This window comes from Hypanus sabinus, chromosome 15 (genome assembly GCF_030144855.1).
Source record: "Hypanus sabinus isolate sHypSab1 chromosome 15, sHypSab1.hap1, whole genome shotgun sequence".
Taxonomy (NCBI): domain Eukaryota; kingdom Metazoa; phylum Chordata; class Chondrichthyes; order Myliobatiformes; family Dasyatidae; genus Hypanus; species Hypanus sabinus.
Window position 1 is genome coordinate 78027939 of NC_082720.1, and position 59824 is coordinate 78087762.

The 59824-nt window shown below is 39.8% G+C and overlaps 2 protein-coding genes across 10 annotated transcripts; one reads left to right on the forward strand and one right to left on the reverse strand.

Moving 5' to 3' along the window:
- Nucleotides 1–2277: 2277 nt before the first annotated feature.
- Nucleotides 2278–27580, reverse strand: LOC132405616 (cyclin-I-like). Of its 4 annotated transcripts, none has more exons than XM_059990561.1 (7): nt 27273–27580; nt 18771–18923; nt 13893–14030; nt 11866–11940; nt 9515–9655; nt 8344–8574; nt 2278–7233 (listed from the first exon to the last, which is right to left on the reverse strand). In XM_059990561.1, the coding sequence occupies exons 2-7, from the start codon at nt 18882–18884 to the stop codon at nt 6808–6810; spliced, it is 1125 nt and encodes a 374-aa protein (XP_059846544.1). In that variant the 5' UTR covers nt 18885–18923; nt 27273–27580; the 3' UTR covers nt 2278–6807. The 4 variants fall into 4 exon arrangements, with proteins under 4 accessions (XP_059846544.1, XP_059846546.1, XP_059846543.1 ...); XM_059990563.1 differs by having other exon boundaries at nt 13893–14027; nt 27277–27579; XM_059990560.1 differs by having other exon boundaries at nt 27277–27579.
- A 3005-nt stretch (nt 27581–30585) lies between these two features.
- ccng1 (cyclin G1) lies at nt 30586–58659 on the forward strand. Of its 6 annotated transcripts, XM_059990567.1 has the most exons (8): nt 30586–31206; nt 32433–32582; nt 43730–44002; nt 48727–48980; nt 50166–50244; nt 50324–50422; nt 54228–54426; nt 55315–58659. In XM_059990567.1, the coding sequence occupies exons 3-7, from the start codon at nt 43730–43732 to the stop codon at nt 54423–54425; spliced, it is 903 nt and encodes a 300-aa protein (XP_059846550.1). In that variant the 5' UTR covers nt 30586–31206; nt 32433–32582; the 3' UTR covers nt 54426; nt 55315–58659. The 6 variants fall into 6 exon arrangements, with proteins under 6 accessions (XP_059846550.1, XP_059846548.1, XP_059846549.1 ...); XM_059990565.1 differs by lacking the exon at nt 30586–31206 and having other exon boundaries at nt 31420–32582; XM_059990566.1 differs by lacking the exons at nt 30586–31206; nt 32433–32582 and adding an exon at nt 40662–40750.
- Nucleotides 58660–59824: the final 1165 nt, after the last annotated feature.

A 59824-nucleotide genomic window follows, 5' to 3' on the forward strand; every position in this document is an offset into this window, starting at 1 on the left:
TGGATGATCAGCCATGATCATACTGAATGGCGGTGCAGGCTTTAAGGGCCGAATGGCCTACTCCTGCACCTATTTTCTAGGTTTTTATGTCTCTTCTGAATAATCAAAATGAAGCCCTGGCACCCTCAAGCAGCCTTGTTTCCCATCTCATTTAAATTCCTTGATATGGATTTGCCAGAGGCAAATTTGTCAGGGTCTGCTGCCCCAACTGAGAATGGTCTTCAATGAGATCAGAAAGATTACATAACTGTTGGAAATTTTTGGTGGGATCTAACTACTGATAGTAAAGCTTAATACATTATATACTATGCTGTACAAGTGCCCCCCCCCTTTACAAAGGTAGAGCGTTCCTATGAAACCTTTCTTAAGCCAAAATGGTGTAAAGCAAAGAACCATTAATTTATATGGGAAAAATTTTTGTAAAAGCGAAAATCCTCTTTGTAATGCAAAAACAGGTTACTAGTGTAAGTCCTTTGTAAAAGCAAAGTGGCGTAAAGCAAACATTCGTAAAGTGGGAGACACCTGTATATAGAACTTACCCTTCACAAGATTTTCCATCCAACCGTCGATGTTTTCAATTATACTTTAACTTTGGGTTGCCATGGTAACATAGTGGCTCAGGGTGTTGGGAGTTCAATTCCAACACTGATTGTCAGGACATTTGCTCACTGTTTGATAGTACTTCCTCCAAGTGAACACATGGGTTTGCTCTGATTTGCTCCCACATTCCAAAAACAAACTTGTTAGTAGGATATTTGGTCATTGTAAATTGTTCTGTTGTTAGGCTAGGGTTAAATAGGTTAAACCATTGAGCCAGAAGGGCCTGTTCTCTGCTGTAAATCTAAATAAATAAATTGACCTAGCTGTTGCAAATGTATTCATAGACTAATCATTAATGTAAAATATGGAGACTTCAAATACAACCATGTTCTGCCCATTATGTCCTATTATCTGACGGTAGTTTATTTTTAAATAGAAAAACCCTTAGTTGAGTAGAATATGGCTTCCTTTCAATTCCAATTTTCTATTGGTATCACGTTGGCAGTTCTTTGAGCTTATGATAAAAGGAATGTTTTCACTGATCACCAGAAATGCTTGCAGTGGACAATGTTACTGAGAGTGGTAACTTGAACACCAGGACCACAAGACCTTGGAGCAGACTTTAGGTCAAACAGCCTGCTCCGCCATTTGATCATTGGCTTATTAATCCTCCTGCTTTCTCCCTGTAACCTTTGATGGCCTTGCTAATCAAGAAACTATCAATCTTTGTTTTAAATACACCCAATGACTTGAACTTCCACAGCTGTGTGTGGCAATGAAATTCACAGATTTACCAGCCTCTGGCCAACAAATTGCCTCCTGATCTTTGTTCTAAAGAGACATCCTTTAATTATGAGTTTATGCCCTTTGGTTCTAGATTCTCTCACTACTGGAAACATCCTATTTGTGTCCACCCTATCTAGGATTTTCCATTTTTGGTATATTTCAGTGAGATCTCTCCTGATACAGGCCCAAAGCCATCAAACACTCCTCATGTTTTTATCCCTGGGGTTATTCTCCTCTTTACCCCCTCTTACACCAGCGAATGCTTCCCTAGATGTGGAGCCCAGAACTGCTCACAATACTCCAAATGTGGTCTGATCAACACATTGTAAAGCCTCAGCATCACATCCTTGATTTTATATTATATTTCTCGCAAAATGAATGCTAACATTGTATTTGCATTCCTTACCATTGCTTCATCCTACAAGTTAACCTTCAGGAAATCCTGCATGAAGACTCAAGTCCCTTTGCCACCCCCCCAACAATTTCTGAATTGTCTCCCCATTTAGAAAGTAGTCTATGCCCTTATTCCTTATACCAAAGTGTATAACCATACAATTTCCTACACTGTAATTCCACCTGCCACTTATTTGCCCATTCTCCCAACTTGTCCAAGTCCTTCTGCGAACACCCTGCTTCCTTAACTTGCTCCTTCACCTATCTTGGTCAGTCTTTCATCAATTTTAATTTAGGAAAATCACCCACAAGCATTATGTTGGGTATCCATTGTTGAAGCAGGGTTTGGGAGCAAGTTATTACATTGTTTAGTTTCTAAATAAACTAACTGCCTAGCCCTTTTCAGAATCCAAACACTTTGTGACAGTTAAAGAGAAAGTTGTATGTTAAACTGTTGGAATTGTGGGCTCAGTATATGAAATGATTTGAAGATGCATATTGCATGCTTCAGGTAAAGCTTGAAATTAACTTTTAAAGCAAAAAAGACAAAGCAGGACATTCTCAAAATATCAGTTTTATTTAGTTCAAATAAATCTATAAACATTTTGTTCAAATTGTACAGGAGCTGGATAAGAGTTCCTCAAAGAGCAGCAAAGAGCTTCCAGTATTTTGCTCAGTATCACCTGCTCAATGTTAACTTAAAATATGAATACAGAATAAAACACATTTACTAAAATGGAGAGTGCCGAGACTTGTACTCTTAACAGTAAAATTAGTGCAGAAACTGTCAGGAATACAAAATACTTGTTATGCTTAAATAGTTTTAAATATCACAGTATTTAAAAGGATGCTAAAGCTTATTTTGCTTTTATAGGAAGTTTTTGGTCCTACCACAGAAAAGTTGTACATTTTCCAATAAAATATATAGCATTTATAACCACTGAGGGCACTTTAATCCGCTGTATTTTTCGCACAACTGTGAGGTTTTGTCAATAGGGTTTTCCTCTGAAAGGGAACACCCAATCTAAGGCATATTCTTAGTAGTTTTACACAAATAGCTTGAAACATGTCTATTGTAGTAGTACCTCTATTAGCTGCCTTTGAAACATAGAAATGATGAATCTTGCACACATCTTCATTACTGTACAGATTACCTCTACCCAGTCACCAGAGTGACTAAACAATTCATAAAGTGAGAAAGAAAACAGCTGTTTAATTTGTTTCTGCCCCCGATGTTAGGTTACATGCTGGATAAATTAATTTTCTTAATGTGCTCAGAAAATTCTGTAAATAATAATTACAGTATGAGAAATTTCAGAATGCTATGTCAGATTAATTCTCTTTTACTAAAACTTTGCAGAAGCATTTACTTGAGCATTTTCTGTAGGCCTATAATTACAAATGAATAACATACCAATTGAATGTGTCATGCGTAGCAAATTAAGACCATTACAATGGTTAATAGAAAAAACAGAATACAAAGAAAAATTGCAATTACATGCAATTTGGGTAACAGGATCACAAGCTGCCACTGCAATATAGGCTGAGGAGCTCAAAAGTATTGAGAAGTATTTCTCAAGTTCAGTTTACTTCAGAATCCCAGGAGCCCATGTCACCCCTTTGCCACTTGATGAGATCATGGTCAACATGATCTGTGGTATCCATTCTTTGATAATTGTTATTATAAATGAGAGTGTCAGAATATATAACAGTAAGTCGTGGGAAATGCATATAGATGTAAGATTTGATTTTTTAAAATTATAATCTTATAATCATTATTATTGGTAATGCCATTCTGTGAAATGACATTTCTGTCACTAATTGTAATATTGATAGCCAATAGTAATTTATCAAATTCCCCCTCCCCTGAATTTTACTGTATAGAACTTTAGGTATTTCAATGACGGCTGTTGTCGTTTAATAATCTTCTATGAATATCGTGCCTGCTACAGTTCAGAAAATTTCTAAAACTTCTATTGAAAAGGTAAGAATTGCACATTTTATTAAAAGATTCCAAAATGTCAATGGCATTAAATGGAATTATCCATCGGTTTTCAGGACATTGACTCATTAAGTGCACGGTTTATTTTATAACATTTTTTGATTAAAGCAGTAGGACTTTCTCCTCTAATCATTTGTTCCAGTTACATTTGACTGTGAACAAATATAATATTCTACTATTTCCTCTTAAAGGAGTTAAATTTAGTTTCAATGCTGTGAATTTTTGAGCTTCGCGCAAATAAATTTAAAATATTTCTTTGGTTTATTTACTATTGTGAAGATTTGAAACTCTCAGCTTTAACTGGCATGGGATTCTGAAACAGCTTGAAACACACAGGCAAAATTGATCTGTAACTTTATAATGTGAATTATGGTGTACCAAAGGTGGATGGTTAATTGACAAGTTAAGGCACGTAGAATATTGGTGTATTTTCAAACCATTGGGATCAGGTACTTGGGCAGCACGGAAGCATAACACCCATCGCTTTACAGCACCAGCAATCATCAAAAAAGATTCAATTCCTGCTGCTGCCTGTAAGGAATTTGTACATTCTCCCTGTGACTAAGTTTCCACCAGGTACTCCAGTTTCCTTCCACATTCCAAGGAATTACAGTTAGGGTTAGTGACATCTGGACAATGTTTTGTTGGTGCCGGAACCATGGCAACACCTGCCCAGCACAATCCTTTGCTGACTTGATGCAAACGATGCATTTCACTGTATGTTTCAATTAACGTGTGCAAAATAAAGCTAATCTTCTAATCTTGGCTCAAGACAGACTGCATCCTGTAAACTGCACATTTCTAGCCACTGGACGTATAGAATAGCAATTAACAATGTTAAGTTTGTGATGAAAAAATATGGATTGGACTTGAGCTCTTTAGCCATTGAAAGAAAGATTTACATTTTTCAGAATTGAATGTTTTTGAGTAGATGGAGCTCGTCAACCCATCGAAGAGAGGGAAAACTCTGATTTCAAACCTCCGCTGCCTTGCGGCCATACCCACTTATGAGAAAGGCTTCAGGAGTAAACCCTGAGGACAAATCCGGAGCTGGGGTTCCTAAGGCAGTCCGACATTGCTTTCAACCTCACTCTGGCATCTCCTGCGATGTCACTGGTATGAAGCTGTATCAGCCCCTGCCCTTCCCTTGAACATCGGTGGCATGGAGAGGGGAGACTTGCTGCTTGGGCAACTGCTGGTCTCCCATAGAACCTTGCCCAGGCCTACGCCCTGGAGAGACTGAAGCAAGACTTTCCATAGTCTTGCCAGACTAACGGGTGCCATCCATCCAATTCAATGATTCCAACAAAAAGACAAGCCTCAAAAATAAATTTTGGGCACATCAAGGATTTCTTTAAAAGTATACAAGGGAGATGATAACAGAAGAGCAATTGAAAATCCTGCTATCATTTAAGAACTGACTGCACCACATAAATTCAGATGTTCCTGGGTGTGTGAGTCAAGGAGGCCAAATGATGCCAAAAAAAATGTCATTGCAGTCACAATGAGATATTTTCTGCAATGGCCACAAGATGGAGGTAGCACACTGTATCCTTTTAAAACATGAGGCAGAAAATTTTGCTCATACCAGCTGCAGGACGAACCCAGTGTGTCAAGCATCATCTGTGATGGAGGTACGTTGGGGTTGGAGGGGGAGGGAAGGATGAGGAATGGTCAATGATTGAGGTTGAGGCACTAAATCAGGACTGATGCAAGATCTCAACCCAAAACCAACTATTCCCTTCCTCCCACAGATGCTGTTTGACCCACACTAAGTTTCTCCAATAATTTGTTTTGCTCCAGATTCCAACATCTGCAGTCCGTCGAGGAGATTTTATTAGTTTGTGCTGGAGTTTGAACAATGGAAGTTTCCAGTGTTGGCCAAAGCAGTACAAAAGCCAGGATACAAAGTAATTACTGCACAAATGCAATCGCTGATGCCATCCAAGGCAATTCTGCACCAGCCTAAAGAATATTGCTTTCAAAGTGGGCACTGGCAATAAAACTGCTCTCCAAATTGAAGTAATTATTGCAAGTTTAGATCACTTTGCATCTTCATGGAAGCTCTGAAGTATTTTTGTTCATGCTTGATAAGCATTAAATATTTAAAGTTCACTAAAACTACTGAGTGCATAATGATACTGCTAGCAAGTGGCTGTTTACAGAAGACTCTTAGCCAAAGCTAGATTATTCACAGGTGGAAAAGAGTATATCCCATTTCTGGGACTACCATTAAACTATACACTCTTCTATGTAGCAAGTAATGATTTATAATACAATTTAAAATGTTCTAAATCATTGCTTGCTTCTGCTGGTCTGTGGAGAATTTGCATTCAGACATGTATAGAGATGGTAAAGGAATACTTTGAGATACACAATTGTGTCATTGTGGAATGTGGGAAATGTAACAGTTGTAAAGAAGGGATGAGGAAGAAAATCTTGGTCATTTAAAGTGACTTTGCATGGAGGGGCACAATTAAACCTGCACACTGATTAATCGTGGGGAGTAAGCCTCCTGCTGCCTCCCTAGGCATGATATTCCTGAACCATTGGACTCAAAGCTGCTCAGTATCAAAGTCCAAATACCACATTCACCCTGGAAACCAACGCAAAACCCTTATGGACCAGTAGAAACTAGGAAATATTCTAAAAAATGTACTGTTGGGTCAGGAAGTTGACATCAATGGATATCCTGCAAAACACAAACTACCCACCTCCCACAGTGTAGGCACAGGTCAATCTCCCTAAAGGTTAAGAAAAAAAATGTACTGGTTCTTTGTTGTCAGCTAAATGTTCTGCATATAATATTTAGCTGACCATTTTCACCACGGGGATAACTATTCCATGGAAGACATACAAACTTGGCTAGAGAAGATACTGGAACCCTTGGGATGGAGGTGGGTAAAGGACTTTGTTACTAAGACCCGGCAGTAGAGAATAATCTTTGTGATTTCCTGACAGTCCTGAAATGGATTGTACCAGTTTGAGCAGTTATGTCACTGAATGGATTTATTTTACCCTTGTACATATACAACTTCTTAAAATAAAAATGAATCTATGATTTGGTTAACTCCCATTTTGGCCACTTACTCATCATCCACAGGCTGCAGCGGGGGACACGGTGAAGGGTTTTCCACCAGCTGTGAACTAGCTGTGCTGGAATCAACATCCTTGCTGTCACCAATCCCCTCGGCAGCCGCAGTGATGGTATCTCTGGAGAGATTCTGCATTCCGTACATGGGGCTTGCCTCTGCCTCATTTGGTTTAACCAGAGCTATAGTGTCGCTGATAGCAGCTCGCTGGCTGGACCACAGCTTTCCACCGGAGAGTGAATCAGACATCAAATCACATCTGCCTGAACGAGTGTAAAGCAATCTTCCCCGCCATTGCCTTTCAATGACCGAACTTGCAGGATCAAAGACATAGAGCGTGTTGGGATCCCAGACCAATGTGGGCGGTAATAACTGCTGTTCCACAATGTTTCTACAGTAGATAAACTCTGAGCTGTGAATCTGAAAGAGAGAGCAAATGGTTTCTATGTTAATATGAACCACCTATCAATTAGAAACATTTTATTTGAGACCAATAAATTTTCTCTGCCACGTCAGTTTTATAAATGCTTCTGATTGCACCAGCTCATGTTATTTGGTAATATGCAGTTCATGTTACTGGGAAGCAGAACAAAGGACTACAGAAGTCAAAGAGCAATTGACATAAAAATTGAACTTGCAGCATTAACAAGGTAGTTCTAATTAATAGGAGTCATGCATTAATTGATTGAAATCTCAACTTGATTTCCCCCCAGGGATATTCTTAACAGTACCCTTTATATATACACAAGTAGTTGGAATGCTTAAATGTAAAATGACATTGCAAACATTGATGGCATTGGGATCATTAATTCCTTTGCTTCACTGAATTTCAATGCATTGATATTTTGCTGACCACACTGTATATAAAAGGAGTTTCCTCTTGATTGTGAAAGGGTATTAAAATTTAATGTCAATGTTAATGTGAAGCTATCAACTGCTACATTACCTTTTGTTTTTGAGTCACTGGTACTGAAAATTAGCAGTAGATTATTTTTTGAAATTATTTTTAAATCTCATTTTCAACGAGATCTCTTTGTTTACCTGTGCATGTAGTTAGAAATGTACACAGGGAAAAAAACTGGCATTAATCAGCCCTTCTGTTGTGAGCAGGGCTGTGTGAAGGGGATGTCAGCTGTAGGTGAGCAGAAAGCCAGAGTCTGCCCTTATCCTTTGTTTAGTTGTGTATAATCTTGTTGTATAAGCGAAGATAAACATGCCAGATACATCTTCTCCTTATGGATGATGTTAAATTACACTGCCATTACATTCCAGTGTAAATCTAGGATGTAGAAGATGAAAAAGAAAAGGCACTTGAAGACTAAAATTCAGAATTCAAATTGGTCTGAAGGCAGTAAAAGACTTGCTTTATACAGCACAATAATGAAAAAAGACTAATATTTGTAATTTAATGAATAATGAAATAATGCATTGGGACTTAACACGTGTAGAAAGGCATTTCTCCTTTGGACCTCCTGCTAAACAATATTTATTGTACGTGTGTAGACCAGTAATGTTCAGACTTGCTCCTACCTGTGTTTTCTTTAGCAGATCAGTTGTAACAGCGAACCAGTCAGGAGTCAATCTTTCTGCTTCCAAGCTGATGATCGCTAAGGCAAGCGTGGAGCCTCTGAACTGCAGTAACTGGTGGCAGGCCATGCAGTGCTGCAGCTGTCTGGTTAAGAGCGCGGCATGGAGAGAAGGCTTCATCTGAGGCCACTGCTCGAGGAGATGGGGCTGGCTGGACATCACCATGGCGTGGAACTGGACAATGAAAACAAAGGTTCAGGTTAGACCCTGGGCACAAACAAACAACAGCCTGAATCATCTATCCCCGGCAATCTGCAAGGCAATTCTAACCAGGTCGTATTCAAGTTTCCATCAGTGTAGAGGACTTCAACCAAATTGCTTCTATGGTATCAAAAAATATTGAGATGGAAATCTGAGAATTTGAATCCTCCACTAAAATCATAGAGGAACCTCCAGTATCCAGTGTGTGAAGAGGCTGCAATGAATAACTTGCAGTGATGGATTCTGACAGTACCTCTGTACTTTTAGTACTTCACATGACATTAATAAATTGGGCGTGGGATTGAAGGCAAGTGCATTCAGAGAAGCTAAAGACAGTGTTGCTATTTTATTCATGAAGATGAGAAAGCCAACTAAGTATTGGACGAATGACATCCCATACAAGGTTTTGCCTTGCAAAGAGTTGGGAAGGTAAAAGATCTTGGCAGAGAATAGGAAAGTGGATAATGGAGGTTCCAACATTCCTGCTTAATCATTGACAATGACCCAATCTCGGTGCCCAAAATGTGCGACGGGTAAAATTGGCTCAAGGGCGCAAAGACACGCTGTTTGATGTTTTTGATGACGATCTATCATCACTGTATTGCATTGCCCAGTGCAGAAGAATTTATGCCCTGCCCCCCTTCCTAGTGCCTCTTCAGACTTTATAAGTGACAGCATGAACTGCAGCTCCAACCACCATTGACAACTCTTTCACAGTGAACTGTAACCATGCCTATTGCTAGATGTTCTTAGAAACCAGTAGGTAATGCTTCTGCTTCACAGGTACTTGTGGCAATAGCATAAAAATGCAAAAATCTGAGTTTAAAATGCTGATGCTCTTGTACCAGTCTAAATGTCTCTCAGTTCAAACATACTAATTCACAATCTGACATCTCGACTGTCGAATGCTTACTATGTTCAAAAAGTCTGCTGGTGTGGCGGTGTAAAGGTCCCACTGCAGTTTCTCCAGTATGATCCTTTCCATCCTCACAACCTCATTGGTAGAACAGCCACTGGCACTCTTCGCTGTGAGGTCCTTTACTAGGAGTGTGACCTATGAAATAATTAATAAATAAGTGCCATTTCTGGACCAAATGTCTTTTTTTTTTGCAGATTTTCTTAAGTTTAGTGAACTATCTTGAAGATGTGGTGGCTGTGGAAAACTTGCCCTTGATTCAACATTTCTGCTTAACGTGCTAAAGAAATATTAAATGGAAGAGGCAAGCCAGTAAAACATTGTAGCAGCATGTTGTGACTATCACATGGTCTATTTGCCATTTGAATATGAAAATGATTTTAGATTATTATACTTGTGTTCAAATATTTTCTCACTTATTTATACAGTCCTACCTGCAAACCATCAAAAAGTTTTTTTTAAGTTAACGCCAACCAATTGATAGCAAGCAATACTCACCAACAGCAGTGTGCCCATGCTCACTTGGGACTCTGCTACTCCAATTATTCCTCATTACAACCTTGCAGAGAAACTCCAAAAGAATTGCAAAATTCAAAAGAAATTCCCGCAGCGACTACAGCAGGACATCAAAGCAACATTTGACACTGCTTGACTGAGACATATTGGTACTGGGAAGTTAGGAAAATTACTCCGGAGGTTTTTCAAAAAGGAAGATTCTTGTGGCTTTTAGAGAGAAATCCATCTTAGTCATAGTTGTTTTAAACTTCCTCTGGGAAGTACCATAGCATCAACTCTCGAACCAGTTTATCAATAACACTGCCTCCGTCGTAGCTCAGAAAATGGAAGGGCAGCTCAAGAGTTTAGTTCTGATGCAGTTTGGATACTAAAACAACACATGCAATATTTTATTTTGATTATTATGTTTTATTTAGAGATACAGCACGGGAACATGCCCTAAAGACTCAAAGAGCCTCTGGTGCCCAATTACACCCATGAGACCAATTAACCCACAAACCTGTAAACCAGAGCAGCTGCGGAAATGCACGTGGTCACGGGGAGAACGTACAAACTGCTTGCAGACAGCGGTGGAATTGAACCCAGGCTGCTGCTACTTTAATAGTATTATGCTAATTCTGTGCCACCATGCTGCCCATCCAAATTTGGGCTCATGTGGTACCGATATGAAGCATTAGCCATCTCCAGCAGGACCCAAACACCTCTGCTTGATGTGAGCAAACCTACGCCCAATGTCACTATGAAGTGATTGGGGATCACTATTGACTAGAAACAGGATCAGCCAACTGTCATGGTTACCACACTATTGTTTCAATGGCTGTAGCTACAACAGGACTCAAAGGGCTTCATCCCTTCCATGACAAATTTAACTTGACTGGCACTCCTGCTACAGTGGTCATCTGTTTCCTCAATCATGCTGTACAATGAACTAGTCACAGGAACCACAGTTACACCTTGTCATGGTTTCTCATTGGCAGTTCCCATACCAGCAACATTCACCACAAGAAGAACACCAACAGCTTAAAAAAAAACAGAAGAACACCATCTTCTATATGTATGGCACTCTTCTCAGCTTGTGTTTAAATTTTGGCATACATTAATCCACTCTAAATAATTCCATTATCTTTGTACCTACATTTACAACTAAACCTATTGATCAGCAATAATGTGCCAAAACTAAAGGACTATGAATGAGATTTATATAAAATTTAAAGGCAGAGTTAGCCTGAGAAGAGAACTAAATCAAAAACAATAATCAACAATGTTTGTAGCATATCGTATCCACACAGAAAATAAACAACATCAAAAGTCGTGGCCAAGTAATCATCATCTGGTAAATTGCAGCAAAGCTGTTTTAAGGTGCAGTTTGTTCCCAAAAATCAGGTGCAGCGGCAAATTTTCTTCTTTTTTCACCCAGACATGGGAATAATATCTGAAGAGTTTTAGTATGATTTCAGTCTTATAATTTCAGTTTTCAGAGAGGTGCCAATCAGATTTGCCGTTCTAAAAATGTGCAATACAAGGAATTTTGTATGTCTGTAACTTGACAGTAGAACATCTAGATGAAACAATGTATAAATGCCAATTAATGTTACATATTAATGTTACACTATTGTTACAACTAATTAATGTTACACACAGCTATTGTAACAATGCCAAAATACATGGCTTCAAAACATCAACAGAAATGGTGTATTATGTGAATTGGTTAGTATTAAATTGCATGATGGAATATTGCACAATTAGGGGATTTTAGAGCACAGAAAGCACAGGTCAGTCCATTAGATTTGTGCCAGCTCATCGCTAACTACCAGAATAAAAAGAATACAAACCTCATCTTCCTCATTGATTTTGGCTGCGATGAACAAGCTGGAAATGGCAATGCAACGAAGATACTTTGGTTGTGCCTGGACAAATTACATATTGAAAGTATGATGTGATTTAACAACAGTGCCAAATTTTTCATTTACTAAAGAATATCATTTAAGGAAACTTAATGAATAGAAATGACTTACACAAAAAAAAATTAAATACACCACCATAGAAAAGCTCTGCACTTTGAGCCTGCCATCCTCTAGTCTGCAAAATATAAATATCTACTAGAGTTTTCAGCCTTTAAACTGATTTTTTTTTAATCCAGGCTTTCACTTTGCTGAACAAGGGCATCACATTGGATGGTGGAGGAACTCTTTGGAAGGGAACAAACAGTCTACGTTTTGGGTCATGACTTTTCAGACCTGAAAAATCAGCAGTCATATCCATCATAGACGCTGCCTGTTCTGTTGAGTTCTTGCGGCACCTTGTTTTGCTCCAGATTCCAGCTCCTGCAGTCTTTATACATCTATGTCGCGTTGACTACTCTGCAATCCCCTGGCACCTAATCGTGTCCAAAGGAAACTTGAATCTTAGAACAATCCCTTCTGCTCCCACCACTTTCACTTCCCTTAGCAAACTGGAATGCAAACTACCTAGGCCTAGCAACCTATCCATTAAGGATAACCAGACCTCTATACCCTCCTGCCAATGAATTTCATCCCAAACAAACCTCAATATCTCAATTTCTACCAATTACTATCACCAATATTATCATCTTAACAAACATTAAGTATTCTTATGTACTCTCTATCTCCAAGCATATGCAAACATCCTTGGCCTTAATAGGTCCTACCTGTTTACTAATTATGCACCAGAAATCATTATTTACTTTGAGGAGGTTCCCATTTACTTTTAGCACCATTCAACTATAATATTCTCTTTGCCAGACCTAACTGTGCTTCATGTCAATTTTCTTGTTGTGATAGCCTGGGTCTCAATTGAAATTGACTTTAGGAGCAAGGACGTTAGTTGCCTGTATACAAGTTGTTGATGGGGCTGCTTTTGTGGTGTGTACAGCTTTGATCACCACTATGGGAAGGACATTGTGAAGCTAAAGAGGATGCAAAAGAGATTTACGAGAATGCTGCCTGGATTAGAGGGACAAAGTTATAGGGAGAGGTTGGCCACACTATAGTTTTATTGCCTGGAGTGCAGGACAATGAGGGACAACCCAATTGAAGTTTGTAAAATCATGAACAGTATGGATAAGGTGGACACCCACTGTCTCTTTCCCCCTAGGTGGGGGATTTAAAAACTCGAGGGCACATTACAAGAAGCAAAAGGTTTAAAAGTGGTAATCTCGCAACAGAAATCAGTGAATACCCGGAACGAGCTGCCAGAGGAAGTGGTAAAGGCAGGCCTGAAAGGAGCAGAAATTGTGTGGTGCATCCAAGACAGTTCCTTCAAAAAGTATTTGGAGAAACCTACTTAGGAAGGAGTAATTCTGGACTTTCTCTTGGGGAACAAGGTGGACCAAGTACCTGGAGTGATAGTTGAGGAGCACCATTCTAATAAAGTGGCCACTGAGTGTATTTTAAAAAAGAATCACTAAGAATTTCAAGGTTACATAAATGTTATTCTAAATCAGGTAGCAAGAAGCTGTGCAGAAAAAGAAACATTCCCAATTTAATTCAACAAATATAACAACTGCCAAATACCCTTCCAATTTGTTAAGAGATAACTACTAAGCCAAAATACAAATGAATTATCCACAAATACTGTACCATGGTTACTATCCCACCCCCATCAAAACACCTGAATTTAGGAGTGATTGTATTGACAAGCCACTCGGCAATCTAGTTGGAAATTCATTGGGATGTTTTACCATCGAGCAAGTGTAAAATCTTCAGATAGCTGTTAACTTGAAGGTGTTAATGAAGGTCAATATAGATGTGCACATTTTACTTCAAGTAAAAAGCCACAAAGGAAATTATGAAGAAGGCAATTTGTCTAACTTAAGTACAACTGGATAAAGAACTCTTACCTTTACAGATGCTAAGAGGCGATCAAGAATACTAACAGCAAAAAAGAAGGTCTCAGGGTAATACCCAAACTTGGAGCACAAGTCCCTGAGCCACAGAACGACATGCTCCCGCTGCAGTGGATTGATAGTTGGATCCTGCTTTAAAATAAAAGCATAATCATCAAATTGAAAACCCAGAAGACAAGAGCATACAATGAGAAATTGCTAAAAGTGTCTTTCAAGAAAGCAATAACTTATATTTTGAAGAATGGTACTGAACACACATCTATCAGAGTTACTGATTTTGATTGATGCTGGATTACTGTTTTCTACAAGCCATTGTCAAAAACAGTTTTTTTTTAAATATATAGTTAAGAAAAAACAAGAACCAGCAACATCAAGAGTACTTGGCTGAACATTTGTCTGACTGGAGCTAAGATTGCAATCAGGGAGAAGTCTGCACAGGACCAGTGGTATAGCTAGCAGAATTGCTGCCTCATTACCCTAATGGCCCAGGGTCAATCCTGACCACTGGTGCTCTGGAGTCGAGATTATCTATCTCCCTGTCACCATTTTTCCTCTCAGTGCTCCAGTTTCTTCCAAAGGTGTGTTGTTTAGCGGGGCAACTGGCCTCTCTAAATCACCCCTGGTATGCAGGTAAGTGGTAAAATCAGGAGGGAAAAGGGGGGCTGTTGGGAATTTAGGGAGAACAGGCCAGTGACAAAATTTGTTGCAGAAACCAGAAGGTTTTGCAAGGAAGTGTTGACTGGATACATAGAATAGCCTCCTATGCCATTATAGAATACAACCACAGCCAACTTTCCTCGAGACTGGAGCTGGGAACAAAGTTCACCTTCCAGTGAAAAGGGTCAATCATTCCATGCCTGATCTCAGGAAAATGATTTATAAATTAACCTTCAGAAATTCAAAATATAAAATATCAATCAAAAAGCATCTTATGGGGGAAAATTGTTCTTATGACAATTACTTTAAAATATTTTAGTTTTCTGCCATAAATAAAAACAGGAATTTAGTTGCTGAATAAGCTTTAGTTTGTCAGCAGTGGAAACAAGTAATTGGCATTTTATTCAAGGTACAATAGTGATAAAATTAGTGCACACCTCAATGACCTAATATATAAAATATTTAACAAACTCTTATTCAGGAAACAGGATGTCCCAGAAGCGTTCATGGTCACTTTTCTGGTTTTGCTAAAACATTCAACAAAAATAGCTTGTGCAGTTCCCCATGAGCTGTCAACAAAAAGTTAACCCTTAGTTTCAAAAGATAATTCCATAAAGGAGACCCTTACAATCGTTGTTCTCCTCTCACTCATGTACTGAAGAATGACAATAAACAATCTTGAATCTATTTAGGAATAATTACTGCTATGGTGTTGTCCTATCTGGGATTTCCAATTTTTCTAGCCGTTGTATTTGTTGTAAAAATATTTTGAGTTATGTACTTCTGTTCTTCCATTAAAACATACAAAGAAAAAACCACAATTTGTTGCTTGAATTATTTTCCCCAGCAGAATGAACACACCGACCCAGATATTGCCAGCATACAACATCTCACAGTTCTACTTTTGGTTAGGCTTAACCCTACACCCTTCAGCTCAAACAATACTGTTTAATGGTTTGCTGAAGAAGTTGGTTGATAATATCACAGACAAAGGAGTGGAGCAATTTATTAGTCGTACTGAGGAGGAAAGAGATTAGAGAGGGTAAATTCAGTGCCAGATTAGATACAACTAAGAAATAAAAGAGTGTGTATGTTTGTAATAAGAGAAAGAAAACTAAGCAAAATTGTTGCTCATACATCTCCATCAACGTTTGGTAATCGTCAATTTTCAATGCCAGTGCGGCTGATTATTAGTAGTTAATAATTTCTTCATGGAACGTACACTTATAATGATAAAATCAACTTGCTATGAGATTAGTTATCACGCTGAACAGTGTAATATATTCCTTTTTGAAGATGTCACTGCGCTGCAGTCCCCAGTGAGGTCATGACTTAGACTTGGTTGTATTTCTCAGGTTTGTAGGGATGGTCTTGAGGACAGAGAGGCGAGTTAGGGGTCAGGTAAGGCTCTAAGCCTCTGCTCTGCGTTCAAAGGCCAGCGACGTGGTCATGGTCCATGGTCGGATGTTGGGCTCAGGCCTGAGCGGTTGAGGACGAGCTTCGCACCCCTTCCCCCAGGGTCAGCGAGCTGTTAGTAAGTTCTGGACTCGGAGTTTCTTGCGAGCAGGAGAAAAAGTGTTCAGGGCCCCAACATTGGCAAGTCTGGAGTTCAAGTCTAGCGTTCAATAGAATCAATGGACCCTGGGGCTGATACTAAAGTTCAACGCCAAAGGACTAATCAGAAGTCCAGAATTCAAGGCCAGTGGTCGAAGCATTGAGTTTGTGAATCTCTGCAAGGCTGGTGGAAAAGCGGAAGGCCCAACGTCTGCCAAATCTGAGGCTGCGGGAACCTGTGTTAGGGTTGGAAGACTGTCTATGTGCGTGGGTGTGTGGTGGAAGGGTGGAATGGGGCTTGTTTCGCTGTAGTTATTTTGTCACTTGTTGCGTTCCCTGTTGTTCTGCTGAGCTTTGCGGGCATATTACGTTGGCACCAGACCGTGTGGCGACACTGGTGGTGTGTTCCAGCACACCGTTAGGTGGGTTGGTTGTCAAAGTAAACCCAGCATTTCCCTGTATGTTTTGGTGTACATGCAATAAATAAATCTGAATCTTGATCTTGAAACTTCAAAATATAAAGTGCGTTATCACCTAACTTTGCACTTAACCATCCATCCGCCCCTCAAATGAAGTTGCACAACCAGCTGAAAATTTCATACAATTTGTTACTATAGCCAGCTGGACACAGTTTGAAATTTTTAAATATTGATGAAAGTCAAAATTAAAATATAAAGCACTTCTAAGACAAATTTAGCACCAAACCGGAGTGAAAAGAATCGAGACATTAGTGAAAGAGGCACAAGAAGCCTGAGAAAACCTACTGGGTGCAGTTTAGCTGAAAGGGCAAAGATGCAAATTATAGAAGCCTATCTTTTAAAAGATTTTGTGCACCAACATCCAGCCTCTCAACTTAAAAAGCAACATAAGATTTTTGAGAATATGTATGTACATGGAATACTTTAAAATGAAACGTACAACATTAAGGCCTTTCTGCCCAAGATATTCTGCTGAACCTTGTAACCTACTCCAAGATCAACCTAACCCAACCCTCCTGTAAAGCCCTCTGTTTTTTTCTTTCATCCATGTGCCTATCCAGGAATCTCTTAAATACCCCTAATGTATCTGCCGCTGCCCCTCGGGACATCACAAACCATTTGACAGGCAATTAAATGACTTGTGTGTTCACTGTTGTAATTTGAGATTACGGCAGGCGTATTGCGAACAGCATGTTCCAATAAAGCACCGAGTAGAATGAACATTTCATCCCATTTCATGATGTGACTGTGAGATCAACAGAAAACTTCCACATTGCCTTTCACTTCAAAGTGTAGTGAATTCCAGTTAATTGGGACGTACTGGGACCAGTATATTTTGGCCCAATTAAGCAGCTGCCAAAGTTTCATGGAAATAGTCAAAAAAGGTATAAAGATTTACTACTGCTTAATGGAGTAACAAATTAGAACATTATCAATACTACTGCAGTGTGATAAAATTATGTATTAGTTCCTTATAGTTTCCAATAGAGGAACTTATCTAGTGTACACTGCCACATTCTTTTGATTGACTGTATTTCAACAAGATCAGTGAACCACCTCGTGTAGATAATGGACTGCCTTCACACAATGCTATCAATGACTATCCCCCAAATCTTCATTTTCAATGTAACATTCAAGATAATTATCAATACCTTTGAAATCTTCGTAGTTCCTAACTTGAAGTCATAAAATCATTTCATTTTTACTTCTGGCATCCCCAAACTTGAACTGTCTTACTGCTATTTCTCAACAACTATCAGTGACAGAAATCACTGATTTTTTTAAAAACACAAACACACGCAGCTGACGCTATCTAAAAGCTGTTTGCTCTAAGCACAGAGTGGTGTCACAAGTGCACACTTCAGACACCAGACAGAAACTGTTCAGCAACTGTCTCCTGCCCCAGTTGAGCAGCATAGTGTCCCAAATAAACAAAGGGAATCTTTCTATTCTATCAATTTGTTTTTGTTCGGTAAGGGTTGGTCCTAAATATGCAGCTGCCCTAATTAACCAATGGCCCAATTAACCGGAATCCACTGGAATTGTCAGGAAATACACCTGTGAACTACCTCTGGGCCTTATAGTTAAGAATTAATCAATGTTGGATTGATTGAGAAATAAAAATAATTAAATAGTATTAATTAAATTAAAATCTTCTGTGCCATTCTTTTGGTTAACCTATCAAACATCCCTTCCATTTTAAACCATGAAAAGTTCTTCAAATAAGAGGTAGTTTGTTTCTCTGCCACCAGTTTGGTCAGATCTATCGTCCGGATTCCAGCACAAAGGGTTTGATTCTCAGTCCACTTTCAGATATTGGTGTAGGACACTGGAAATAATCAGCATCCCATTCAGAATTTTTCCCAGTGTCAAAGTAAGCCAAAATTAAAATGGGAAAAATAACCAGACGATAGAGTTTTGAATAAAGTAAACATATGCCATAAGAGAAAAAATCGTAAAAAGAATTAAGTTGTATATTTTATCAGAGCTGGGCTTCCAAAAATAGAGAACAGATCTTAAGTCTGACACAGAAATACAATAAAGTGCATGCCACACACACAAAGTGCGGGAGGACCTCAGCAGGCTAGGAAGCTGCTAGGCCTGCTGAGTTCCTCCAGCATTTTGTGTGTGTGTTGCTTGGATTTCCAGCAGATTTTCTCATTCATGATAAAAAGCGTGCTACCTGGTAACTGCAAGTCTTGAAAAGAGGCACTTTCCATAACTTGGCTTCCTTAGAGAGTGCAACGTCAAGGAGGGATGCAAGCCGCTGGTCATCCAAGGGCCCAAGACATTTCATGGCACCAACAGGGCAGGCCAGCTTGCCAGGCACGAGTACCTAAGAACAGAGAGACTTTGAAGCAGTCTATGCAAGTTTGACAAAAGACCACTGTAAGAAAACACTGTTAGCTTCTATAGGCCTAAAACCCCTAATGGGTTATGAATACATACTCTAGATAGGCAACTAAACAATTTAAGAATCTTACATATCCAGAAAAAAAATGGCAGTGACAGAGAATGTATTATTATTCAGTGGATCAATTTTATGTCTTATTTGACAGTTCAATAACAGTATTTGTTTTATCAGCTATGTATATACTTTCCTAAACGTCAAACAAAACACTACTGCCCACATTCAGTTCACTTTGTCCCCCAAATTTAGAATCTTGAATAGTTAAATTCTGAATAACAGATTATTAAGGTCATTAGTTCCATAGCAGAAATGAAGGCCACCCATCTGCAACATATCTAAAGCATCAACATGATTACTCAGTTTGTCAGCAAATTCAGTATCTTTACTGACAGATTCAGTTATCGCAAATCATTTAAACGCATAGGCAAAGGACTCCAGTACTGCAAAATAAAGTTATCAAGATCAATTGTGTTATCCCTCTATACCTCTGGTTACAATTATTACTTCACCCCCTTTTCGCACTCTCAGCTCCATGGCCATAGAAAATTCTACACAAAACATGAAATTAACAAGTTTAACAAGTTTCACAAAATTAACAGATTCAAAATTCAATATCTTCTTAATATAAATACAAGATGGGAGTCAAATCCTTTCATTTGCTAAATACGGAAAGAAAACTATCTTAAACACTCTGTAGATTCATAAGACTAATCGGGGGAATGATAAGTTTGCCCCGTGCAGAGAGGTTGCTGCTCTTACTAAATCAGGAATTCACAGAAATTTCTGAGAAGGTTTTTACATTGCAGGTCTTAAAGAGGCTGCTTTGTCTATCTTGAGTTGTAAGCTAAGCAGTCTTGTGACGAAGGGTTAGTCACTCACAACTGAGACGAGCAGGTCTGTACATTCAGTTATGATTGTAGCTCAGCTGCTGAGTGAATTCAAGGCAGGTGTTGTGTTTTCAACCACTTTCCCCAAATCCCTGAGTCCTTTAATATAGTTTGGGGACAGGATCAGCCAACATTTTACTGAATGACGAAGCAGGAGAAGGGATTCACTGCCAGTCCCCTTTCTGATGTGTCTCCAGATCACATTAGGTATTTGCACAATGGTATTTCTCTCTTTAAATAGTTGAGATGCAGCTGCTCCAGTGGCAGGCTACGGAGACGAATGCCGCAGCAAGTGTGACCCGAAGCTTCCAGTTAGGTTATTTTCATTCTTAGCTTCACTCCCTCCCTAATCTACCACTCCCCTCCCCCACCACACTATGTCTCTCACCTCAAACACTTCAATAAATTTCCAAGATCACCTCACTTTTCAATTCCATTTACAACAATTTCATAATATGGCTTTTGCTCTGAGTTTTTTGGACCAGTGGTTATAGGTAATTACTCCACCATTTAATGCTTTCTTCATGGAGTGTTTGTTCCTTTACCTGTCCCATTGCTATCCCAATTTATCCTGCATTGTTACCCCTTTCAGTTACCCCACCCTCTTCTTCATATTACAAGCCTTTCATTCTTCTTCCATCCTGCTTTCCCCATTTCTTTGCAATCTCTTCCTGCCCAGCAGCTGTCTCCAACCTCCAGTCCCTTCCCCTACATTGCTCACTGCCTCTTTATCATTTTGTTGCTCCTTCTTCGTCCCCCTCCATCTTATCCTTCTTGCGATCACTCGAGTCGAGTATGATGCAAATTTGTGGATTCCCTTAATGGAGCGCGCCTGTGCGTGACCTTGTTTAACGTGCATGGGTAACCACCACACAGTCCTTGACAGATCAGGGTCAGGGTCCAGAGGCATGTAAGACAACTGGGACTCTTCACTGCTGCAGCCTTCCTCCATCTTCACTACCTTTGTGATGTGTCATCACCTCTGCTAGCTCCAACACTGTGGTCTTAGCTGGATCACTTTTACCAATGGGTGACCTATCCAGGAGTAAGCATCAGATGCCTAAACTGTCTCAGGATCTCAGGAACTCACAAGCCTCTCCACCACGACAAGGTGATGATCCTCGATGAAGCTGCCTCCATCTTTCATTCACTTGCTACCACTCCCAACCCCACAACCACCCCACAAGCTGGTGTGATCCACCTAACATCTTTCATCCCTCCTCAGTCCTCCAGTCACCTCAACTCCAATCCCACCACTCCCCTTTTACTCTTTATTCTGGCCACCTCCCCTTTCACTCTCAGTTCCAAGGCAGGGCTTCAACCGAAAACACTGACAATTCCTTTCCTCCTGATGCTGCTCAACCCCCTGCATGTCTCCAACAATTGTTTGCTGCCAGGCAATCTCTGTATTTGCTTCTGTACACTCTAATGAAAAATGGTCACCTTCACACATGAGACCAGTTTCTCTCTACAATGCCTGAGCTGCTGAGTATGTCTGGCTCTTCCCGTTTTACTTCAGGATCTTCAGCGTGTGCAGTACATTGACTCTGTCACAAATAGACAGCTGGATGACAGTGAACAATAGGTTACTAAAATGTACAGATAAAAGTCATTCTTGTTAAAGACCCATTCAAGGAGGGAAAATCTGGGTGGTTCAGGAACCAGTCCTCATCATGGGATTGGAGGTGGAGAGGGTCAGTACCTCTAAATTCCTGGGCATTAGCATCTCAAAGTATCTTTCCTGGGATCGGCACGCCAGGGTAATCTCAAAGAAGGCATAGCTGCTCTTCTATTTTTGTAGAAATTTGCACAGGTTCAGCATGTCATCCAAAACTTTTGACAAACTTGTATAGATGCACTGTGGAGTACACCTTGCCTGGTTTGGAAACAATAATATCCAAGAATAGAGAAGACTACAAAATTGGTGGATACAACCCAGTTCACCTCAGGAAAAGCCTTCCCCACCAATGAGCACATCAACAAAAGCACTGCCAGAAAAAAGCAGGATTCATCATCAAAGGCCTCTTCCATCCACGGAACCTTCTCACTGCTCTCATCTGGAAGGAGGTATGGCAGCTTAGATTCCAAACCACCAGGTTCATGAACAGTTACTGATCTTCAACCATCAGGCTCCTGAAGCAACCTGGACAACTTCTCTACACATAACACTGAACTGATCACTGAAAACAACCCATGGACTCACATTCAAAGACTCAGCGAGTCATGTTCTTAGTATTATTTATCATACTTAATTTATTTTTGCATTTGCAAAGTTTGCCTTCTTCTGCACACCGGTTACTTCTCAGTCTTTGCGTGTACAGTTTCGTTGATTCTATTGTATTTCTTTGTTCTACTGTGAATGCCTGCAAGAAAATGAACCTCTGTGTATTTCGACAAAAAAATACTTGGAACTTTGAAGGGGTGTGTTCTACATTTCAAAATATCTTTCTTCATGAATATATATGGCATAAGCAAAATGTTTCAACAGCCTGGCAGTTATTGGCAATGGCCTACTATGCACTTCCACTAATAGGTCTGAACTGCCTGTTGCAAAGAAAACTAACAAGAAATAGCTACAGTTTTTGTGAATTTCTTCACAACCCCACATCCTCCACAAAAATCAGCTGATAATTCTTTACTTTGCAACTTCTGCGACACCTGAAAAATATTGTATCATCAGCCAATGTGGTTGGGAAATTCCCACATAGCCATTTCATTATTTTACTTTTAATTTACATAAAATAATAATTAGTTATGGTTTAAGTAAAAGAAATCACTAAGAAAATATTTTAATTTGACTAAAGTACGGGACCATAATGGGCTAAATAGGCCAAGCTTAAGTAAGGATCTTGGTTGGCATGAACCAGTTGGGTCAAAATGCTTGTTGCAATTCTGTATGACTCTAGGATTCTATGTTGCCCTAATACAAGTTCTCACATGGTCAGAATTTACATATTTTTGCAAATCCATGCTTCCTGGCTTAATGTTTACAACTTTTCACGAATGTTCAGTAATTTTTCTGGGGACATTTTTGATAACATCAAAACCACAGTCACTTTGTGATACATCAGATCCTCAGTGCAACTTATGAACAGACTACAAACTCATAAGATATTTGAGAGTGAGTTCAAAGCCTATTCTTTTCTTTGCATGATCATTGCCATTTTCACAAGAAAGTGTTTTGGGACCACACAGGAAGATCACCAAAAGAAAACCCTAATATTCCATACAGTCTGTGTGGACTTGCACTTCATTTCCTGCCCCATTCAGTTGCTCTGAAAACATCTCAACACTTTCTCTGTCTTGCTCCTCTGAATCTTGCATGTTCATCCCTCATTCTTCTAAAAAGCCAAAGAATACACATCCATGAATCCATAAAACATAGAAGCAGAATTAGGCCATTTGGCTCATCAATCTATCATGGCTAATTTATCATCCGTCTCAATCCCAACCCCTGCCTTCTCCCCATAATCTCTGACCCCCTAACTAATCATGAACCTATCAAATTCCTCTTTAAATATATACAATGACTTGGCCTCCACAGCTGTCTGTGGCAATGAATTCTATAAATTCACCACCCTCTTGCTAAATAAATTTCTCTTCATCTCTATTCTAAAGGGACAACCTTGTATTCTGATGCTGTGCCCTCTAGTTCCAACTTTCCCACTATTGGAAACATCCTCTCCAAGTTCAATCTGTCTGGGCTTTTCAATATTCAATAGCCTTCATTCTTCTGAACTTCAGCAAGTCAAGGCCCAGAACCATCAAATACTCCTCATGCACTGACTCTTTTATGCCTGAAGTCATTCTCACAAACTTCCTCTGGATCCTCTCCAATGCCAACACAGCTTAGACAAGAGGCCCAGAACCGTTCACAATACCTCAAACGAAGTCAGACCAATGCTTTATAAAGCGTCACCATTGCATCTAACTGTTTAGACTCTATTGATTGGTCAGCAGTCTCATCTCAGGCAGTACCCTAGTAAACCTCTCTTGGACTGGTAACCTTAAACTGTTATCAACATCCCAAATGAAGCCAAGATATGAAAACTCATATGGCTAACTTTTTTCCCTGGCTAAATTCCCCCGTAAATCTGACTCATCGACTTCTGTCAATATTATCACAGGCTACATTTAGATACAACTAGGAACTTCCCAAACTTTTCCAAAAACCAGGCGTAGTGCAAAACCACACCCAAGTATTTTTTTTTAAATGAGAATTATAATAAGATCATGAAATATGGGTTATTTTCTGATTTTTTGATAAAGCCATAGTGTTTAATTTACCACCAATTCCCTTAAACTTTCTAAACTACTCTTGAATATTCTCTGAGTGGAAGAAAATTAAATAACCAACGGAAAGAATAAAGATGAGATAAATGGGAAACAGTGGTCCTGTCTCTAGATGTAAAATGTTACAGTTACAAAAGTACACTCATCAGCTGTCTTTTAAAGATCTCTTAAGTGCTTACTCAACTAAACATGCTTCTGCATTTCTTTTTAAATCCCCATTAGATGAGGGAGGAGAAGGAGGCAGCTGCTCACAGGAATAGCTAGCTTAATTAAGATTCACAACTCTTGCCCATCTTCACTGTTGACATACAGATAGCAGCACAGCAGATGTAGCTATTAGGTATGATATGGTTACATATCAGAGCTCTCCGATTAAGAACTGCCTCCACAGGCTGTGGTTCACTCTACTGACAATTTGAAAGCAGGCTACCTCACATATTCAAGGCAGTGGACAGGCTCCTCACCACAAACCAACCTGTGTATTAGCACAAGTGGAGAGCATGTCTTTAACAGCACTCAACTGCACTCCTAAAAACTATGAGGGGCAGGACATGAAGAACAGACTTCAGAGACGCAAACACAACCACCAGATATCCAAACCTTTTCCAGTGAGAAGTGAGACTGAATTCTTTGTTTGCCTCATTCTAACCCCTCAAGTTATGACTGCCACGGTCTTTTATCCACCATCAACTGAGTCTCGCCTTTCTGCTCTTTCTCTGTTGACCCCCAATTCCATCTGTAACCCCTCCATCATGAACATGAATACCTAGTTTTTGTTTTAAAGCTATTCTTCAATTCTAGCGCCTCATCCTTCATTTTGTGTCTACAGGTCAATTTCACGGCCCTCATCAATCTTCTTCATCTGCAGATACAATTCCAACTGGTTCGATGATATCTGTGGACATGCATACTAAAAATACATTCAGGGATGATCCAAAGCAAAGCCCACCTAAAAACTGTTTGTGCAAACATTAGTAACAAATCTAAAACAACTTCAGCTCTCTGAAGAGAGCATTACTTTGTCATCATACAATGATGTTCTCGGAAGTGCAATTATGGATGGTAAATAGGGTGAATTTTATAGAAACCCAGCTCAGGCTCACTTACCCCCATTCACATGCAAAAAATGGATGGCATTACTGATAGATGATCTTTAAGAAGTTTATTCCTTCAAATGAGCAGATTGCAGGGTGGCCTTGTAGAGGTGTATCAAATTACAATGGGTTAAAGGCACATGTTCTTCTACCCAGGAAGGGGTAAGTAAAAACTAGAGGGAACAGGTTGAAGGTGGGAGGTGAAAGATTTAAAAGGCATGTGAGGGGCAACTTGTTCACACAGAGGGTAGTGCATGTATGGAATGAGCTGCTGGAGAAATTTGTTGGGGCAAGTACAATAGAAATATTTAAAAGGCATTTAGATAAATACACGGAAAGGAAGTATTAAGGGAGACGAAGAACTAAAGCAGGCAAGTGGCATTACCTTGATGGGCACCATGGTGAACATGGACACGTTGGACTGAAAAGCCCACTTCCTGCTGTAATACCTTGACTCAATAACTACGGTTCAATTTAACATTGTGCTATAGTCCTGTTCACACCAAAGTTGATGAAAGGGGCAAAGGCAAGCTAACATATCTATACAGATCGATCTGTTTAGGTAGCTACAGCTCAAGTTCACTCACAGGGTAAATTTTTCAAAATGTACCCATTGCCTAGTGAGAAGAGTCAGCATGAGAGACACAAGAAAGTAGGAGAAGGAGACAATCTGCCCCTCTCACCTGCCTCACCATCATGTCCATAGCTGAAATGCTCCAGGCTTGCACTCCTCCTCTGGCTAGATCCCCAAAGCCCCCAATTCCTCGATCTTTCAAAAATTTATCTTCCTCCATTTTAACAGTTCTAATGATCGAGCCTCCAACCACCTTCAAAGGTAAAGAATTCCAGAGGTGGACCACCCACTGAGGGGAAAAAAATCTAAACGTCCCTTTTAAATGTCTGGCCCCGTATACACCCTCTAACTATGTTCACGATTCTTCTAGTGAAAACATCTCAACTTCTACCCTGGCACGTCTCAATAATGTCACCCCTCATTCTTCTGTAGTCTGACCTGCTCAGCCCCTCTCGAAGGGACAACGGTGTCATCCCAGGAGGTTGCCCGGTGAATCTCTTCTGGACTCGATCAGCTAAGTAATGAAAACTCCTGCGGACGGCTGTCCAAGCCTCTCACTCCATGTTATATTCTCCAGTAACGCTGGCTCCTCTACTTCCGTCAACACGATCGGAAGTTACATAAAGTACTACTGTAAATTTTCCCAACTTTTACCAATTTTTTTTTAAATAGGGGTGTACTCGCTCTCCAGATCGCACAGCGTTTTTTCGGGTGTGTTTTTTTTAAGCTGCAAAGCGCTAGTGAAACTGAAATAAAATAACTGAAATAAACTACGAAAATGAGCGTTTTAAAAGAGTGACGCAAACTACTCTCTCCCTATCGCTGCGACCTTACAATGTCTTGGTCGCAACCGAGAATAAGGAAGCGAACTGCAAACAGTGTAATACACACAGGAACGCGACCTCAATGTTTACAGAGTACACACAAGACCAACTGATTGGAAAAAGTGGAACGTTTTGTGTGAGAGTCCTCGAGTAAATTACGTACGTAGATTTACTTGTGTGGCGACGGGGACTGCGACTAAGAAAAAAATAAATAACCGTCCTAAAGTTCCCCCAAGATACTGAACCCACAGTCTGTGACAAGCTCAGTTTAGGCAAATATGTTCGAGATACCCCGACCCTACTTCTAACCCCCTGCACTATTAAAAAACTATTTAAACATCTTTACAACCAATATATATAGATAACAACAATATCCTGGTATACTAGCAAGGACCAAGTATATTGCAGTTGTTTTACTAGCTGCTTCGTTAATGAAATGGGAGATTTAAATCGTGTAATAAACAAAATCTATATAGTCCTGAACACATTCAGAGACACAAATATAGCCACAGAAGGGGCGCTCAGGATCCCTTGACCAGTCCTGACTTCCCTTTCTCTGTGAGAGGTGGAGTTATGATCGGACGATAGGAAACTTCACTTACTGACCCGTTTCCCAAGACGATGCGGTCTCTGTCTCTGTCCTGCTCAAATCCATCAGTTCGGCATCTTGGTTCTTCTGTTCAGATTTTTCCAAAACAAAGGGAAATCGGACCCGTCCCCGCGGCGATAAACTCCAACTGTGGGTTAGAAAGTGGGAATAATATTTCCCCAAAAAAGGCTAGCATCGTCCGGGCGCGTTTAGAAGTAACAGGCAAAGAGAAAGAATAACATTTACAAAAGACTAGCAGGAAGCGAAACACCGCCCTTTGTTAAAGCAGAATCGGGAGTTGGAGCCTGTTTAAACCCTTCGGCTCCTCCTCGTTTCTTCACGTAAGCAGTTACGTGCGGACTTTCACACCGGGAACGCTATGTTCAGGCAGAGATCCATTTTGTTAGTTTTGGAAAGTGGGCAATGTCTCGTGATAAGGACATCTAGTTGTATTTTAATTCCTCTCCTTGGATAACTATTAATCAATGGAAAATATTTAATTCCAGTTGTGCGAAAATCAATTGCCATATCCAGAATGCGATGCGGTTACTTCGAACAAGCAAAATGTCGCTTACGTTGTTTTGAAGTCTCACTTGTTTCTAGTGAAACTTGATTATTAAGCATGAGATTGGGATCAGATACTTTTCCCCTCAAACTGACAATATGTCAATGTTAAAATAAAACTGTCTTCGTTTAAATTAGTTTTCAGGCCATTAATAATGATTTTATAATCGTTTCGCTGTGCTGATTTCAACTATATTTTTAAATATGAATCTTAATTTATTTTAACTGAGTTGCAATCTACCTTCCTTATTTACCTAAACATAGCCCAGCTAAGCTATTAGGATTTGTTACTTCTCTCATTGTAGCTACTTTGATGTTGTTCCTACAGTTACAGTGACTTTTAAAAGTTTTCAGCCCCCAACCCTTTGTGCACATTAGACTCTATGATACAAAAGCAGAGTTAGGCAATTTGCCCCATCAAGACTGCTCTGCCATTTTGTCATGGCTGATCCATTTTCCCTCTCAGCCCCAGCCTCCAGCCTTCTCCCCGTATCCTTTCATGACCTGAACAATCAACCTCTGCCTTAAATACATGTACATAACAGACTTGGCCACCATATCTCCCTGTGGCAAAGAATTCACACACTCACTGGCTAAAGAAATTCCTCCTCATCTCCATTCTAAAAGCATGCCCCACTGTGTCCTCTGGCCCTAGACCAATGGTTCCCAACGTGGGTCGTACGCTCCACAGGGGGGTAATTTGATTTTTAAGGGGGGCAATTCGAGAATGAGTTATTAACAGTGAATTTTTTCTAGTAAGTCTGTGTGAGTATGAGTGTGTGTGCGAGTTAATACATATGTGTATGTACAGTAGGCATACATAAAAATACTTTTGTGTATGTACATGTGTAATTGCGTATGTACTGTATATATAGTGTATCACCATCATTACAACCATCAAATGGCTTTCATAATTAAATTAATGAATTGACTGATGTAGGAAGGAACGAATGAACAAGTCCAAACGCGTAAGAAACTCGTACGAGGTCGCGCCAATGCTGCTTTTTGCAGTAGCTTTCAGTTCTTGGTGGTGTGAAGGTGTGTACATTGCGTCATCTCTTTTAAACAGTGTATCTGTCTTTGTATGCTGTAGAAACGAATCGGCATTGTTTTATTTATTTATTATTATTATTTTAGTATCACTTAATGTTCTTTTTTTTTACAATTTCTTAGTAATTTCTTCCTCAGAACTTTAACAGTCCTTTGGTCCTTTTATTTTTCTCTTTCATGAATGCCATGTTCTTTGGAAGCTTGTTTAAACCAAGTTAATGGTCTTTTAGGCTTCCTCCATGTGAATAGGAGTTCACTTTTTGAATAATAAGAATTATATATCACCACAGGGGGCATCAGGATTTTAGAGGTGATTAGGTGGGGCATAGCTAAAAAAAGGTTGGGAACCACTGCCCTAGACTCTCCCACCATGGGAACATCCTCTCCACTTCCACTCCAAGGCCTTCTACCATTCCCAAAATCAGCATTTTGTGTACGTTGCTTCAATTTCCCAGCATCTGCAGATTTCCTTGTGTTTGCGCTTCTACCATTCCAGAGGTTTCAATTAGGTCACCCTCCATTCTTCTGAGTTCTAATGAATACGGGCCCAGAGCCATCATACACTCTTCACATGAAAATCCGTTCAAACCCGGCATCATTTTCATGAACCTCCTTTGAACCCTCTCCAGTTTCAGCACATCCTTTCTACAATAAAGGGCCCAGATTTGTCAGGAAATATTTTCTCTTGCAGAAATCATGCTAACTATAGCCTACTTTATCATGTGCCTCTAAGTACCCTGAGACTTTATCCTTAATGATCAACTCCAACATCTTCCCAACCACTGAGGTCAGGCTAACTAGTCTATAGTTCCCTTTTATTTCCCCCTTTCTCCCTTCTTGAAGAGTGAAGTGACATTTGCAATTTTCCACTTTTCTGGAACCATTCCAGAATCTTGAATGATCATTACTAATGCCTCCACAATCTCTTCAGCCACCTTGTTCAGAACCATAGAGTGTACACCATCTGGTCCAGGTGACTTGTCTACCTTTGGACCTTACAGTTTCCCAAGAACCTTCTCTCTAGTAATGGTAACTTCTCACACTTCTTGACCCCGATACTTGGCACTTCCACCAAACTGCGAGTGTGCACAGTGAAGACTTTTGTAAAATATTTATACAGTTCATCCGCCTTTTCCTTGTCTAGACTAACTGATTTTGAGCAATTTAACTGAGAATTTTTATTTGTGAATCACATGCTCCTTTTTTTTAACAGTCAAGTCCGAAAAATGAAACTGGGAAGATTGCACAGGACAAGAAACTGAATATTCAAAAGCTGCAAAGTCAGCAGTTTGAAAGTATTCATTCCCACCCCCCCCCCCCCTTGCTCAGACTAAGAGAGGTCCACCATTTCTCCAGGTTCAGGGGTTCAGCTCAGGGCTAACAACCCTGACTGGTAAAACAAAACCGTTACACAAACAGCAATGAAGAATCCTTCTACACTACCTTGTAAAAGTATTGAGCCCCTAAGCCTTTGTTCACGTAATTGAGTATTTCAACCTGGGATCATGATCAATTTAACTGAGAATTTTTATTTGCGAATCACATGCTCCTTTTTATCACTGTAGAAACGGGGGAGAAAAAAACAGGGAAAATTGTGAAGCATGAAAAACTAAAAATTCAAAAGCTGAAATGTCAGTAGTTCAAAAGTATTCATCCCCCCCCCCCCCCCCCCCCCCGCTCAGTACTTAGTCGAATGATCTCCCGCAGCTATTTCAGCCAGTAATCTTTTTGGATAAATCTCTTTTTAGCTTTGCTGCTCTTTAGTCTCGTCTGATCACAGGATCTTCTTCTACGTCTTTACAGTATCTTTTAAGTGACACTTTGCAAGGCCTTTTCAGGCGAGGATATGCTTCTTTTCGACAGGGCTTCTTCCTTGCCACTCTTCCCTAAATACCGTTTTCGTGCAAGGCCTTCGAGACCATGGAGCCAAGAACTTCAACTCCAGTTGCAGCCACTGACTTCTGCAGCTCACTCAGAGTAAATGTTGGCTTTACAGTAGCCTCTCTTGCAGGTGCCATTCTTCTCCAGGCACCAAATTGAGAGGGGCAACCTGAACAATGCAGTGTGGCTGGTGGTTTCATGTTTTTTTTCCCACTTTTCCATGATGGACTGCACTGCGCTCTGTGGTGTGTTTGATGTAACCTTCCCCAGATTTGTATTTCCCTATTATCCTTTTTCTGACTTGTCTTGAATGCTCTTTTGTTTTCATTTTGGTTTGATCTGTTGAAAATCTACCATATTGTTGGATCTTACAGAGACAGGGTATATTTACACCATTCTTAGGAATTCATCGAAAACAGGTGATCCTCCAATTTTCTACATCAACTAATCAGGTGAGTTGGTAAGGTAATATGCAGTATTGCACCTGAGGTAAGGTAAAATAGTAATTACAAAGGGGATGAATACATTTTCAGCCTCAAAATTTTTTTTTCATTTTTAGTAAATTGTTGAGAGGTTTTGGAATTTTTCTTTTTATTTGACATGACATACAATGTTTTGTAGATTTGCTCAAAACTCCTATTTCAATATATTTTAAATTTAGAAAATAAGACAATAAATGTGAAAATAATTGTGGGGTCTGAATACCTTTTCAAGGCCCTGTAATTGTGCTGTAATAAGATCTAACTTTCACGTTTCAATGGGTTCTGTGTTCCATTGTAATAATAGTTTGAAGTAACTTCAATGTGAATGAACATGTTTTATTCTGCAGAAAACTGATCCGTGTGGTTGATTCTGTAGATCATTTTCAGAAGTCTCACAACATTTTCCCCTCACGCTCACCTATAAGAGACTGTAGAGCTCTGAGGTGCTGGAGGATCAGGGTATCCTGTTGCTTCACATGCAAAAGGCTCAAGAACAGTATGCCCAAAAATGGAAAAGCTTACAAAAAGTGGGGGATACGGCCCACAAAAAAACCTTCCCCACCGTTGTGCACATCTACAAGAAAGCAGAATCTTTAATCAAGGACCCCTTCTCACAGCTGCTATCAGGAAGGAGGAACAAGAGACTTAGGCCCCACACCACTAGGTTCTGGAACAGTTTTTACCCATCAGCCATTGGGCTCCTGAACCAGAGTGGATAACTCACTCAACCCAACACTGAACTGATTTCACAACCTATGAATTCACTTTCAAATCGCGTTCTCAGTATTATTTATTAACTTATTTGTTTTTCACAGTTTGTCTTTTGCACATTAGTTGTCAGTTTTTGTTTTAGTTTTTCGTTGATTCGATTGTATTTGTTTGTTCTACTGTGAATGCCTGCAAAAAAATTAATCTCAGGATAGTGCACCGTATAATGATATATACGTACTTTGATAATAAATCAAATTTGACCTCTGAACTTTGAAATGGTTGCATGCAGATACAGCAAAGTAATTAAGTAAGATAACAGTCAAGGTGGCATCTGCATACAATGCTCCTTTGCTCAACATCTTCTGGATGGATCATGAAACTATATATTTCACTTTTTTTTGTCTTTCATGTTTGCTTTCTTTTTGTTCTGAATGTGATTCTACAACCATAGGAGCCTGTGATTTGCTGTTTGTTTGGTTGTTCAGCGCTCTGCAATCTCCGAGAGGATCCCAAGAGGCAGAGGCAGCGTGTGCGAACCAAGGCTACAGGCGGCAAGCAGAAGTTTGACTCCATTTCGCCGATTAAAGCTTCCATTGTTCGCTGCTTAAAGCGTCAAGAGAGATTGAAACATCAAGGTAAATGTGGAATGTGAGCTCTGGCTACCTGCCTTTTGATCACTGGTGGATCATTCTGCTGTGGAGAGGGGAGACTGCCTTCTGATCATGACTCAGATCACTCTGCTATGGAGGGGGAAAAGCCTGACTCTGAGCCTAAAAAATGTTACCAGGTTTTCTGCGTTTTGGATATGGACTTGGACTATAGACATTTTCTCAGTCTTATAGGTTTTATATTCTGTGTCTATTGCCCAGTCTTACTTTTTGTGTGTGTGTGTACGGGAAGGGGATTTGGGGGTTGACATGCCTGTTCCATTTTTGTTCATTTTTTGTGCGGGGTGGAGGGATTTCAGCGTTGATAATCGTGCTGCAGTTCTTTTCTTTCCTGGTTTTGTGGATATCTGGAGAAGAAGAATTTCAGAGTTGCATACTTTGATAATAAATGAACCTTTGAACCTTTTTTTTTGAACCTTTAATGCTAAGACAGCTGAGTAGGGCAATTGTGCTTCATTATATGGGTGCTGATGAGACCACATCTGGAGTTCTGTGTTGGTCTGGAGTTGGTCTCCTTACTTAAGGGAAAAATATATGGCTATGGCAGCTGTTCAGTGGAGTTTACTCATCCGATATGCACATTGTTTCTCACGCTATTTGCAACAACTGGTTTCCTTGGAATGGCTGAAAACACCTTTAAGGCTATTCAGTTTGAATATCCCTTGGGGGTACTTGAGTGTAATATCCATAATCAAATATGCTCTTGACAGTGATTTCTTCAAAGTGTTATTCCAACCCAGCTCTCCTTCTAGGTGACATTAGGTGCTCCCTAAATTTTAGCCCTGGCTTGAGATTGACATCAAGGTTTTTCTTGGAAGTATTATAAATTTCTTATCAAATGTGCAGAAATGAAAGAATTCAAATACATAAAAACAACCTTAATAATATTTCAACTTCAAAGTCAAATTTATTGACATATGCATAGGTGCAATGAAAAACTTCTCTGCAACAGCATCATCGGCATCGCGGTTAGCACAACGCTATTACACCCTGGGGAGTCCTACATCTTCTGGAAGGAGTTTGTACATCCTCCCCGTTAACGCATGGGTTTCCTCCCAAAGGCGTACCGGTTAAGTAGGTCAATTGCTCATTGTAATTTGTGCTGTGATTAGTCTTGTGCTAAATAGGTGGGTTGCTAGGTGGTATGGCTTGTTGGGCCAGTATCTCTAAATAAATAAAAATAAATATTGCATTCAAGCAGCATTTACAAGAAACAAACATAAATTAAGCACAAAATTTACAGAGAACAACACGGACAGAACAAAAACATTCACTTCAGTGATCAAAGTCGTCATAGTGTTGCTGAACTCTAGTGATTATGGTTCAGATTCAGAATCAGGGTTAATATCTCTGGCATGTGTCATGAAATGTGATTACATTGCAATACATAATTAAAATATATAAATTACAATAAGATATATATATAAAACCATAAGACAGAGGAGCAGAATTAGACTATTTGACCCATCAATTCTGCTCCGCCATTTCAGCATTGCTGATCCTTTTTCCCCCTCTCAACCACATTATCTTGCCTCCTACTTAACCTTTCATGCACTGACTAATCAAGAACCTATCAACCTCTGCCTTAAATACACCCAAAGACCTGGCTTCTCTATCCGTGTGTAGCAAGGAAGTCCATAGATTCACCACCCTCTGGCTACACAAATTCCTCCTCATCTTCGTTCTAAATGGATGTCCCTCTATGCTGAGACCGCACCCTCTGGTCCTAGACTCCCCCACCATAGGAAACATCCTCTTCACATCCACTCTATTGAGGCCTTTCACCATTCAAAAGGTTTCAATGAGGTCACCCCTCATTCTTCTAAATTCCAGCAAGTACAGATCCAGAGCCATCAAATACTTCTTATATGATAAACCTTTCAATCCCGGAATCATCTTGGTGTATCTCCTTAGAACCTCACACCCTTCCTTCCATGAGTGACCCAAAGCCGCTCACAGTACTCCATGTGAGGCCTCACCAGTGCTTTAAAAAGCCTGAACGTTACATCCTTGCTTTTATATTGTAATCCTCTCAAAATGAATGCTAACTGTGCATTTGCATTCCTCACCACTGACTCAGCCTGCAAATTAACCTTTAATTAATAAAAAAATAACTTTTAATGCATATATATAGATATATAAATAAATTAGTAGTGCAAAAAGAGAGCAAAAATAAAGAAAATGTGAGGTAGTGTATATGGGTTCATTGTTCATTCATAAATTTGATGGTGGAGGTGAAGAAGCTGGTCCTAAAATGTTGAGTCTGTGTCATCAGGCTCCAGTTCCTCGTTCTTGATGGTAGCAATGAGAAGAAGGCATGCCCTAGGTGAAGGGGTCTTTAGTAATGGACAGCATTTTTGAGGCATCGCTTTTTGAAGATGTCCTCAATGCTGTGGAGGCTAGTGCCCCTGGTGGAGCTGGCTAAGTTTGCAACTTTCTGCAGCTTTTTTTACATCCTGTGCAGTGGACTCTCCATACCAGATGGTGGTGCAACCAGTTAGAATGCTTTCCATGGTACATCTGTAGAAAGTTGCGTGAGTGTTTGGTGACATACCAGTCTCCTCAAAATCCTAATGAAATATAGCTGCTGTTGTGTCTTCTTTGTAATTGCATCAATTTGTTGGGCCCAGGATAGACCTTCAGAGATGTTGACACCCAGGAATTTAAAACCCTTTCCACTACTGATCCCTTAATGAAGACCAGAGTGTGTTCCCTTGGCCTCCCCTTCCTGAAGTCCACAATCAATTCCTTGTTCTTACAGACATTGAGTGCAAAGTTGTTGCTGTGACACCACTCAATCAGCTCATCTATCTCACTCCTGAATGCCTTCTTGTCGCTGTCCGAATATTCTGCCAAAAATAGTTGTGTCTTCGGCAAATTTATAGACGGTGATTGAGCTGTGCCTGGTAACACAGACATGGGTGGAGAGAGAGTAAGGCATTGGGCTAAGCAAGCATCTTTGACGTGCCAGTATTGATTGTCAGCAAGGAGGAGATGTTATTTCTGATCTGCATTGACTCTGATCTTCCGAAGAGGAATTCAAGGATCCAGTTGCAGAGGAAGATACAGAAGCCCAGTTGTCCTGGTTGGATCAAGAACCGAATGATTGAGGGGAGGTAACTGTTCTTGAACTTGGTGACACAGGTTTCCTGAGGGTGGTTGCGAGAAAGTGCAGAGTACTTAGGTTTCATGCACAGATTCAAATGTGCAATCTGACTTGGATCAACAAATACACCACTATTTGATTTATTAACCAACTTTCCCATCCATCTGCAAGTGTTTCAGTCACTCGTAATGCTCTTGTTCACTATTTGGAAAATAAAGTATATTTTTAATTTTAAACATTTGCATCAGGGGTAGTACTGAGTTGTAGATACTGAATTTGTTGAAGTCAATGGACTATCAAAGAATTCAAAATGACAGAAATCCTTCCTTTTTCCATATTGCTAGAGTTTAGTGATCTTTAGACTTCCCAAACTCAGATTAATATGTGAACTAAACATCTTGATTCATCTAATTTCCCTACTGCTTCCAGTCTTAAGTATGAACCACATTTTATTTATTATTATTTGGAGATATACCATGGTAACTGGCTCTTCCAGCCCAATGAGTCTGCACCACACAATTATACTCATTTGAATAATTAACCTATAATCCATCTTTGGCATTGTGGGTCATATTTTGTTACTTTGGTATTCCTATTTAAAGAAAATAAAATTTTAGTTAATGATTAAAATGACTAAACATCTATGTTTAATTAACACACTTATTAACTTTTTGATGGAATTAAGATGATTCTTACCTTTTCAAGGGAACGAACACACTACTTAGCTTGGAAATGCTTATTGGAGAGAGCAAGTTCTGAGTTTTTACCTAATATAGAAAAGAATCCTTTATAACATTAGAAAGCTAAGTGATGAGCATTTTGTAACCAGAAAGCCTTGAAACTTCTAAAAAGAGCAAACAGTAAGTAACATACAAAGGAATTTCATATTGTATTCTTGATTCTGAAGCATGGAAGAAAATTAATGCTGAGTAGCAGATCCCCCTTCCCATCAGGGAAGAACTAGCTCAAGTTTGATTAGTTAACCTTCCTGTTGGCAAAACCATTCCTGAAGTCAAATTCAAAGTTGAAGCAAATTTATTATCAAAATACATATATATCACTGTCTTGAGATTCATTTTTCTTGCAGGCACTTACAGGACAAAAAAGAAATGCAATAAAATTTATGAAAAACTATGCATAAACAAAGAATAACAAACAGGCAAAATGTAAAAGAAGATAACAATATTTTCAGACAGCATTTGATGAGGTGCCACACATGAGGCTGCTTAACAAAATAAAATCCTCTGGTGTTACAGGAAAGATACTGGCATGGATAGAGGAATGGCTGACAGGCAGGAGGCAATGAGTAGGAATAAAGGAGTTTGCTGCCAGTGTCTAGTGGTGTTTCTCAGGGGTCAGTATTAGGAACTGCTACTTTTCACTTTATATGTCAATTATTTGGATAATGGAATTGATGGCTTTGTGGCAACGTTGGCAGATGATACAAAGATAGGTGGAGGGGTGGGTAGTGCTGAGGAAGGAATGCGATCCCAGGTTGGGGACCGCTGATCTAGACGAAGGGAGTCTTTGATGATGAATACTGCTTTCTTGTGGGATGCACACCTTTTAAGTGTGCTCAGTTGTGGTTTGCATGTGATGGACTGGGCTGTATCCATTACTTTCTGTTCTTGGACATTGGTGTGTTTCCATAGCAAGCCATGATACAATCAGTCAAGATACTCTGAACTGTGAAGAGGTTTATTAAAGTTTCTTCTACTTAGTTAGTCCTTTGGGATCGAGGGTGACTTACTTCTGTTCCAGTCTTGTGGGTTCTGAAGTGGTTATTGAAGGGAAAAAACCACAGACTCTGCCATAGATGGGTAGAAGGTGCCTGATAGGATGGGTGAATAGTCCGGAAATGAGTGCATTCCATCTGCCTTCAAGTGCCAGGCAAATGACTTCTTCCTCAAAGTCAACAAGACAAAGGATTTGGTTATTGACTTCAGGAGAACTCACACCAGTCACACTCCTTTATACATCAGCAGAACAGTACCAATCTGTGAGCAGTTTCAAACTCCTGGGTGCACACATTCCACACAAACTCTTATGGTCCCAGGACAATCAGGATAGCTCACCAACTCCTCTACTTTCAGAGGAGGCTGAGAGAGCTGGAGTATCCATGTCTATACTGATGACATTCTGCAGATGCGCAGTAGAGGGCATCTTATCAGGCTTCATCACTGCATGGTACGGAAGCTACATTGTGACAGACAGAAAGGCTCTACACAGTGTAGTCAAAACTGACACCAACCTATCCACCATCGGGGACATATACACAGAATAGTGCTGAAAAAGGACCAGTGACATCATGAAGGATCCCACCCCTTGCTCATGGACTGTTTGTCCCACTCCCATTGGGGAGGAGGCTAAGCAGCATCCACACCAGGACAACTAGACTGAAAAATATTTGCTTTTCCCAAGCAGTAAGGCTGTTCCTCTATCCATTAACCCACCCTCCACACCCCATCCCCCACTACTTTATCATTTCCTGACAGTCATCTTACTTACAGACTCCCCTGTGTCTCAAGTCACTTTATGGACACACAATCAAACTATGTCCATAAGCTATCTTATGTATTTATATTTTTGTGGTTTTTTTATATTTTATCGTGTTCTGTATTTTTTGTTGTGCTGCATCAGATCTGGGGTTGCATTTAATTTGTTCTCCTTTACACTTGTGGACTGGAAATGATGTTACACAAAGTTGAATCTGGATATGCAGCACCTGACGTCTCAATACCGCCACAAATTCTCCTCTGCCATTCTGGCTGGTCATGGTCAAAGATGGTCGGAAGGAAGTGATACATTTCCTCAAAGGAGCATTGGACACATTCTTGAATTTTACCTCTGTGCATCTGATATCTTTTTCCCTGTGACTCAGAATATTATGTCTCCTTTGGGAGTATGGTGCGAGGGTATAAGTAAAGTCTCAGTGGCAGGGATGTTAGCCTGCATGAGGACATTGATGTAGGTTGGCTTATTCTTCTAGAGAACTTGAAGGTTATTAATGCCCTGAAAGTGAACACTAGGATCCTCAACCACCTCCCTCCCCCAGTGTCTGGAGAGTTGCCTTCCGAACTACAGTATGGATTCTCTTAATTCTTGATATTCTTTACTAGAACTAGGGGACATAGCCTCAAGATTTGGGGGAGTAGATTTAGGATGGAGATGAGGGGGAACTGCTTTTCCCAGAATGGTGAAGCAGTGGAATTCTCTGCCCAATGAAGCAGTGAAGACTATCTCAGCAAATATATTTAAGACAAGGTTGGATAGATTTTTGTGTAGTAGGGGAATTGAGGGTTATGGGGAAAAGGCAGGTAGGTGGAGGTGAGTTCATGGCCAGATCTGCCATGATCTTATTGAAATGGCAGAACAGGCTCAATGTGCCAGATGGCCTACTCCTGCTAATCTATTTTATGTTTTTGAGATATCATGGAGCATGTAACAACTGCAAAATGATATGGAGGAAACAGCACAGGATCTTTCTCAACCTCACTAAAGCCTTTGACTCCCTCAGTCATAAGGTGTAGTGGAGCATCCTCCTCAAATTCAGCTGCCCAACGGAAATTCAGCTCCACAGCTGAGGGCTGTCTTACACAAAATCACTGATCTTCAAACAAGACCACTGCGCACAACTTTTTTTTGTAATTTATTTTTTTATTGAAGTTTATCATCAAACAAACATTTCCATAAGATGTATTTCAGATACTGTACAATATATCATATAATCATATTTGCACAAATTTCCACATAATAATTATCTGAGGTATACACTCATAGAAAGGAGAGAAAGACCAATCAAAATAAGAAATCTATGTGGAAATCAAGCTTCTTGATACTAGTTCTTTCTGATTTTTGAAAACTGGGTAGATCAATAAGTTGCTGAATTTAATGAATGGCTTTTACCTTTCCTAAGAGAGACCAGTAGTTTCTGGCCTTTCTGGAGCGCTAAGTTGTTTAATTGTGTAAAGGATTTAAACAATTCACTTCTAATTCCCGACAGCGATGACAGTTGGTTTATTGTTTTGGTTTCTCTGCCCTGATATTCCTGTACAGCTGACAGACACCCATGATCATAGAACAGATTTTTTATTTGTCTGATATAGCTACCGTCATCGTTTACTGCTCAAACAACACGTAGGGTCAGGTTTTTTTTTGATCAACAAAGCATTGTTCCATTTAAAGTGGTTACACGTTCAATGTTATTATTGTAGGTCTTTCAGTTAACCCCGATTTCTGTGGAACTTTTAAACTCCCATTTCACTTACATTCTTTCCAAGTTCAATTAATTAATGCAAAATTAAAAATATTGTGCGATTTGCAAAAGGACAGTAAACGTTATTTAGCGACCATAAACGTCTCAAAATTGAATGAATGGCAAATATATTAAATATGAATAGATTACCGGAAATAACTTGATGAGGGTCAGCCGCATCTGGGAAAACAAAAACATAAATTTACCGTTGCAAACCGAGTAAAGTCCCGAAGGGGAAAAAATCACTACAATGTCTATCTGTTGCATAATGTACTTATGCATAATAAGCTTTTAATTCAGATTTCCAACATCTACATTTTTTGTTTTTTAAATTATTAATATTAGTTTTATCGTGATAGTGGAACGAATTCAACACTTCTCTTCGTTTCAGTGCATATGCAATGCAGATTGCGAATAACAGGTTTGATCGGTTGCAATAACCGCAGGAACACTATTGTTGCATATTTCATCTCAATGTAGGTCGAAAGACCATAAGACACTAAAGGAACAGCGTCGGAGGGACAGTACAAGAGGAAACTGGGTAGGCCTGAAGCAGCCGATAGCTCTGGACTATAAATGGGTTTAGATTTCCCCACGGCTGCCTCCCCAGTTAGCAATTGGGACGCAAATTTCACTTCCTCCCCTCTCCTGTGATTGACTTCCAAGCTGTCGAATGCAAGTGAAGGAAAGGAAACGAATGGGGGCGGGACACGGAGGAAGCTTTAAAAGATCTCCAGTGGCAGCGTTGTCCTGAGCAACGCAACAAGGACAAAGGTAGTTATGCTGTAACTAGTTAAATAATTTAATGTAGTTTCATTTTGTGCTTAAAATATTCTAGTGAGGAAAGAATATATTTGAACTGATAATGTTAGAAAGATTAGTTCAAATGCCCGTTACGTGTAGAATGTGTGTGCGTGTTGTAAGTTTATATCCAGTTATTTTCATTTTTTATGTACGTTGGAATTTTGTTTTGGCTGGAAATATTGCTGTGTGGTAACTAATGTGCTGTCTCTGCCCGGACTGCTCTTTCTCAGGTTGTAAGGGAAGGTAAACGTTATTGTAGGTTGAAATTCAGTGCATTGTCATTTCCATCGGACGCCCGGTGTTATTGCTGAATCGCACGGCGGCTGTTGATTCTGCCGGGCTGTCGCCTGTTTGTTGGAAATAGTTGGTATTTAAACTAGTTTACCGGGCCTTAAAATGGCAGTGGGGACAAGCCCGGGCATATCCTCCAGTGTGCGGCGGGGGTTACCCCTCTAGCGGTGACTGGTGACACTCGTACAGCGGGGAGGAGCGGAATCTCAGGCCGTCCAGTCGCCTGTTGGGTCAAAGTGAATTTCACAACAGTTAAAGATGCCCTGTCGCTAATAATCCAGTTGGAATTGTCAACCCAAATGGTTTGACTGCAGCAGACATGTAAATGCAAAACAGGTCCACATTTAGCTGCGTGTTGGGTTAACGCTTACTCTTTGTTGTAAGTGTGGTTGAATTGAATTACACTCAAAATGCAAACCTGACCTCATCTATTCTCGAATGTGGTTGTACTTTTTCAAAACCAAAATGGGCCAGACGTCGAGGGTGGGCGAACAAGTTGGGTACCGAGGTAATTCTTCAGGTTTTTCACCATTTCTGATGGAAAGTGTCCCTTTCTTTACTCCCTCTCTATTTACAAATGGCTTCACCAGCGAAAGGTTTTCTGCACGTTGTTTTGCCCTCATTTCTAACTCCAATTTTGTTTATTGTAAAGGTGTTCAGATGTAATTCCTGTTGTTTTAAGTACACTGAAGGAAAAGAAACACGTATCGTGAAACCTGCAAATTTTGGAACTCTAAATAAAACCAGAAAATACTTTGGAAACCCCATCAGATAGGGCAGTTGTGCAAAGGGAGGGTGTGGTGGGGAAAAGGTTAACAATTCAATTGAGAATTTAGAACAGGAGGAGAGAGAAAAGGTAATTTTAAGTTGCAGAAAGGATGGGGAGACGTACATGACAAAAGGAATATTCAGTTGATGGATTTGAAGAGCTAAACGGCCTAATTCTGCTCCTATATCTTGTGATGCATGGGGGAGGGGGGGGAATGGGGTGTGTGAATACGCCCAAAGGAATGTGGAAGTTCTGCAATGCAAGGTCAAAGATGTGCCCAAGTCCAGGCAGTACTAATGGAACGAGGAAAGTCTCAGCCAAGACCACGAAAGGATGACTTGCACCGTTAATACCCATTTCTCACACAGACAGAACAAGTTAGCAATCATGAAGTTTGAAAGGCCATGATGGTGGATGTGGTGTTATCACTCAAACTTGTATCAGACCTTGTATTAACTGCAGGAGGCCTCAGGCAGGTAGGATTGGGAATGGGACAAAGTGGCAAGGCTACGCATGCTCTGGGCGCTCCTACAGACTGAACACTAGTGCGTTGCAAAATGGACTCCCAGCTTCTTCAATGTGGATGAAATTGTCATTGTGAACACCAAATGCAGGACACTAGATTAGAAGAGACAAGTAAATTGGTTTCTTTTGTTGTATCAGAGATGGCCATTTCTACTATACAATTCATCTGTAATAGTGACTTGACTTTTGACACCATTGACACAACTGGACCTTCTGAGCATCTTCACCGTCTTGCAATTTGTAACTTGAATATTCCTTTAATGATATTTTCCACAACTGTTGGAAAAAATAATCTTTGTCCATTCTCTCCTGTCTCTTAACTGTCTCCACTGAATCCAGATCAAATGACAACTACAGCTGAGCCCCACGACCACACTGGACTGGCTCTTTAACGGACGTTTCCCTCGACTCCATCTCTTCTACAACTTAAAACAACTTGTTTTCTCTCCCAGTTCTGAGCAAGAGCCTGGAGCCCAGAAATGATGACAGTTTCTCCATGTGTCCTAACTTATTCCAGTTTGTTAATTTTGTGTTTGCTGTGCAAATGAATTTTTAAAATGTAGTTTTGACTGCGATTTATCTGGGTATGTTGCTTTATTCTTGTGCCACTAATTTATGTGGGGGAACTGGTGCAAAGCCACTTCTCAAACTACCATCTGGCCTTGTGCACTGGCTGCATAATTTCTTTTTCATTTCAGATTTCTTTGTTGTTAAATGACTGCATGTTATTGCTGGCTTTTCATAGAAACAAGTCTGCCATAATTTCTTCACCGCCCTTGTCATTGATGGGGCAGAAATCCATTGTGCATACTTAGAATGTGAGAAATTATTTTGCAACACGTGTTCCACATTTTTTTTTGTGGACATAGTGAATGCCTGCTGTGCTCTCTTTGGTCACGGGAAGTGTGGCATTTCAGTCCATGATCATGTAGTTTTAAATGTTTGAAATCATTGATAAAGTCAGAACTTGCTATTCTGTTTTCTAATTTAATCACAAATTATATAATGGTGTTAAGGACAATTTTTTTTGAAAGGTCCGCTCCCACAAAATCAGTTGGGAGAAAAAAATGGAACAGTCGTAAATTTAAGACCATGGATGGGCATCTCAAGTGTGAATGGTTGGAAGGTATTCTTGAATGTGGGTACAGTGAGCTTAAACTTTAGGTTAAGGGTGCTTCTTTGCAAGAAAATGGACTGACAATAAATTAATGTTAATTTGAAGACTCACTCGTCAGGAAGAGTAGCTGGGTACTTTCTTAAATTGCATTTAGAATTGAATAGACGTCGCAATAGTGCTATAGAGTTCTCTTAGTTGTTTGAAGCTGTTAAGTGATGTCACTTTTTTTTAAACTTTGCAATTTAAGATGATTGGAACTAAACCAGAAGAAGCAAATGAAGAAGTTGTGGCACTCGTGAACCAGCTGACTGCACAATTAGAGCAAGAACCAAAATATCAACCAAGAATCAGTGGTTTGAAGGCTATTGAATCAGCGCAAGAAAATGGAATTCGGATGACTGTACATCTGAGAAATCTTGAAGTTAAGGATCTTCTAAGTCTGTCCCAGTTCTTTGGATTTAGCACAGACACATTCGTCCTGGCTGTCTCTTTACTTGATAGATTCTTGGGGCTAATGAAGGTAAGGCTGAGCATTTTGCTAATGCATGAGCAAAATATTACTAAGGTTACTATAATAGATGTATTAAATCCTGCGCAAATGTTTTCAAGTAGTTTCTATAATTAAATTAAATCGTTTGTCTTTCCTCTCACAACTTGGATTGCGACTCAGTAATGTATTCCAAGTACGGGGAATGAAATGGATAATGTGAGCTGGCTGGAAACTTGTTATTTTGGGAATGGGGAATGAACTTTCTTTTGATATGTATAGAATTCTCACTGCTGTGACACACCCTTCAGTTCTGCCTTTTATTTTCTGTGCAGAAGTGTACCTTACTGAAAGTGTGCCCAGCTTTTTGGTAATAGCTATGAGTATGTGACCCGTCTGGACTAGAATGCAGACCTTGTACTGATTTAATGTGTATAAAATAGTGGGAAGCCCTTGCTGTCGGTTTTGAGCGCCTTCTGTTTGCTGTGCACCTACAAACCTATGTATTGACTTTCTTTTAAGGATCTGCTGGTGTTGACTTGCTACCTAGAGTTGTGGTCTCAATCCAAAACGGAGAGACCACAAGCAGCAGCTGGACCTGGTCCAACATAAAGACATCGTATAGATGGAGCTGATCAAGTCCCATCTGTAAAACAGCTGGAAAAATTCTTTGCAAATCAAACTAAGTAATGCCTCAAACTTTGTCAGACCTGTTAAGGGCTTCAAATGTCAGTGAAATTTATTAATTAAGGAATATTTAAATATTATTAAAACCTATTAATATTACTGCTACAAACAATTACATTTTTGACTAATTCCAAAAACATGTAAATTAACTATTTCTTGCCATTCCTTCTCTGTCAGTACAAATGGGCTTTTTGATCCAGCAGTCATTCTAACCTGGGGAATGTTTTCCAGCATTTGCAGGTTTTCTCTTGTTTGTGATTTGTTTACTACACTACGAAGTCTGTTCCAGGACTGCGTATTCTGAAGAAGTTTAAATCTTCCCTTCGACAAGAGTTCAGTGAAACCCTCTCTCACTGCTTCCCCTCTGATCCCAGCCCTGCTGAAGGGTATCAGCCTAACACGTCAACTGTACTCCCCCCCCCCCCCCCCCCCCATAGATGATGCCTGGCTTGCCTTTGTTCCTTCAGCGTTTTGTGTGTGTTGCCTGAATATTTGAGTAACACACACTTCCACTTAAAGTTATCGGTGGAAGTGTTGGGGAAGTCTTCTCTGAGAATTTGAGAATTGTCGCCTTGTTGTAGTGGAGAAGCTTGTGAGTTCCTGATGCCCCGAGAGCAATGGCGCCTGGAATTTAGTAATGTAGAACTGAGCTCCTGGTAGGGTCACTTGTGGTGGTTAGGTCAGGGGGCAGTTCCAGACAGTGATCCAATCAGGACCTCAGTGGAAGATGATGACGCATCACAATGGCATTGAAGGTGGAGGACAGCTGCAGCAGTGAAGGGTTCCCATTCGTCTTGCATTCCACGCCGCTGGATCCTGACCCCGAGCTGTCAGTGACCATATGGTGGCTGTCTGTGCATCAGCCTCCTCACACTTGTTTAAAAAAAGTGTCACACTCAGGCGTTCTCCACTAAGGATATCCATCTGAACATCGTGGATTAAGTCGCATGGCTATCAGCAAGTGGCAAAGGGGACAGGATTGTGAGATCTGGAAGTCACTAGTCAGAATACGTGGAGCCTGGACTGACCTCTACAGCCATCTGACAATCGCCTATTAGACAACTCTTTAGGAGAGTGTCATACACAATTCGAGTGATCGCATACAGGTTTCCCCTGTTATTTGAAGGTATAGCATTCCTATGAATTGGTTCGTAAGCCGGAATGTCGTAAAGTGAAGAAGCAATTGCCATTTATTTATATGGGAAAAATTTGTGAGTGTTCGCAGACCCAAAAGGTAACCTACTAAATCATGCCAAATAACACACAAAACCTAAAATAATACTAACATACAGTAAAAGCAGGAATGATCTGATAAATACACAGCCTGTATAATGTAGGAATACTTTTCTGCAATTATTGCAGCACTGTCCACAGCAGCGAATATTTCACACAAGTGCTCTCAGCAGCACTCGCGGCAAAAATAGTCGGCGCAAGCGCCACCAGCAGAAACACTCTTTCCAGTAACCTTTAAGCTATGAAGCTAGCAAATAACACAAAAATATACAGCCTATATAAAGTAGAAATAATGTATGTAAAGTGTAGTTTCACTTAACGGAACCAGGAAGACAGCGAATACACTGATGATGGTGTGTTAGGCTGAGTCGTCGGAGGTTGGGGTGGTGGGAGGTAGAGGAGACTGGAGGGTCATCTCATCGTTGTCTGTTTCCATCAGGGCAGACAGGTCATCTTCTATGTCTGTCTGCCTCAATGTCGAAGGTCGAGTTTCGTCGTCTGCTGTGGCTGATGTGGAAGGCTTGAAAAACGACAGTATGCTTGACTGCTTAGCCTCGTGCATGTTTCTATCTTAGCTCTTTGTAAGCACTCAAATCATCCTGCAAGTATGTCCTAAACCTACGTACCCTTTCAAAATTAAAAGTCATATTTTTCTGCAATCATTGCACCATTGTCAATTGCTGCAATAATCTCACACAATTGTTTCCTGTTCAGTTCCTGGATGACTTCACTTTCGGGCTGTTTGCAACTGCGTTCAGCTTCAATTGTTATCTTTTCCTCTTCATCAGCTCTTCGTCTGTCAGTTCTTGGTCATGGGATGCCAAAACCTCTTCAGCATCATCTTCGTCAACTTCCACAAACCCTTAGCTAAACTCACTATGTCCTTACTTTGTTCGGATCGGAACGCTTTATTATGTCTAGTTTTACACTAAGTGTAACACCTTTACGCGCTCTTTTAGGCTTTTCCGATACCTCAGAATCATCTTGCTAACGGATGCACAAAATAAATTGACATAAAGCACAGATGCTCACAGGTATGCGTTTAAGCAACACCAGCTAGAATGCAGTTCCGGGGGAGGAGCTAGTCTGCTCAGCGCGCGCTACCTTTTTTTCGTAACAGTGAAAACACCTTCTGTTCGTGAAAACAGGTAACTAATGTAGATCTTTCGCAACAGCAAGTTGACGTAAAGCAAACGTTCGAAAAACGGGGGACACCTGTACTACTGCTGGGAAAATGCAGCAGTTTCTCGCTCTATGATCAGACTTGATGAATTGTCCAACTCTTGAGCATAACTGGAAAACAGCAATATGGTTTCAGTCTTCTGTGTTCACGTGGTACTTGTGAGGGGGAAATGCCAGCAGGATGGCACAGAAATACTGGCATTTCTCAACTTTCTTGTCACAAGCCTGTCACATTGCCTTTGGATCTCGTGGTATTTGGAATTGGACTGGGGTTAGTTGTCAACAAAAAAAGTGTGATGGAAGGTGGAACTGCTTTGTTCATTGTGATTGATTCACAGAGTGTGTCAGTAACCTTACCACCCCTTTTTCCCCTCCCCCAGCACATTCTAAAATGAATAAAAACACCTGTCTGTTAATGGACAAGACTTAATATTTTAGAATCAGAAAATCAAGTTTATTATCAGTCTTAACTGATTTGTTGTTTTGTGGCAGCAGTATAGTACAAAGGCATAAAATTACTATAAATTACAAAACAGATTGTGGAAAAAAAAGAGGATTATTCATAAATCTGACAGAAGGGAAGAAACTGTTGCTGAATTGTTCAGTGTGGCTCTCTGGACTCCTGTACTCTGATAGTAATAAGAACAGGTCATACAGTTTCCCCCCCTATCTGAAGGTAGAGCGTTCCTATGAAACCGTTTGTAAGCCAAAATGCCGTAAAGTGAAGAAGCAATTACTGTTGATTTATATGGGAAAATATTTTGAGCGTTCCCAGACCCAAAAAAATGACCTACCAAGTCATACCAAATAACACATAACCTAAAATAACACGAACATATAGTAAAAGCAGGAATGATATGATAAATATACAGCCTACATAAAGTAGTAATATTATGTACAGTATAGTTTCACTTACCAAAATCGAGGAGACCCTGAGCTGAAATTGATTGCGAGAAAAATATCAGTACATACACAGCTACTCACGTACACGCATGCGCACACAACTGCCCGCACAAGGCTTCACAGTCGTGGTAGTCTTCCTTGGGATAAATTCACATATAAAGCAGGTGCCTTTTTTCGTAAAAGCGAAAATCCTCTTTGGTTAGCAAAATCAGGTACTAATGTAGGTCTTTCGTAACAGCGAGCTTTTGTAAAGCTAGCATTGGAAAAATGGGGGCCGCCTGTATTCCGAATGGTGAAGGGCTTTGATAATGGGCACTGCTTCTTGTAAATGTTTTATCCACACTTGATTTTTTAAAAAATATTAAAACAAGGTTCTCTCATGAGCAACCTTAAATAATTTATAGTTCTATAATTCTTCTGTGTATGTTGATCAGGCCTGCAATAAGATGCCTCTAGGAACATGAAGATGCTTTCATGTGGTGAATCTAAAAGTTTAAATGAAAAGACCAATACTTCAAGGGAAATCTGACTTGGGAAGCCACTGTTATTTTTATCTTAATTGTTTGCTCTCTGCTTGTGGAGCTTGTAGATTCTTGAATGACCATATCCTGCTGAATTTCCAATTGGATATGTTGCCGAGTCCTGATGAAGGGTCTCTTTCTGAATTTTGACTGTTTATTCCCTGCACGGCCTTCTAAGTTCCTCCAGCATTTTGTGTTACAGTTGACTAGTAAAATATTCTTTGGTTCCAGGTGCAGCCAAAACACTTGTGTTGCGTTGGCCTTTGCTGTATGTACCTTGCTGTGAAGGCAACCGAAGAGGAACGCATAATTCCACATGCCAGTGACCTGATCCGAATCAGTCAGTACAGATTCACGGTTTCAGATATGATGAGGATGGAGAATATTATCCTAGAAAAGCTGCACTGGAGGGTGAAAGGTCCAACTGCTTTGAACTTTCTGCGACTATACCACAAGTTTATTCAGAACTGTTCTGTATCTGAAAGGTATGGTTAATAATTTGGTTTTTTTTGGGGCAGAATTCTCATTACAGTAGAGCTAGATTTGTAAGCTTGGTGAGTGTTATTCGTCAGGGTAAGCGACTATCAATACATACTGACTGATACTGGCATTAGGGTTTCTAATTAACCTGTTCATTGAGTTTGAAAACTTTATAGGCGATTCTATGCTGGACTCTGGTCCTTGTTTTAATTTTATAAAAGGGGAAGTCCAGTAGCGTAGTGGTTAGCACAGCACTTCACTGTACAGGCAACCCAGGTTCAATTCTCACTGCTGCCTGTAAGGAGCTTGTACGTTCTCTCTCTGTGGGTTTCCTCCCACGGTCCCACAGTCCAAGACCCACTGGTTGGTAGGTTAATTGATCATTGTAAATTGTCCCGGGATTAGGCTACAATTAAATTGGGAGATTGTTGGAAGGTGCGGATTGTAGGGCCAGAAAGGCATATTCAGTGCTGTATCTCAGTAAGTAAATAAAATGTAAGGCAATGAATGCACTTGTCAAATAATCCAGCCAAACACAAGTAGAGACAATGAAAGGTAGGAGTGGTTTAGTGCTCTTATTGCTGTAACAACACAAATTACTTAAGTGCATTATTTCTCCCTGATACAGTTCCTAATCTTTCTTGTACTTCTGATGGGTGCCAATTTAGCTCTAAAATTTCCAGAGGATTAGCAGATTTTCTACATGGTAATGTCCTCTGCCTAACGCATCACAAATTTTGCCCATGTGATGAATTGGGAGTCAGGCTTTCACTCTCAACTGCAGATGCTCTGCGGGTTACTTCCATGGTGTGGTCCGAAAGGAGAAATTCTTGCTTGTTCTCCATACTTCTGAACTTGTTTGACTTGAGAATTTGGCTATATTTGGGGTGGCATGGTTAAGGCTCAGTTCTACCACTGTCTAAGGAGTTTGTATTCTCCCTGTGACCAGTGAATTTCATCCCAGTTTTCCAGTTCCTCCCACGTTCCAAAGATTTATAGGTTGGTCACATGGGTGTAATTGGCTGGCAGGTTTGTTGGGCAGGATGGGCCTGCTACCTCATCATGTCAATGATTCTGAAAGGGCCAAGTCTCTTGTATGTAGCAATAAAGGATGCAGTGTACTGTTAATATGTTGAGGCCTGGATAACTTGGTATTGCTGGATTACCTGACAAATCTTCTTTTCATTTAGAAAGGAGATGCTGAACCTTGATCGACTTGAATCCCAACTCAAAGCTTGTAGTTGTCACTTTATCTTCTGCAAGACAAAAGTAAGTTTTGAAGCCAGTGAAAGAAAATTAAAGGAAAATTAATTATTCCATTTTCCAAATAATCTGCTTTATATTTTAGGGGTCGATCTTGGCACTGTCAGTCCTTGCTTTGGAGGTCCAAACTCAAAAATTGCTTGATGTATTGGAGACTATTGAGAGCTTACAGTTGCATTCCAAAGTAAGTGGCATAGTGCATGTGCTGAGACCAGGTTTTTACCTTGTGATTTACAACTAAAATAGCTCTTGTACATCTTTGAAAGTAATGACTATAAAATGAGAAGGTGTGTGTAAATGCTAATGTGTATGTGGATTTAAAGGCATTTTAGATGTCTGGTGGGCAGGGAAGATGGAGGAAGAATTTGTTGTTCCCTCTCCAAGTATTTTGTTTTCTTGCAGAGTGGATCAGATGATTATTTTATGTGGGTTTATAAACCCAGCTTATTTTAAAATAATTTCACAACAAAGTTTTAAAAGTAAATTTTTTATCAATGTATATCTCAGATGTATACTTTGATTTGTTTTCTTGCAGGCATTCACAGGAAAATAAAGAAATGCAATAGAATTTAAAAAAAAACTATAAACACCAAAAACTGATAAAAATCAATGTGAAAAAGGAGACAAATGGTGCTAATATTTAGAAAAATAAATAATACTGATGAATAAACAGGGATTGAGACAGTGTGAAATTCAATTTGAGCAACAGGGCAAAACTAGCATTGGCAATCAGATGGCAGCAGCATTTACTGTGGCTACCTGGAGTAGAGAGAATTTGTAGGAAAGGAAGGTGGTTGAATGTTCACTCAAAGGGACATGGAAGTTATTAGCAGAAGAGTGCATGGTAATTGGAATCTCCTATTCACAAAGGAGCCTACGTGACTAGTGTGGGTCACCAGAGAAAGCGCCTGGCAGGACATGGCTGTAGCTATCTCGTACTCAACCGAGCTGTGCAGATGTGGGCTTCATGCCCTCAAGAATTTAGGGTGAATTGTGCTTTACCAGAAGTACTTTTAGAATGCCAATTCATTAATGAATAAGGGAATCATTCATCGACACATTTTTAATCAATATCATTGAACATCCTTCCGACAGCTCCTGCAGCTAAACTGGTGCAAAACGTGTTACTTCATAAGCTTTCCTTAAGACTACACTGAGTCTGAGAGGCGGGGATCTTGATGACTGGGCATCTCAGGATCCCCATATTTTCCACCCAGGCTTGTGATGATGATGATCACTACCCATTGGCCTTCCAGACAGACAGGTGCCAACCACCACCACCAATCAGTGTTGGTTGTATTGTAATTGTGGTGTGAAGGCTCGTTTCATCTGGGCTTTCTCTGCTCATTACTGGTATTAAAAGATTAGATTGTAGAGAGGATTGCTTTACCTTGATTGTGACAATGATTTACCAGTTCTTGTTGCATCCCAATCACCCTTTTTACTTGGGCAATTAATGCCAGTCCCACTCATTGCTGCTCTGTTGGGAGAAGAGGGTGGGGACTGTCTACTGGTATTCCCTTAGCAGTTGTTGTTTTGCACCTCTTGCAGTTTCCATACTTGCTGGACATATTCTGATGTATTCCCCAGACCAGGGGTCGGCAACCTTTACCACTGAAAGAGCCACTTGGACCCGTTTCCCACAGAAAAGAAAACACTGGGAGCCGCAAAACCCGTTTGACATTTAAAATGAAATAACACTGCATACAACGTTTTGTTTTGCCTTTATGCTAAGTATAAACAAACTATAATGTGCTGCATTTATGAAATTGATGAACTCCTGCAGAGAAAACGAAATTACATTTCTGCATGCAACAAAAACATTTTGAACTCCGAAAAAAAGACGTTGGGTTGAAGGTTACTTTTAAGTAAAATACTCAACGTCTATTTGAGTCCTTCTTGTATTTATGAAAAACGCCAAACTTAAATTTGCCGCCAGCAGCAAACCAAAAATAACGTCAGCCAGCTGTCAACCTGAAAAATAAAAGGACTATTTCACTGAACAATGAAAACATATGAATATACGTAAAATAATAGGCAATTAAAATATTTATCATACTTGTTCAGGTTGACTCACACCTGACAATGCAGTCGTATTCAGTAGGGATGGATTGATGCTTAGGGGAGTGACCGGGAAGGATAATGTGTTTTTTTCCTCTCTGAACTCACAGAAGCGTTTCCCAAACGATGTTTGCATTGCGATGATTGCAGAATGTAAATACTCCGAATTTATCATGTCGTGACCTTGTTTGAACTCTCTCAAATTGGGGAAGTGAGACAATGTGCCTTTCTGTAAATCTGTGGCAAGCAACGTCAACTTGCGCTCGAATGCCAAAACATCCTCCAACATGTGCAGGGCTGTACGTCCTTACCCCGTTGAAGAGCTGTGTTCAGGTGCGCTGTCATGTCTACCATGAAGTGTAGCTTTTCCAGCCACGGTGGCTGTTCCAGCTCAGGAAAGTTGAGCCCTTTGCTGCCCAGGAAAGTTTTCACTTCTTCCAGACACGCGACAAAGCGTTTCAGCACCTCCCCTCTGGACAGCCAGCGATAAAAACACGTTGTAGCGGTGTGCTACACGCAGTCAGTAAACTGCAGTCAAAGATAGCTTTATTCAAACTAAACAGCCTTGCTTTTAAGCCTCCCTCAACCCGCCCCCCATGGGCGCGGATGCGGCAAAAGACACGTACTCACAAACCCCCGTAGGCTATCTCCCTTAGCCTGAACGCTGGCTAATTGTGAGCCGGTTCGGATGTGTCAGGAAATGGGTCGCCACAACGTCGTATTTAGATTGTACAAGATCACCATAATCTTCAAATTTAGATTTACATTTCAAAAACTAACAAACTAACATAAAATACATTTTAATTAAATACTGACCATGTAGCGGTGTGCTACATGCAGCGCTAAAATTACGACACGGAGTCGGTAACTGCAGTCGAAGGAAAAAACTTTATTCGAAATCTTCAGCCTCACTTTTAAGCCTCCCTCAACCTGCCCCCCCCATGGCGCAGAGGCTCCAAAGCTCTGTGCTCGCAAACCCCCGTAGGCTATCTAATTGTGAGCAGGTTCGGATGTGCCAGGAAAAGGGTCGCCACAACCAATTATTTCCCAAAGCAACAGGGAGCCACAGCACAGACGTAAAAGAGCCACATGTGGCTCCAGAGCCGCGGGTTGCCGACCCCCGCCCCAGACGGAGCAAGCATTGGAGATGCTCTGTCAGAAAATCAATGGCATCTGGCACAATAATTCTGGCACCTGTATGCCTCTCATTGAAGCAGCATTCACCTAGCAGAGTAGAATTGATTTTTATTTTAAAGGTGCCAGTGAAATATAAGTTGATGTCAGATTCTAATGTTTTTGATACAAAGTTTTTTTGGAATTTATTAAAGAGACACAAAACTTGTTACTTCGTGATCATCTTATTTGGTCTAATAGAACCAAGAGAATTGGAAATGGAGTAGCAAGAGGGGAGTAGGGGAAGGAAAAGAGGCAAAGATGGCAGGCTAACATGCTCTGTCATAGACAAGACAATCAATTCAAATTAGTAGATAAGAGTTAACCAATCAGATAGATCCTTTTCAAATAATGTGTTACCGAAGAACCTTCCTGAAAGAGAGAACTGGAACCATTAGGGTACACAAGGAACAATTGCACTGTGACCACTAGGAGTTGTACTGAACAGTCAATGTATGTAGAGAGTTACGGAAAATACAAGCAAGCATAAATTGTTCAACTGCAAAGAAAATAATAAGAGTCTAATCCAGCAATGTTGGATTTTTATGTGGAAAAGATCATTAAGCACTTTTGATTCGGGGCCCTTTTTATTTTCCTATATCATGCTTGTACTTTGGTTCGTCGTTGTTCAAGACTATATCATTGATATTTTGCACTGAATTTGTGGTGTGCTGTGCTTGAAAATAAACATCTTTCATTGATACTTTTCACCATTATACAAGAAATTGAAGTTTAGCAATTTCTTTTCACAACAGATAAGTGATCTTGATTTATTCTACTGGAGGGAACTTGTTGCAAAATGTTTAGCAGAATATTCATCATCCACTTGCTCAAGACCAAATAACAAAAAACTCATGTGGATTGTTTCAAGGCGCACGTCTCGGCAGCTTCAAAGTTACCATCGTGTAAATCCTCTTCCAACAATTCCTGAAGTTACCACTAGCACTGAATAAGGTACGGCTTGGCGTAACTTATTCTTGTTCTGCTTTTATAAAGTGTTGTTTTCTCCTTTTTCCCCATCATTCATTTGAATTTATTTGTCCCTTCATGAATTCTGTTACACCATATATTAATAATGGTGTACAAAAATGACCAAACTGAAATTACAGTAGATAGTCACAAGATGATTATAACACAGCACTCCAGAAGCCCACAGCCCATTCTGACAGCATTAGATCGTGACACGAACAAACTGCACATATTCCTCTGTAATACTTCGTTAATAGCAGAATGATGCTTCTGAACTTCAGGAGGGTAAGATTAAAATTCTCGTTTTGGGGTTTTTCTTAAATAAGAGTTTTCAGTGAAGGATGGGTATTGGTCTGGATGCAGATGAACACCCATGCCTTTTTCCCAATGCGTAAGATTTTATATCACCAAGTAAGTAGAAAGGGGCTAATTTTAAAAGTTCAGCCCAATAAGGCATGACTTGTAATGTAGCATTCCCTCATTATTCCATAGCACTGCCCGGCTGAACTTGTCCTTCAGTCTCGTGAGTGAGATTTGGACATAAATGATTGCATCTGAGGCAGGAAAGCTACATGTGACACATTAACCAAGGGCTCTAAACTTTGATCTTGAAGTTTAAGCTGTTAAATTTTAAGTGCTATACCATGAATCAGCAAAAGACGACAGGAGATGCTCAGTGTTATCCACTTGAGTCATTGTATTAATTCAATTGCATTTGGAGAATTTTTTTGTGCTTAATCTGTAATATGTATGAATTTTTTGGTCAGCTGATAATATGAAATGTTAGACACACTGCCTGGATATGGAGATATGCAATGTACAATTAATTTTAAGCAAAAGTTCAACATGGATTTGTTTTTTTTTCTTCTACAGAACCTTAACATATCACTCAACAAAAGAGATTGACCATTGTCACATTAAGTGCCACAACAGTGAACTGATTTTTTCACCTTCAGAAGAAGTGACCTTTCAATTTCTGCAGCTTACTGTGAAACATCGTGTGGGATGTGGTTCTGAAAAATAACACTGGTTACTTTTTTCACTATTATTTTCCCAATAGGATGCCTAACTATTTTCGCTTGGTGATAATCATGTTTTGAAAGCTCATTCAGATCTTGACTTTGTATCCCATCATCCTTTATCCAATCTCATTAATTTAATCTGAACACATCAGTTGAACCTTTTAACTTTTGCTCTTTTGGGGATCCAGGTGGAAATGTATTGATTTTTCCCCTGAAGGAATCTCCATTAGTTTGAGAATCATTGTAATGTGATGACTTCCTTTATTTAGTTCTATCCTTTACTGAAAGTTTGAATTGCAATAAGATGCCAGATGTATCTGTAAATTGACTGGAAATAGATTTATTTGCAGTTAATCTATGAAGGCTACTTTTTAAGATTTAATGTATGATAAGTCTTGATTTGAAAGATTTGCAGATATAAATTTTGCTGGTTTTGAAAAGACTTTAGATGAGGAAAATCATATTTGCTCTTTACTTCCAGTTGCACATCTCTATCTAATCGTTGTTAGTAAGCAGTTGAGTTGAAAGGTGTGTTCTATAAATTCAGGTGTTATGCCAAGAGGTTCGTGTTTTATTATCCACACCTTAAGTTATTTAGTAATTTACTTGCACTTGAAACGGGTTACCTTGCGTATATTTCTAACTGAAAAAGAAGAGTATAATTAGCTAATGATCTCATTCATCTGGATGACTTAACTTGTAATTTAGGGGATTTAAAAATAGTTTTTTCTCAGCCGAGCTCACAATGAGCATTAATTCTCCATTTAGTGACTTTACGGAAGGCCTTTATTCAAGAAGAGTATTAGTAGATGTCAATATTCTCTGTGCGTAAAACTGGTATATTAGCCATGCCTCACCAGTATTCTACACTTTACCCAGTCGTTGATTGGCCTACATTAAGGAATTAGAACACGGCAACACCAATGTTCATTTCAGCCACTTCAAAACATTTCTCAAAAGTTTCAGAGTTCTCTTGTAGAGAAAAATAGGGGAAATGGAAGTTTCTTGATGTAACATTCTCAATGTGTTGAGATAAAAAGAACATTTTGAATATTGCCTGAGCACTTATGGATTTGGGAGATTTTCTGACTACCTCTAGAGTTTAGTACTGTTTTTCATAGGAATTTTGTATTGTTATGGGCAGCTATTCACTCGATTGTTGTGTAGTAGACAGTTGCTGTGCTTTGCTTTACTTAAAATTTAAACATTGTTTAGGGTTTATTTGAACTTACAAAACAATCCAGAGAAAAAACATAATTTTAACAAGTGTGAGCTCTTGCACTGTAAGATTGTTACCTGGCAAAGATATTGGACTGGGGCTTTGTCACTCATTAATACTATATTTGTAATTCCTGATAACATGTATACTTGGAGTAGAAATTCCCTTGGTCACAAATGTTAGTAAACTTTGGATTTTCAGTATGTTGGCTGTTGTATCAAAACCATAAAGAAGTTATTCTATAAAATCAACCGTGATGTTCTTTGTTAAAGGGAAAGATAGGATTTCTGATCAACGAGATCAAAAATACTGAAGTAGAAGGATGCTATATCTATTGCATGTGCTGAGGGCTCCCAACTTGGGAATGGGAATTGATGCCAAAGGGCTGCATATTATAATCTTATAAATAATGCTTATATACTTCATATCTGAAGGGTTCTCAGCATGCCTTTTGTATTCAATACTTGATGTCACTGTGTTGACTTTGCTGGATAATGTTTGCCTTTGACCATGTTGCCAATTAATTTTGGCTCTGGTGGTTTAAGTTAGTAGGTAATCAGCAGCAACATTTTATTTACTGTAATCTGAAAAGCGTGCAACAGTCTTAAACAGAGTTGAACCACAAGATTAAATATTCCCAAATTGTGAAATTATGCCAGTGAGTGTACGTGTCTAGGAGTTGCTAGAAACAAAGTGGTTTAGAATCAGATTTAGCTGCCCTTTAAACCTTAACGTGTGCAGAGTTGACTGAGATCAGGGGGTAGAGTCTCAGAATAAAAGAATATCCCTTTCGAACAGAGATGAGGGGGAATTTCTTCAGTCAGAGGGGGATGACCTGTGGTATTCCTGGCCACAGATAGCCCTGGAGACAAAGTCCTTGGGTATATTTAAAGCAGAAGTTGATGGGTTTAGTAAGAGTGTCAAAGGTTATGGGAGAAATGCAGGACAATGATGAGAGATAGTAAATCAGCCCCAATTGGAGCAGATTTGATGGACCAAATGGCCTAATTCTGCTTTTTTTTGGGGGGGGGGGGGTGGAGAAATGGAAAGAAAGACTATATCTGCCCAAAATGACAGGTGAGAACTGGCCTGATCAAAAATGTCTTCCTTTCAGCCCAGTAGCAACTTGGAGAGCTTCTGTAAGTGAATTGTATCCACACTGCTGGTGTGTTGCTGAACCTTTTCTAGCTTCAGTTTCTGCAGACTGATTACCTTGTCCCAGTTACTGCTTCTGATTAAGGCCAGTGAGTCTGGAATTTAGTTGTTGTCACAGCTGCCTGTTCTTGCAATTAGTACATTCTGATATAGCTACACAATCAGTTGATAAATTTAGAAAGTGTTATGCAGGAAGAAAAACTGGAAACCTTTATACTGGCTACGTGATTCAGAATGTAAATTTTTCCACTCTCTTATTTTGTTTCAAAATCTTTAAACCAGTGTATGAGGAAAACTATGTTTGACGTCAAACTGGTGAAAATGTTAATATATTTAAACTTTTATAGAACATCGTTAAGACCCTGCTGGGGAGGTGTCTTTTGTCCCTTTTTAGTGCTATTCATTTAACTAACTTGTTAATGATAGCTTGCAGCTCTGTTTTAACTTATTTAAACTGAACATGTGTTTTAACGAATGAATTGATCAGTGCAATATAAACTAGTTTACAACCTACAAGGGGAAACAAAAGTTACAAACAACTGAATTTTTTTCTGTCATTGTATTTAAGCTTGAACAATTTATATTCTAAAGATGAGCCTTTTCAATAATAGTTTACATTGTGCATTGTGGTGATGACCTAGCCTTTAGGGGAAGAGAATAATACTTTAAACCTATTGATGCAGTAGTACTCTAAATACTATTGCTGATAAGTATCTCAGTGCAGTGTATTTGTCTTTGTATTAATTCTTAGTTTGTCCCCAAACTTCAATATAAGTTCTGAAGTATGACCATTTTATTCAATAAACACTTGCATTTCCATAATATTGCTCTTCAGTTATTCTAACTTAATGGTTGAAGAATTGTGTTTGGGAAAAACTTCTTTGACTTTATTCAAATAGTGTGTTTGAGGTATAGGAAACAAAGTGTGACATTTAAGCTGTGCAAGTAGCAGAAAATGCTACAGCAGCTCAGCAGGCTAGGAAGCATCTCTGGAGGAAAGTGAATAGTTGGGATTTCAGGCCAAGATCCTTCATCATCAGGATGATCCCTACCACATCTGCTCTTTGACTTCCAGCAGCTGATGATCTTGGTGCTTAAGCAGGCATGGAATAATTCAACCCATGTCATAATCACAGAACACAACAGCATAGAAACAGGTCCTTCAGCCCATCTAGTCCATGCTGAACTGCTGTTATATCTAGTCCCACTGACCCACATCTAGACCAGAGCCCTCCATGCCTCTCCCGTTCATGCACCTTTCCAAACTTTGCTTGGATGTTGCTGTCAAACCTGTGTTCACCACCTGCTGGCAGCTCATTCCACACTCTCACCAGCTTCTCATATTTCACTTAACCTATGACGTTTAACTCCAGTCTCACGCAACCTCCAGTGGAAAAAGCCATGTCTCCATCCCTCAATTTCTTGCACATCTATCAAATCTTCCCTCATTCTCCTGCACTTGGGGGAATAAGGTCTTAACCTATTCAACCTTTCCCTGTAACTCAGGTGCTTAAGTCCTGGCAACACCTTTATTTTTTTCCAGTATTCTTTTAATCTTATTAATACCTTTCCTGTTGGTAGGTGACCAGAACTGCACACAGTACTCCAAATTTGGTCTCAGTCTTGTATAACATGCCAACCCTTGTATTCAATACTCTCAATGGATAGGATTAAATATTCCCATTTCAGCCTGATACAGCTAAAAAGCACACCTGGTTCCAAGGTCAACAACAATGTCTTAATGCTTTTAAACAAACTATCAATGCTTAAAACCGACAGAAACAACACCGATTGTGGTCAAATGTGCCCACCGAGGACACCACAGAAAATGCGCGAGTGTAGATCAAGATTACAAGTGTGTTTCAGGAAATGGGGTTTTTGAACTCCCTATACTGACTATCTTGCTGGCGGACGTGCAGTCTCTGATGAATAAAATCGATGATCTCAGAGCCAGGGTGCTGAATCAGAGGGACATTAGGACCTCATG

Bases quoted from the DNA above. Each gene is read 5' to 3' on its own strand.
- ccng1 (XM_059990564.1), top strand. From the start codon at position 40,842: ATGTTAGAAAGATTAGTTCAAATGCCCGTTACGTGTAGAATGTGTGTG. The intron at 40,896-43,729 runs GTAAGTTTATAT...TTGCAATTTAAG, and splicing joins GTAGAATGTGTGTGCGTGTT to ATGATTGGAACTAAACCAGA. The intron at 48,981-50,165 runs GTATGGTTAATA...CTTTTCATTTAG, and splicing joins AACTGTTCTGTATCTGAAAG to AAAGGAGATGCTGAACCTTG.
- LOC132405616 (XM_059990561.1), bottom strand. From the start codon at position 18,884: ATGAAATGTCTTGGGCCCTTGGATGACCAGCGGCTTGCATCCCTCCTT. The intron at 11,941-13,892 runs GTAAGAGTTCTT...TAATTTGTCCAG, and splicing joins GCCTCTTAGCATCTGTAAAG to GCACAACCAAAGTATCTTCG. The intron at 7,234-8,343 runs GTAGGAGCAAGT...TCTCTCTTTCAG, and splicing joins ATCTGCTAAAGAAAACACAG to ATTCACAGCTCAGAGTTTAT.